Genomic DNA, 70,154 nt, shown 5'->3' on the forward strand with positions numbered 1-70,154 from the left:
TGAGCTCAATGAAAGGGGAATGAGACCATCAACAGGAGCAAAGTGGGCAGGGGCCACAGTCTCCTGCTGTTGGGCGTCAGGCCAGAGGATGCGGCGGAGGGAGTAGCAGTGTTGTGAAAGATTCCCTGCGGCTCTGCCAAGAAGAAGACTGAAAGTTTATACCCCGCCCTTCTCTCTGAATCAGAGCGGCTTACAATCTCTGACCTATATCTTCTCCCCCCACAACAGGCACCCTGTGAGGTGGCTGGGGCTGAGAAGGCTCTCACAGCAGCTGCCCTTTCAAGGACAACTCCTGCGATAGCTATGGCTGACCTAAGGCCATTCCAGCAGCTGCAAGTGGAGGAGTGGGGAATCAAACCCGGTTCTCCCAGATAAGATAGTCTGCACACTTAACCACTGCTCTCAACAAGTTCTCTCAACACAAAAAAGAAGATATTGAATTTATATCTTGCCCTATACTCTGAATCTCAAAGTGGCTCACAGTCTCCTTTACCTTCCTCTCCCCACAACATACACCCTGCGAAGTAGGTAGGGCTGAGAGAGCTCTGACAGAAGCTGCCCTTTCAAGGACAACTCCTGCGATAGCTATGGCTAACCCAAGGCCATGCCAGCAGGTGCAAGTGGAGGAGTGGGGAATCAAACCCAATTCTCCCAGGTAAGAGTCCGCACACTTAACCACTGCACCAAACTGGCTCGCTGCACCAAAGAAGGCTCTGCATTGGGTGTGCACTGTAAGAATGGAAGGTCTTGTGATAAGGAGGGGGCAGGTTGTACATGAGGGCATTCATCACACACTGAGAGGCTTGACTTGCAAGAGAATCAGCAGTCATTCTTATTGGTTTTCAAAGGAGGTGAGACACACCTTCTTTCACACTCACATCAGGACCTCTGGAATTTGGGGAGGCCATGATTGTATTGCCAAATGGGGCAATAGAGAATCTTGGATGATGTTAAAAAATTTCAGTAGACAGAAGGATTTTCATCAGCAAAGCTCACCTTCTCTGCCTCCCCTTCATCCTTTAGCAGCCCCAAATGCCCCCCAAATGCTGCTCTGAGGAGAATTTGGACCCCAAGAAACAGCATGAGGGTGGAGCTGGAGTTTTGCCACAGGAAGAGGAAATGGGTGAAAATGGACCCTTGTGGAAGTGAGTGGCAGGTAGGGTTGCCAAGTCCAATTCAAGAAATATCTGGGGACTTTGGGGGCGGAGCCAGGAGACATTAGGAATGGAGCCAGGAGCAAGGGTGAGACAAGCATAATTGAACTTCAAAGGGAGTTCTGGACATCACATTTAAAGGGATCACATACCTTTCCAATGCCTTCCTTCCATAGGAAATAATAAAGGATAAGGGCACCTTCTTTTGGGGCTCACAGAATTGGACCCCGTGGTCCAATCTTTTTGAAACTTGTGGGGTATTTTGGGAGGAGGCAGTGGATGTTATACTGAAAATTTGGTGCCTCTACCTCAAAGAACAGCCTTCCCAGAGCCCCAGATACCCACAGATCAATTCTCCATTATTTTCTATGGGAACAAGTCTCTAAACGGAACTTCAGCAGAGCTCCCAGCAGGCATTCCCCTCCCCTCCCCCTGCTTTCTGATGACCCTGAAGCGGGGGGTTGGGGAGGCCTCCAAACCGGGGGATCCCCTGCCCCCACCTGGGGATTGGCAACCCTAGTGGCGGGACCCAATCCAGATGATAACACAGAACTCATTTTCTTGACCGCAACTTGCAGTTGTTCCTGTGGGTTTTTAAAATAGGCGTCCGACTCCTTTCACAGTCACATGTGCCACTATCAGGACAAAAGAGGAGAACATCTGAGAGCCAGGGAACAACAGGCAGCCAAAAAGTCCTCAGGTCTATTCAAGTAGCCTTTGATTCACACTTGTAACCCAGTATCTCTTGATATGAAACTCCTGTGCAGGCTTTGTGACGTGTCAGCAGTTGCATTAATATTTCAAATAATTGTTTCACAAAAACAGGAGGGGAGGCTGGCCCTTTAAAGGGGTTGGGAAGTTGGGTAGGAAAGAAGGGTTCTAATTAAATGGAGGCACACTCAAATCTTTGATTTGGAGGAAGGAGGAAGCAAGATTAACAGAAGGGCTAAAAGGTATGCTCAGCCGCAAAATTAAACTTGGGTCTTTGAAAAGCTTTCCAGGTTACTTGCAATAACTATGCTGTCAGCACTGGGCGGAAAGGAAGCCTTCGAAGTCTTTAGCAGTGATTACCTGGGCCTATTTAACGAATGCTTTAAAGAGTATATCAAAGGACTGTAGGCTTTTGGGGAATAATCCCCCAGAGTCTGCATCACAAACGGCAGATTCTTCCACCACCTGCTCTAAGTGGCAGACCCTGCAATTAATATTTTCTTGTGCTGGAGGAATTCAGCTACCCAGATACAGAAAACAGAGTTGCCAATACGGTTGCCAAGTTCAATTCAAGGAATATCTGGGGGCTTGGGGTGTGGAGCCAGGAGACATTGGGGGTGGAGCCAGGAGCAAGGGGGTGACAAGCACAATTGAACTCCAAAGGGAGTTCTGGCAATCACATTTAAAGGGACCCTACACCTTTTAAATGCCTTCCCTCCTTTGGAAATAATGAAGGATGGGGCACCTTCTTTTGGGGGCCCCCCCGTTCAATCTTTTTGAAACTTGGAGGGTATTTTGGAGAGTGGCACTGGATGCTATGCTGCAAATTTGATGTCTCTCCCTCAAAAAACAGCCCCCCCCAGAGCCCCAAATTCCATTATACCCTATGGGAATTGATCTCCATAAAGAATAATGGAGTGCCCAGCAGACATTTCCCTCCTCCCCACCCCGCTTTCAGATAACCCTGAAGCAGGGAGAGGGCCTCCAAAGTGGGGGATTCCCTGCCCCCACCTGGGGATCGGCAACCCTAGTTGCCGGTGTTTCTTCTGGCAAAGCTTCGGAACCCTTCCAGCATGATTCTGAGCAAAGTTCCATAGGGGTAAAGATTGGGGTAAAGGTGGTCTCAAAAGAGTTGGAAAAACTCTGAGTGGGGGGAAAAGAGAAGAAGCAAAAGCTAAAGGCAGAAAAACACATGTGGAAATCAGTATGGGGCCAGAACTGACCCCCCCCCCAAAAAAAATGAGGAAAAGAGCCGTCACCTCTGTGTTAGGGTTACCAGCCTCAAGATGGGGCCTGTAGATCTTCCAACATATCTCTGGAATTCACATCTCAGTTTCCCTGGAGGAAATGCCAGCCTCAGGAGGTGGACTCTATGGTATATGATCAAATCTGCCCTCTCAAAGCTATGTTATACCCTAATGACTAGGAGAAATGCAAGTCCTGAACTCTTCCCCCTCCCCAGTCTCTACCTGCTCCAGATGTGTTGGCAACCCTCTTCTGCAAGACAGCAAGAAAGGCACATGTAAATTCCCTGCAAGTGCAGAAATGCCATGCCTACAGAGAAGCAAAACCAATTGGGGATTCGATGTAGAGCAGAGGTCCATCAGTGGCTATTAGCCACAGCATATAGATGGAACTCTCTGTCTGGGACAGTGATGCTCTGTATTCTTGGTGCTTGGGGGGGCAACAGTGGAAGGGCTTCTAATGTCCTGCCCAAACTGATGGACCTCCTGATGGCACCTGGGTTTTTTTGGCCACTGTGTGACACAGTGTTGGACTGGATGGGCCATTGGCCTGATTCAACATGGCTCCTCTTATGTTGTTTTGCAGGGGTGGCCAAACTGGGGCTCAGGAGCCACATGTGACTCTTTCACACACATTGGGTGGCTCTCAAAGCTCCTACCACCCTGTTGGCCAGCTTGGAGAAGGCATTTGTTTCTTTAAATCACTTCACCAAGCCAAGCCAGCCAGTGGCTTGGAGAATGCATACAAAGTTGTTTTCTTTTCACCTCTCTCCCTCCCCATCTATTTGCTTTCCTGCCTGCCTGCTCTCAAACACCTGACGTTCATGTCTTGCGGCTCTCACACATCTGACGTTTATTTTATGCGGCTCTTATGTTAAGCAAGTTTGGCCACCCTTGTGCTTGGGTATGGGAAGCTCAACAGAGGTAATACCCACTGAATGCACAGCCATCAAATAGAATTTCGAACTATTCTTGAACTCAATTTCATGAACCTTCTTCACAATGATATTATTATATATTTCTCAGATGGAGCCAGGGAAATAATTAATGCATCACACTCACAAGCTATTTTCTATTACAGACGCCCCTCTAGCTCTATCATATGAACAGAAGTTTGCAGCCAACCAAGCCTTATTGCTGTGCCCCCCAAACACCTGAGCACCCACCACTATGGATCCCATGCGGATTGCTGCCTACTTCTTCTCCTTCATAAGCCTCTTGCTGCTCACCCTTGTCCTGGCTTCCAACTACTGGGTAGTGAATCCAGACAAACACACCCATGCAGGATTGTGGCAAATGTGTCGTTATAACGCTTGTGAATCACTTGGGATGCGTGTGCCAGGTAAGGTAATATGTCAACTGAGATCTTGCCTATCCTGGGACAGGACACCTACAGACATGGTACACCAAAGCATTGGTCGGTCGTTCTGTGGTTGAGATTAAATGCATGTGTGTTGTAGGGGTGGGGTATGTTATGATGAGGATGGTGATATTGGATTTACATCCTGCCCTATACTCTGAATCTTAGAGTCTCAGAGCGGTTACAATCTTCTTTACCTCCCCCCCAACAACAGACACCCTGTGAGGTAGGTGGGGCTGAGAAAACTCTCTGGGGCTGCCAAGCCCCCCATCTGGGTGGGGAATCCCCCGCTCGGGAGGTTTCCAACCTACCGGTCCACATTGGGCTGGCGGGGGGAACCTCCCCCTACATCGCTAGTGCAATGATGTCACCTGGAAGTGATGCCATCAAAATGGCAGCGTCTGTATGGGGCCCCTCTAGGCATTTCTGAGAAAACTCTATGGTACAATAGTTACCATAGAGTTTTCACCTCCCAAATGGCTAGAGCATCCAGGAAAACCATAGAGTTTTCCCGTAAATACCTAGAGTGGCCCCCGCACGGGTGCCGCTATTTTAATGGTGTCACTTCTGGGTGATGTCATTACACCACATGCAAAAGTCCTCCACTCCGGGAAGTTGGGGACTTGGCAACCCTAGAGCTCTCCCAGAAGCTGCCCTTTCAAGGACAGCTCTGCAAGAGCTATGGCTGATCCAAGGCCATTCCAGCAGCTGCAAGTGGAGGAGTGGGGAATCAAACCCAGTTCTTCCAGATAAGAGTCCGCACACTTAACCACTACACCAAACTAGCTCTTTGTAGAGTTCTGCAGCGATTCCCATGAACATATGAAGCTGCCTTATACTGAATAAGACCCTCGGTCCCTCAAAGTCAGCATTGTCTACTCAGACTGGCAACAGCTCTCCTGGTTCTCAGGCTGAGGTCTTTCATATCATCCCCTGCCTGGTCCCTTTATAGCTAGAGATGCCGGGGATTGAACTGAGCCATGGTCCCTTCCAATTCCTATTATTCCTTGACTATACCACACACTAAAAACAATACTGCTGCCACTGTCATTACAACTAGATTCTCGTTCACATTTCATCATGGTATTGCACATGTACTATCTGGTATGTAACAAGAATGTGGATGCAATCGGGGCTTTTTTGGTAGCAGGAACTCCTTTGCATATTAGGGCCCACCCCCCTGATGTAGCCAATCCTCCAAGATCTTACAGAGCTCTTGTTACAGGGCCTACTGTAAGCTCCAGGAGGATTGGCTACATCAGGGGCGTGTGCCCTAATATGCAAAGGAGTTCCTGCTACCAAAAAAAAGCCCTGGATGTAATCATATACACATTTGCATCGAGTTAACTTTTTTGCTGTGTTTAACCCCTTCGCCCCCTGGCCCCTTCTTTCTTGTTGCAGATTATTTCCACGTCACCCGAGCCTTCCTGTTAATGGCTGTGTTGGCCAGCACTATTTCCTTCTCTGGTCTTTTGGCCTCGTTTTCCCACAACTACATTGGCTTCATTTCCATAAAGCGTCTTCCTTTCCGGGCCGGCTTTGTGGCAAGTATGTTGCTTAATGGGCCAGAAGTGTTGGGATTTCCATGGGTTTTTTTTTTTTCATTTCTTATCTATTTAATGATTACTTAATTTATACTCCTTTTTTCCAGTTGGGACAGAAAGCTGGTTATGTAGGTTTCCTCTCCTCCTTATTATCTTTAGAACAACCTTACGAATTAGGGTAAACTGAGGCTGTGTGAATGACCCAAGATCACATTATTGGGCTATTTGGTTCATATAGCCAGGACCTTTTTTTGTAGAAAAAGTCCATCAGGAACTTATTTGCATATCAGACCACACCCCAACATCACTATTGTTTCACATAGAGCTTTTTACAGAAAAAAATCCAGCAGGAGCTCATTTGCATATTAAGTCACACCCCCTGACACCAAGCTAGCCGAAACTACATTCCTCTGTGTTCCTGCTCAAAATCCCCGCTGCATATAGCAAGGTTTTGTCCAGTCACCGAAGCGTGATGGCAAGGGAAGGTCAAAACTTGGGTCTCCCAGATCTAAGTCTGATACTTTAAACACTATGCCAGATTGTCTCTCCTCATCCTTCTCTCTCCAGTGGAGAACCATAGCAGCTAATCACATAGTTCTCCAGGGCTTTTTTGGGTAGGGGAAAAAAAAATGCCAAGCTGGAACTCATTTGCATATTAGGCCACACCTCCTGATGCCATCATTGTATCGCACAGGGCTTTTTTTTGTAGAAAGAAGCCAGCAGGAGATCATTTGCATATTAGGCCACACCTCCTGACACCAAGCCAGCCAGAGATGTGTTCCTGTGCGTTCCTGCTCAATAAAAAGCCCTGGTTCCTTGTCTCCTCATATCAGAAAGTCTTGTAAGATATGTTAGGTAGGAAGTGATGGACCCAGGGTCACCCAACAAGTGTCCAAGCCCGTCCTCACAGGTACTGGTTTGACACTTCTGTGCTGCATCCTTGGAGCAGAAGTCCACATTGCTATGGGGACAGTGACTTACAGGAATAGTAGAAGATTTTCCCAAGGGAAGGGAGGGAGTCACTTAAACAAGAAATGGCAATGATAATAGCAGGGAAGAGCATGAACAGGTCTAATACAACAGTGAAGAATCAGACTTGGAGAGGACATAGGAGTGTGGGCTTGGAGTCCCACCATGGGGAGACATTCCATGAGTTGGCTTCCGGAAGCATAGAGCTTATGAACTGGACAGGAGAGGAGCCAAACCTTTTGTCCTGTTGAGCAGTACCTGCAAAATACCAGCAGTGGACCAAGGCTTGCCAACTCCAGTTTGGGAAATTTCTGGAGATCTGTGGGTGTGGCCTGGGGAGGGCAGGGTTTGAAGAAAGGAACATAAGAGAAGCCATGTTGGATCAGGCCAATGGCTCATCCAGTCCAGCACTCTGTGTCATACAGTGTCCAAAAAACCCAAGTGCCATCAAGAGGTCCACCAGTGGGGCTAGAAGCCCTTCCACTGTGCCCCCCAAGCACAAGAATACAGAGTATCACTGCCCCAGAAAGAGAGTTCCAACAGTACGCTGTGGCTAATAGCCACTGATGGACCTCTGCTCCATATGCTTATCCATTCCCCTCTTGAAGCTGTCTATGCTTGTAGCTGCCACCACCTCCTGTGGCAGTGAATTCCACATGTTAACAACCCTTTGGGTGAAGAAGTCCTTCCTTTTATCAGTTCTAACCTGACTGCTCATTTCATTGAATGCCCACGAGTTCTTGTATTGTGAGAAAGGGAGGAAAGTACAAGCGAAGGGCTTCAGTGAGGGGTAATTCCACAGAGTCCCCCTTTTCAGCCTGCCATTTTCTCCAGGGGAAATGATCTCTGTAGTCTGGAGATTCTGGGCCCCTTTGGGAGTTTGGCAACCCTGGACTTCAGGGACGTTCCACACAGGGACACCCTCTCAAGCTCTGAATTTGGGTTTGGCTGTCTAGCCCTGAGATATTTGCAAGGGTTGTCTTTTCCCCATTTGTCAAAGTCCATCCATTTGAGTTGGGGGTTCCCCGCTGCCATGGTCCACCTCTCTGCTGCCAATCATCTTTTTCATCCTGAAAAAGAGGGAGATTCATCCAATGAGCGGCAACATGTCTGCATCAGTGCCCTTGTGACCTGGAAGTTACATCACTACTTCTGGGGAACTGAGGTGACACTTTTGTATTTGGGCAAAAAACTCTATGGTAGAGGCCAAATTTACCATAGACTACCAGCTCCTCTGTAAGGTGAGCCAGTTGTAAGAGCTTTGCAGGAATTGGGGGTTCCAAACGTTTCTTTCTTTCTTTCTTTCTTTTCTTTCTTTCTTTCTTTCTTTCTTTCTTTCTTTCTTTCTTTCTTTCTTTCTTTCTTTCTTTCTTTCTTTCTTCTTTCTTTCTTTCTTTCTTTCTTTCTTTCTTTCTTTCTCTCTCTCTCTCTCTCTCTCTTTCTTTCTTTCTTTCTTTCTTTCTTTCTTTCTTTCTTTCTTTCTTTCTTTCTTTCTTTCTTTCTTTCTTTCTTTCTTTCTTTCTTTCTTTCTCTTTCTTTTTTCTTTCTTTCTTTCCAGGTATTTGCTGCCTCGTTGCCATATTGACATTCGTAGGACTGTACGATGATACCATCTTTCTCTTTGGGACATATTATGGATGGTCCTTTCATCTTGGCTCGTTCTTGCCTTTTCTGTGTTTTATAAGTGGTAAGTATATACCCTAATGATTAGAATTGATCATCATGTAATTTAGCTTTTTCCCCACCCCAGCTGAGCTCCGTCGCCTGGGGCCAGCTCCTGGCATCAGTCTCTCTGCTTACCCCTGGCTCTCTCAAGCACTGATCTGGCTTTGGTTTCCTCATTAACCTTTTCTCCTCTTGCCTTTCACCTGCCACCTTTGATGGAACAAAGAGCTTCCTTAAATAGGAGAAATGGCATGGAGTGGATCAGGGCTTTTTTCTAGCAGGAACTTCTTTGCAAATTAAGCCACACCCCCCTGATGTAGCCAGTCCTCCAAGAGCTTACAGCAGGCCCTGTAATAACAGCCCTGTAATCTTGAGAGTCCCTTGGACTGCAAGAAGATCAACTCAGTCAGTCCTAAGGGAAATAAACCCAGCCTGTTCCCTGGAAGTCAGATGCTGAAGCTGAAGCTCAAATACTTGGTCACCAATGAGAAGGGAGCCCTCACTGGAGAAGATCCTGATGCTGGGAAAGACAGAAGGCAAAAAAAGAAGGGGACCGCAAAAGATGAGATGGCTGGACAGCGTTACTGGTGTAACAAACACAAATTTGAGCAGACTTTGGAGGATGGTGGAAGATAGGAGGGCCTGGTGTGAATTTGTCCATGGGGTCACAAAGAGTCAGACTCGACTGTGCAACTGAACAACAACAAGCTCTAGGAAAGAGCCCGGTGGCGCAGAGTGGTAAAGCTGCAGTACCGCAATCTGAGCTTTCTGCTCATGACCTGAGTTAGATCCCGGCAGAAGCTGGGTTAAGGTAGCCAGCTCAAGGTTGACTAAGCCTTCCACCCTTCCGAGGTTGGTAAAATGAGTACCCAGATTGCTGGGGGGAAAGTGTGGATGACTGGGGAAGGCAATGGCAAACCACCCCGTTAAAAGTTTGCCATGAAAACGTCATGATGCAACGTCACCCCAGAGTCAGAAATGACTGATGCTTGCAAAGGGGACTACCTTTACTTTTTTAAGCTCCAGGAGGATTGGCTACATCAGGGGTGTGTGGTCTAATATGTAGAGGAGTACCTGCTACAAAATCAAATCAAATAAAACAGAACAAAAAACTCCTGAGTGGATATCCTTTGATTTTCTTTTCATGCCTAAGTACTCCCCTCAAGTTCACAGGATGATTAAAAAAAAAAAAAAAAACAGCCTGAGCAGGTAAATAGAGTGAGCATCACAAATGACTGAAAATGCGACTGTTCAGAAGACCCAGCTGCGTAAAGAACAGACATAAAACCATTTTTTTAAAAGAGGAAACTTTTATAAATTTGCGGATACACTTTTACCTTCTGTCTACATGTATCTGGATGCACAAACACACATGGAGACAGATGCCAAACTTCCTTCCTTCCTTCCTTTCTGGTGTAGTGGTTAAGTGTGCGGACTCTTATGGCTGCGGTCACACATGCTAAATAATGTAGTTTCAATGCACTTTCCAACTGGATTTTACTTGTGTGAACTGGCAAAATCCAGTTTAAAACTGCATTGAAAGTGGATTGAAACTGCATTATTTAGCATGTGTGATGCAGCTTGATCGGAGAACCAGGTTTGATTCCCCACTCCTCCACTTGCAGCTGCTGGAATGGCTTTGGGTCAGCCATAGCTCTCGCAAGAGTCGTCCTTGAAACTCTCAGCCCCACCCACCTCACTGGGAGTCTGTTGTGGGGGAAGAAGATGAAGTAGATTGTTAAGTCACACTGATTCAGTAAGAAGAGCGGGATATAAATCTATGGTCTTCCTTTCCTTTCCTTTCCTTTCCTTTCCTTTCCTTTCCTTTCCTTTCCTTTCCTTTCCTTTCCTTTCCTTTCCTTTCCTTTCCTTTCCTTTCCTTTCCTTTCCTTTCCTTTCCTTTCCTTTCCTTTCCCCTCCCCTCCCCTCCCCTCCCCTCCCTTCCTGTCAATTCTGTTCTTCCTTTAAAGCAGTGGTCCCCAACCTTTTTGGCCCCAGGGCCAGCCCACTGACCACGGCCCCAGGGCTGGCAGGGTGGGGGCACCCAATTCGACCTCCTCCTGTGGCGCCTCCTCCCCTGTTTTCCTCCGTTTCCTCCTCCCTCTTACACCCCTCCCTGTGCAGCCTCGCCTCCTCCTCCCCCTGTGAAGCCTTGCCACCTCTTAAAGGTGCAACTTGACTCCTACTTTGTTCTACTGCTTCATACCAACATGGCTGCCCACTTGGATCTATCCTCCTCCCCCCGTTTTCCTCCCTCCTTCACCCCCCCCATGCAGCCTTGCTGCCTCCTCCTCCTCCCCCCCCCCCCATTTCCACCATTTTAAGGCCGGGGAAGGGGCCATGAAGCTTCTTCCAGGCAGACCCCCCCCCCCACCCAAGAAAGAGGCAAGGGCAGCATCCCTCACTGCTGCTGTGGCGGTTTTCCCAGACGATCAGCTGATCGGTGGGGGGAGAGGTCAGCCTGGGAGGTGCTTCACTGTCCCTTTCCCAGTCTTGAAATGGTGAAAACAGGGGAGAGGAGGAGGCACGGGGGGGGGGGGGGCAGCAAGGCTTCATGGCCTGGGGGTTGGGAACCCCTGCTCTAAAGAGTGCAGGGAGGGAAGCATACCTGGTTCTCTCCCCTCCATCATTCTAACCTCATACAGTTAGGTTCAGCCAGAGGGGCTGCCCCCACAGGTCCCCCACCCGTTTCCTGCCAGTTGAGGATTTGAACCAAGGGCTCCCAGTGTATTTATACATATCTGAGTAAATAAATACTTAAATATATGTAAGTACCCATTTCTCTAGGGAGCTCTGGCTGATTTTTTTTTTCTTAAAAAAAGCCCTATCTGTTTTTTAAAATTGGTTGGGGGGTGGGGGATGCAAGTAGGCAGCCTTGCCTCGGGTATCACAAAGCACCAGCACAGGGCAGAGCTCTGATATCAGTCTTGGACTATCAGCATGGAGGGACTAAGGACTGGCTAAGCAGTGAGAGCCGTTAGTGGTGCTCCCTTCGACTTCACCTTTATCCTGGCGATGTTTCTTTTTCTGACAGGTGGGCTTGCTTTCAGAGAGCATCTGGTGCTAAACTGGTAGTGCTGAGCTCTTGGGATTGGATAAGAAGAGCAGAAGAGGAAGATATTGTATTTATATCCAGCCCTCCACTCCCAATCTCAGAGTCTCAGAGCGGCTCACAATCTCCTTTACCTTCCTCCCCCACAACAGACACTCTGTGAGGTGGGTGGGGCTGAGAGGGCTCTCCCAGCAGCTGCCCTTTCAAGGACAACTCTTACGAAAGCTATGGCTGGCCCAAGGCCATTCCAGCAGGTGCAAGCAGAGGAGTGGGGGATCAAATCCGGTTCTCCCAGATAAGAGTTTGCACACTTAACCACTACTCCAAACTGGCTCTCAACCCACCAGTGGACCAGATACTTCTGATGTGTTGTCAGTCTACTTCATCTTTTACCCTGATGATTTTTCTTTTCTCCCCTGACAGGTACGCTTTCTTGCGAGGCACACTCTAGTAGTATGCAGACAGGAACTGATATGAGGGGAAGGCGTGTGATTTACTGCTGGTAGTGCAGAGTTCAGATCTGAGGAACTCCTTCAGGAAGAAACACGAAAGGCATCCCCCTCACTTTTTTAAGGAAACAAAAACGTTATTTCTCTTCTTCAACTTCCTTGCTTTTGTGCGAAGAAATTATTTTTGATAGCCAACAGTGTTCTTTCAATGTCCAGCTTTCTAAATTTTCTCTGTCCGAAGTGCAAACTTCAAAAATAAATAAATAAATGAATACCCACTTATTCTACAACAGTGTTGTGCAACAGATCCATCCATGGGCACAAGCTGGTGCGGCTAAAGGGATTCTCCATTTTGAGAGGCAGGGAACCTCCAAATACCAGGGCTAGAAGGTAGCACCAGAAGGAGGCTTTGGCCTCTATGGCCCTCTAGGGCAGCAAGCTGGTCTCTGTGTGAAACAGAAGTCTGGTCTTGACGGACCACTGGGGATGTATCCTAATAGGTCAATGTAGCTACATGTTTCCCATTGGGAGGGCACCCATGGTTTCCTGCCACTCCTCCACAGAGCAATGGAGGAAATAGGCAGTGTTTCAATACTGTGACATCACTTCCAAGCAAAGCTGGAAGTGACATCGTCATGTTAGTGCCTCCACAAGTCTATAGCAAAGGAGAAATGACATCACTTCTGGATTGCTGCCAGAAGTGACATTGCAGCAGCAGAACGCAGGCTATTAGAATATCCCTACCCCCAAACTTCCTGCCAGTTGTCAATGTCGGCCTGGCAACCCTAGCTACATGGGACCTAGGTTCTAAGAAAACCCAGATATTCGATGGCTCACTGTTTGTGACTGTATTATCTCCTTTCTGCCAGTTTGTATCTGGGCTCCAAATCACAGCAAGTGCAGTCCCAGTGGTTGAAATAAGAGTTCACCCTCTAAAGCAGCCATTTCTTCCAGAGGATCTGATTTCTGTGGTCTGGAGATCAACTGTAGTTCCAGGGTTCTGCAGCCCCCCTCCCCAAAGATGGCAACTCTAGATGGCCTCTCCAGACTGGCTCACCCAAGAGTTTTGAGAGGCAATTAAGTAAGTGTATGGGGGAACTGGAATGGCAGGCCTATTTTAGGAAGTTTCCATATATTTCACATAGCTGTATCTCCAGCATATTTCCCTGCACTTTAAAACTGCAGGGAAATATGCCGGAGATAGTGATATAATATAGAAGCCACCACTAGATGGAGCAAATCACAAGTGGAAAAGAAACAAAACTGAAGCAACAGGGGCAAACAAGCCATGAAAATGAGAGAGCGGGAGAATCTTGAGTGTCTTTGACTGCAAATGACTTTGAATGCAAAATGGTGGAGCCTGGAGATCTCCCAGAATTACAACCAGGGTTTTACAACCCGGAATTACAACCAGCCGCCCTGAGCCTGCTTCGGCGGGGAGGGCGGGATACAAATAAAAGTTTATTATTATTATTTTATTTTTGTAGCAGGAGCTTTTTTGCATATTAGGCCACACACCCCTGGTGTAGCCGGTCCTCCAAGAGCTTACAGGGCTCTTCTTACAGGGCTTACTGTAAGTAGGGCTCTCAGGCCAGGTGGGGGTTCCCCTGCCCTGGAGGTTTCCAACCCGCTGGCTCACAGTGATGTCATTGCACCGGCAATGTCGCACACTAGCTGCTCTAGAATCTTCTGGGAAAACTTTATGGTTTTTCCAGATGCTCTAGCAATTTGGGAGGGAAAACTCTGTGGTACCTAATGTATCATAGAGTTTTCCCTTCCAATTTGCTACAGCATTCAGGAAAGCCATAGAGTCTTCCTGGAAGCTCCTAGAGCTGCACGTGCATGAAAATAGTCCCCTGCCGGAGGCGGTGGGTTACTTGGCAACCCTAACTGCAAGCTCCAGGAGGATTGGCTGCATCAGGGGTGTGTTGTTGCCTAATATGCAAAGCAGTTCCTGCTACAAAAAAGAAGAAGCCCTGATTACAATTGATCGCCTGTCTACTGAGATCAGTTCCTATGTGGCAGCTTTGGAGGGTGGACTCTATGAAATTCTACCTCACTGAGGTCCCTTCTCCCCCCCCCCCCACTTTTGTCCTCTCTAGGAACACCAACCTCAAATCTACAAGAGTTTCCCACCTCCAAGTAGACAACCATATCAACAGCAGTCACCCCAAGGCAATTGTTTAGCACCTGGACCCTTTCCTCTTGCTGCTTTGTGCTCCCTGGAAGCAAAAGAGGATTTGGATTCAGTGGCTGGCCTAAGAAGAGGAAAGTATCAGTCTCCTCTGCAAGGCGGGGAGCAGACCCACCTCACCCTGAGCTCGGTGAAGATGGACTAGCCCCTCAACAGGAGTGAAGTGGGCAGGGGCCACAGTCTCCTCCTGCTGGGTGTCAGACCAGAGGATACTGGGGAGTAGCAGTGCTGGACAGGTTCTCCCTGTGGCTCTGCCAAGAGGACGCCGAATTTGGGTCTGCAGTGTGAGAATGGAGGGTCTTGAGAAAGGGAGGGGCAGGTTGTACCTGAGAGCATTAATCACAGGCTGACAGGCTTGGCTTGTAAGAGAATCATCAGTCATTCCTATTGGTTTTCAAAGGAGGAGACAGATACTTTCTTTCACAGTCACATCTGCCACTATCAGGATCTCTGTAAATCTGTGAGGCTGTGATTGTATTGCCAAGTGCAGCTAAACATAAGAACATAAGTGAAGCCGTATTGGATCAGGCTAATGGCCCATCCAGTCCAACACTCTGTGTCACACAGTGGCCAAAAAACCAGGCACCATCAGGAGGTCCATCAGTGGGACCAGGACACTAGAAGCCCTCCCACCATGGACCCCAACACCAAGAATACCCCAGGCAGAGCGTTCCAACAGTACATTGTGGCTAATAGCCTCTGATGGACCTCTGCTCGAGAGAGTCTTGGATGATGTTCAAAATCTCAGTAGACAGAAGGATTTTCATCAGCAAAGCCCACTTCTCTGCCTCCCCTTCTTCCTTTTGCAGGCCTAAATGCCTCCCAAATGCTGCTCTGAGGAGAATTTGGACCCACTGAAACAGCATCAGGGTGGAGTTGGGAAGTTTTGCCACAGGAAGGGGAAATGGGTGGAAATGGGTGAAATCTTCTTGACCACAACTTCTGGAACCAAATGACAATTTTATATTTCAATGAACATTCTGTAGGGCTAGAATAAAATAGTGGAAATGCACCCCCCCCCCCCCAATCTTGTGATAGCATGGTTATGAGGCCTTGAACCACTGGGAGTTCCAGAGACAGAAACTGCAGGACCCATTTGTTTTGGCAGCACCTTGGGCAGATCCGAAAACCATATAACATGAGGTTATCCTGTCCAGACTGTAGAATTGTCAGGGCCGGTGCATAGGAGTAGGCCAGGTAGATAGCTGCCTAGTTTGCACTGATATTTCCTTATGACACAAAAATAATTTTTCTGCACCAGGGTCTGAATAGAACATTCAGACTGGCAAAGCTCTCTGGGTTCAAGACTTCAGGAAATATTAAGATATACCATCCCGAAGAACGGCTTTGTTTCTGCCTAAAATGTTTGGGCAATCTGGAAGTCATGTGGATGATGATGGATTAATGATGGACTAAAGAGCCCCGTGGCGCAGAGTGGTAAAGCTGCAGTACTGCAGTCGGAGCCCTCTGCTCACGACCTGAGTTCGATCCCAGCGGAAGCTGGTTCAGGTAGCCGGCTCCAGGTTGACTCAGCCTTCCATCCTTCCGAGGTCGGTAAAATGAATACCCAGCTTGCTGGGGGAGGGAGTGTAGATGACTGGGGAAGGCAATGGCAAACCACCCCGTAAAAAGTCTGCCGTGAAAACGTGAAAGCGACGTCACCCCAGAGTCGAAAACGACTGGTGCTTGCACAGGGGACTACCTTTACCTTTAATGATGCCCCGTGGCGCAGAGTGGTAAAGCTGCAGTACTGCAGTCCAAACTCTCTTCTCACAACCTGAGTTCGATCCCAATGGAAGCTGGGTTCAGGTAGCCAGCTCATCCTGACGGCTGCCATCAAGTCTGATCCAACTTCCTTCCATCCATCCTTCTGAGGTTGGTAAAATGAGAACCCAGCTTGCTGGGGTAAAGTGTAGATGCCCGGGGAAGGCAATGGCAAACCACCTCGTATAAGTCTGCCGTGAAAACGTTGTGAAAGCGACGTCACCCCAGAATCGAAAACGACTGGTGCTTGCACAGGAGACTACCTTGACCTTTTAATGAATTTATAATTGGTGACATTAGTACTTCTCCTTCTTGGAAATTACCACTGTATGAATTTTCCCCATGAAGAAACGTGCTTTGACTCCTTGCAGGACTATCTCTATTGGGACTGTTGTCTTCAAAAGACACTCAGTGATATTGCTTGAGTTGAATTGTACATTATTTGCAAGAGTGTTTGGCAATATGGAAATTTCCATTCATACTGTGTAGCATCTTGGATTTTTTTTTCAAATCGGGGTTAATTTGCCTACCTGCCCACTGTCAGAGAATGTGAGAAAAATGAAACTATTTTTCTCTTTCGTTTCCTCCTGTGAAATGTCAGCCTCTTATTAAGTACACCACAAGAGAGGAGGAGTTTCCGAAAGCTAGCGAACGACCGGTGGCCACTGATCCTCCAGTCTCTTCAAGCAGCCTTTGGATAAAACCGGTAAGCCAATTTCTCTTGATATCAAGCATCTGCCCAGGCTCTGGGATGTGCCAGCTGCTGCTGAATCTGCTGTTAAAATATCAAATAATTTTTTTTAAAACAACAACAACAACAGGGGGAATCTGGTCCTTTCATGCGCTTGGAAAATTTGGTAGGAAAGAAGGGCGGTGCTTAAACAGAGGCACCCTTTTTGTGTGTGATTTGGAGGAAAGAAGAAACAAAATTTTATAGAAGGGCTCAAACATATGCTCAGTTTCAATGTCTTTGAAGAGCTTTTGTAGTTCCTTGCGATGATTATATCATGCTGTCAACACAGGGCATAGAAGAAGCCGTTTGAAAAAGTCTTTGGCAGAGAGCCCAAACGCTTGGGCCCGCTCAACTGATTCTTGTAAGAGTCTATCAAGGGAGCGTATGTTTTTTGAAGAATTATCCCCCAGAGCCTGCAACACAAAGGGCAGATTCTTCCACCACCCAGTCTGAGCTGCAGCCCTTATGATTAATCTCTCTTTCTGTGCCTGAAGAAGTCAGCTACGCAGGGGCAGCAAACAGTTGAGATGTGGAGTGGAGATCTAAGGGTGGAGCCTGAGGGAGGGGCAGGGACCTGTAACGGATAAGGACTGAGTAAGTGTAGTATTTGCAAGCCTTGAGGATTCGGAAAAAAGTCATATGTTTGGCAGGATCCATCCTTAGGAGGAGATACGACCCAGCGGCTAATGAGTGGAAATTGACTTATTGGAACGGATCCAAGGTCAGTTGGACCAGACATGGCGGCAGCAGCCGGAATGTAATTAGCAGCACCAGCCAAATGTGATAAGTTGTGTCTTACAAAGAAATGAAAGCATGGCCATAACTATGTTTTTCCCCCTCCTCTTGTCCTTTTTTTTTTTTTTTTTTTAAGAAAAGACAGAGATAAGATGAGCCAGAATATGAAGCTGTTTGCTCCCATTGATGATTGGTGGTATCAGTGCTGGATTAAACCCCATGGAGGCCCCTAGGCAGCCAAAATCTCAGGGGCCCCCTTGCAAATCATGTCAGAGTCACCCTGCTGCCCAGGGCCTCTGCTGTAGCCTGTAGGCCCTTCTCAAAAGCCCCTTTGACAAAGCTGTGGGGCAGAGGCAGAGAGAGGCAAATTTGGTGACACCAGCAGCAGCCACACCAGGCAAGTCTGGCAAAGAGCAGCTCAGTCACTGGCTGTGCATGCAGGCTGGAAAGGCTGCAAGCAGGGGGGAAACTGGGGAAGGGGGGAAGCCAGCCTGGGGCCCCTAAAGGTGAGGGGCCCCATAGGCCAGTGCCTACTCCACCTATTTGTTAATCCGTCCCTGCCTTCTGAGGTTCCCGCGCTCCCCAACCTCCCTTCTCTCCAAGACTTGCTGAGATTCCCTTAATGTGTGGAAGAAGCTGAAGTTTCTGAAGTGACATGGCTGCGCTTGAGTTTTTGGGGCCTTTCAAGGACTCGAATGTCTGCATGCAAAAATGCTGTGGGTGTGGAGTGTGAGATTTTTTTTGGCCTCAGAAGGAACAGGTTTAAGATTACTGACGAGGTTCAGTCAGGGCTCTTTTTCTAGCAGGAGCTCTTCTGCATATTAGGCCACGCCCCCCTGATGTAGCCAGTCCTCCTGGAGCTTACAGTTGGCCCTGTACTAAGAGCCTAAGCTCTTGGAGCTACATCAGGGGGGCGTGGCCGAATATGCAGAAGAGCTCCTGCTAGGAAAAAAGCCCTGGGTGGGTGCAGTCACGTGCTAATATTCCTATTGTGTAGTAGGTTCAGTGCATGAATGAGTCGATGCAGTAGTGATATCAAGCTCTTTATGAGGTACAGCATAGTGGATAGCTGCACTACAAAGCTGCTGCTGGGCCAAAAGGGCCAACCTTATATACATCTCTGGGTTCCCTTGCAAACACAGTATTGGGTCATTCAAACTGGTGAGGGCTTGTGATTGGTCCAGGGCTTCAGAGATTTGGATCCTGCAGCCCATTGTTCGCCAGTCCCCAAGCTCAGTCTGTATGGCTGCAATGAGCCAGGCAGGAACACCCGAAGTCTTCCCTTGAGTCCACATACATAACTAGGGCTGCCAATCCCCAGGTGGGGGCTGGGGATCCCCTGGTTTGGAGGCCCTCCCCCTGCTTCAGGGTTGTCAGAAAGCGGGGGGAGGGGAGGGAAATGTCTTCTGGGAACTCTATTATTCCCTATGGAGATTTATTCCCATAGAAAATCATGGAGAATTGATCCGTGGGTATCTGGGGCTCTGGGGGGGGGGGCGGCTGTTTTTTGGGGTAGAGGCACCATATTTTCAGTATAGCATCTAGTGCCTCTCTCCAAAATACCCCCCAAGTTTCAAAAAGATTGGACCGGGGGGTCCAATTCTATGAGCCCCAAAAGAAGGTGCCCCTATGCTTCATTATTTCTTATGGAAGGAAGGAATTGAAAAGGTGTGCCGTCCCTTTAAATGTGATTGCCAGAACTCCCTTTGGAGTTCAATTAATCTTGTCACAGCCTTGATCTTGGCTCCACCCCTAATGTCTCCTGGCTCCACCCCCAAAGTCCCCAGATATTTCTTGAATTGGACTTGGCAACCCTATACATAACATAATGTATGTAATGGAAAATGTAATGGAAAATGTCATGTAATGGAAAAATGGTCCCCCCCTTTAAAAAAAAAAAATCTGTTTTGCTAATTACTTAACGTTGTCTTAATTTGTGTAATATTACTGGCGGGTTTATGTGGTTTCCTATTTTGGAACTTTATGTTTTTCTGTAAGCTGTTTGAATTTATAACAAAGAACAAAATTATTTTAAAAAACAAGACAAAAAAGATGTGTTCTCAGGAACCACAGACTGGGACCCTGGGGGGAGGGCGTCTCCCACTCATCGCTCCATTCTCCGTTCATAGTGCCGTGCGAGTGATCCATTATGGAGCGATGAGTGGGAGATGCTGCTTTGAGGAAGGGTCATTCGGAAGCAGTGACACATGCTAGCATTCCCATGAGAGGCTTTTGCTGTGCCCACTTTTTTTGAATTTCATATTTTTTGGTTCTTTGAAACCATTAAATATGCTGTTTGGAAAATAGAAAGAGAACTTCCAGAGACTGCAAAGGATCTTTTTCTTGATGGGATCATTGAAAGCAATGGCACTTTAACTCAACCCGCAGGAGCGGGTGGATCGCCTTTGAAGCTTCTGAAAGTGGAAACTGACGGGCACACATGAATGTGAATGGACTGGGAATTTTGATATAATTTGCATCTGATTGTTGAAGAGACCAGTTCCCTGTAAGCTGAGTTAGTGTGAGCTAGCTCACAGTTTTTTAGCTTCTGGCTCACCCTCTTTTGTCTTAGCTCACGAAAAATGGCCCCAGACCAAACTAATTGATGCAGTAGCTCACAACTTTAATTCTAGTAGCTCTGAGTCTAGTGACTTCTGATTTCCATGCCCCAGTCTTCAGCAGCCTGCTTTGAACATATATACGAACATATGAAGCTGCCTTATATTGAATCAGACCCTCGGTCCATCAAAGTCAGTATTGTCTACTCAGACTGGCAGCGGCTCTCCAGGGTCTCAAGCTGAGGTTTTTCACGCCTGTTTGCCTGGACCCTTTTTCGTTGGAGATGCTGGGGATTGAACCTGGGACTTTCTGCTTACCAAGCAGATGCTCTACCACTGAGCCACCGTCCCTCCCAACATATGAAGCTGCCTTATACTGAATCAGACCCTCAGTCCATCAAAGTCAGTATTGTCTACTCAGACTGGCAGCGGCTCTCCAGGGTCTCAAGCTGAGGTTTTTCACGCCTGTTTGCCTGGACCCTTTTTCGTTGGAGATGCTGGGGATTGAACCTGGGACTTTCTGCTTACCAAGCAGATGCTCTACCACTGAGCCACCGTCCCTCCCAACATATGAAGCTGCCTTATACTGAATCAGACCCTCAGTCCATCAAAATCAGTTTTGTCTACTCAGACTGGCAGCGGCTCTCCAGGGTCTCAAGCTGAGATTTTTCACACCTATTTGCCTGGACCCCTTTTAGTTGGAGATGCCGGGGATTGAACCTGGGACCTTCTGCTTACCAAGCAGATGCTCTACCACTGAGCCACAGTTCCTCCCTTTGGAGGCTAAGTAATCAGGCACTGGGGAAAGCCTACATGGTATACCACAGAGTTTGCCCTCTCTTAGCTATGTTATAACCCAGGGGTGGCCAATGGTAGCTCTCCAGATGTTTTTTGCCTACAAATTCCATCAGCCCCAGTCATTAGCCATACTGGCTGGGGCTGATGGGAGCTGTAGGCAAAAAACATCTGGAGAGCTACCGTTGGCCACCCCTGTATTTCCTTAAAGCATGGCTGTCAAACATGTGGCCCAGGGGCCAAATCAGGCCCCCAGAAGGCTCCTATCAGGCCCCTGAGCAACTGGCTGTCATCTGCTTCCTTCTCCCTATATCTTTTGCTTCCTTCTGCATCACAGCTTGCTTTGCAAGGCCTGCATAGGAGCTACAGAGCAGCACCTCTATTTTCTCCATTGGCTGAGCTTCCTCCCTTGGGGATGAAGGGAGGAAAATAGAGCTTGTTTTTCCAGGTTCTTTCAATTGCACAGCAGAGCTACTGAGCCAAGTACCTCTTCCTTCTATTGGCTGAGGCTCCCCCCCCCAGTCCTCTGGGGAAGAAAGGAAAGAGCCAGAGCTTCCTTTGGCCCATTCCCTGGATCCCATGAGAGAAATACAAAGAAAGCACCTTTAAGACCAACGAGTGCTAATATTTTAAGCATGTTTTAAGTGTTTGAAAATATATATCTTTAATTGTGTGTCTGTCCTTTATAAAATTGATATATCTGCTACCTAATCTTAAATAGGTACAGATACAGCCCGGCCCAACCTGACATGGTCCAGCCCAGAAAGGTCTCATTTATGTCAGATCCGGCCCTCATAACAAATGAGTTCGACACCCCTGGCCTAAAGGCTAGGAGAAATGCAAGCCCTGAACTCCTTCCCTTCCCCAAACTCTGCCTTCTCCAGATCTCCCATCCTTACTGGCAACTCTCATCTTCATTGGAGGGGACAAGGAAGGCACATGAAAATTCCCTGCAAGTGCAGAAACAACATTCCTACGGATAGGGCTCATTTGGTAGCAGGAGCTCCTCTGCATTTTAGACCACACCCCGCTGATGTAGCCAATCCTCCTGGAGTTTACAGTAGGCCCTGTACTAAGAACCCTGTAAGCTCTTGGAGGACCGGCTACATCAGGATGGTGTGACCCAATATGAAAAGGAGTACCTACTAAAAAAAAAAAGCCCTGCCTATGCAGAAACAAAGCCAGTTGGGAATTCGGTGTCTGGAAGGCTAAGCAGAAATAACCCCCCGCCGAATAGGCTTCCCAATCCCCAAGTCCCAGCGGGGGATCCCCCGGTTTTACAGGCTTCCCCCCTCCCCCAGCCAGCTGACTGGCGGGGGAAGCCCCGCCCCCACAACCATCATGCACCTCCATGAATGATTCCCATAGGGAATGATGGGGAATTGATCTGCGGGTTTTGGGGGCTCTGGGGGGGCTGTTTTTAGAGATAGAGGCACCAAATTTTCAGTATAGCATCTAGTGCCTCTCCCCAAAATACCTCCCAAGTTTCAAAAAGATTGGACCAGGGGATCCAATTCTATGAGCCCCAAAAGAAGGTGCCCCTATCCTTCATTATTTCCTATGGAAGGAAGGCATTTAAAAAGATGTGCAGTCCCTTTAAATGTGACGGCCAGAACTCCCTTGAAGTTCAATTATGCTTGTCACATCCTTGCTCTTGGCTCCGCCCCAATGTCTCCTGGCTCCACCCCCAAAATCCCCTGATATTTCTTGACTTGGACTTGGCAACCCAACCGCCGAATGAACCACAGTCAAATAGAATTTAAAACTATTCTTGAACTGAATTTCATGAACTTTGTACAACAGGGATGGGGAACCTCGAGGTCACTTGGTGTGGCCCTCGGGAATTACTGGGCTGAACTGAGCCATGTGGCTGCCTCCCTGGGGCGTCACTGGCCAGTGATGATCATGGGGCCCAGCTGCACTGTGCAGCAGCCTCCCCAGGGCCAGGCAGGGATCCCAGGGCCCAGATGTCCTGTGCGGCAGCCTCCCTGGGGTCTGGCTGGCTGGCCAGAATTGCTGCAGGGCCTGGAAAAGTTACTGTCACAGTTCAGTTTGCACGTGATTATCCCAGATGGTGTGGCCTAATATGCTAATGAGTGTGTGACCTAATATGCTGATATTAGGGGATGTGAACTAATATGCTATTGAATGCCTGCTGGGCTTTTTCTACAAAAAAGCCCTGGACCTATGCATTTGCCGAGGTGTTTGTGTGTGCGCGCGCCAGATTAGTCTCTCGCCACATGACTTCAAATAGAAAAACAATTATTTGCATTGATTTTGCTGGCCTGAATCATCCCCCCTCAACGGAGCACTGTTTTTTAAGTTCATAATTTTTTTATGGTCCACGAGTGATGTTATAAATATCCATATGGCCCTTGGCAGAAAAAGGGTTCCCCACCCCTGTTGTACAATGATATCAAAACCCCAAGCTATTTTCTATTACAGACATCAAAGGAGCAGAAGCTGGTGGCCAACAAACCCTCAGATATTCTTGCCGTGCCGCCACACACCCGATCATCCGCTATGGAAGGAATACGGACTGCTGCCTGCATCTTCTCCTTCGTCAGCCTCTTGCTGCTCATCGTTGCCCTGGCTACCAACTACTGGATGATGGATTCAGCCCAAAGGGTGCATATGGGACTGTGGCAGGCATGTAAGGATAACAATTGTGCATCATATGGGATGAGCGTTTCAGGTAAGGCAACATGTAAAGCGGGGGTGGCCAAACTGAGAATCGGGAGCCACATGCGACTCTTTCACACATATCGTATGGCTCTCAAAGCCCCCACCGCCCGCCCAGTTGGCTTGGAGAAGGCATTTTTCTCTTGCAGCTTGGAGAAGTCATTTAATTTTGCTTTCCTTCTACCTCCTCTCTTCTCCCTTCTATTTCCCTCCCTCCCTCCCTTCCTTCCGCCTGTCCATTTTGCAGCTCTCAAACGTGTGATGTTCCATGTTTTGCGACTCTCATACGTCTGACGTTTACTCGACGTGGCTCTTACATAAAGCAAGTTTGGCCACCCCTGATGCAAAGTCAGATCTTCCGTGTCCTCAGACAAGACACTTAACAGATATAGTACACCAAAGTGCTGATCAGGCCTTTTGTTGCTGGGATTAAATGTATGTTCAGTTCAGTTCAGTTCAGACCTTTATTGGCATAAAAGTGTCAGGCAGGGGTTCATTGAAGCTCACAAATAAGCAGATTTGGTATTTGAAACAAAGTTGCATTTATTGGATACTTCAGAGTTACTCCAGCTTGGAAGGCATTGGAACTGATGGAGATCAGTTCAAATCTTTGGCTTTTAACATTCTACATCAAAGCAATTGTTTCTACCCCCATTCCCAAAACAGAAGGCTGCCTTTGCATGTGAGAGTTTTCTCAACGATCCCCCCTTATCTTTACAGTTGGTGGTTACATTTTCCCGGAGGCAATGTCCTTGCTGCTTCTAGGGAGGAGGTGAGAATCTGGCACAAACTTTCTACTTCAAAGAGGACTTGGCAACCTTTGATATTCCTGGGAAGCTACGCTCTACTCCCCCCCCTCCCCTCTCTATCACTCTTGCCCCTGGGTTAGTGAGCACCTCTAGGCATTAATTGATATGGTTAGTAATCAGCATTTGACAATAGTATTAATGAACAGAGCCTGACATAAAGCAATCATGATTCACAATCAAAAGTAGGTGCAAAGGCCTGAAGTCTAGTAAGAACAACACACAAAGCATTCCATTAAAATGGCAGCCAATAATACTAATCAAAAATAGACACCCAGCAATTAAAATACAGAAGTATGCCTAGATTTAATTAAATGTATGTGTTCAGTTGAGGCAGCGGACGTCCTCATTTCCATCTGCTTGGCTTCCCTTACCTGTCATGGTGTTATCTTATTTTAATCTTATCAATCTATTATTCCATCTCTGGGCCTACTGGAAATCGCCACCTGTGACATAGATGTTTGTTTTATTGTATTTTATGGTTTCGCTTGTAGTTTTCAATGGTTTCAACTTTTGTTGTTATCCGCCCTGAGCCCACTCGTGGGAAAGGGTGGAATATAAATTAACAAATATGAATACAAATAAATAAATATGACAGGAGACTTCTGAAGGATTTAGCTGAACCCATGAATCTGCCTTATATCGAGTCAGGTCCTTGGTCCATCAAAGTCAGCATTGTCTATGCCAGGGGTGGCAAACTGTGGCTCCAGAGCAACACGTGGCTCTTTCACACATATTGTGTGTCTCTTGAACTCCCCCTCCCGCCCCCTCGGCTAGCTTGGAGAAAGCATTTTTTTTTCTTTAAATCACCTCTCCAAACCAAGCCAGCCTGCGGGTTAGAGAATGCATCTAAAGTTAAAGCTGCTTTCTTTCCATCCCTCCCCCTCCCCTATCTCTTTGCCTGCCTCCCTCCCTTCCTGTCTTATGGCTCTCAAACATCTGATGCTCATGTCTTGTGGCTCTCAAACATCTGACATTTATTCTAAGTGGCTCTTACGTGAAGCAAGTTTGGCCAATCCTGGTCTACATGGACTGGAAGTAGCTCACCCGGGTCTCAGGCTGAGGTCTTTCTCATCACCTATTGCCTGGTCCCTTTTTTAGTTGGAAATGCCATGGATTCTGCTCAGGAACCGCTCATTAGGAAGTTCTTCCTAATGTTGAGCCGGAAGCTCTTCCGATTTAATTTCAACCCGGTGGTTCTGGTCCTACCTTCTGGGGCAACAGAAAACAATTCTGCACCATCCTCTATATGACAGCCCTTCAAGTACTTGAAGATGGTGATCATAACACCTCTCAGCCACCTCCTCTTCAGGCTAGACATGCCCAGCTCCTTCAACCATTGGGAGGGACGGTGGCTCAGTGGTAGAGCATCTGCTTGGGAAGCAGAAGGTCCCAGGTTCAATCCCTGGCATCTCCAAAAAAGGGTCCAGGCAAATAGGTGTGAAAGTCCTCAGCTTGAGACCCTGGAGAGCCGCTGCCAGTCTGAGAAGACAATACTGACTTTGATGGACCGAGGGTCTGATTCAGTATAAGGCAGCTTCATATGTTCATATATGTTCTTCATAGGACTTGGTCTCCAGACCCCTCACCGTCTTTGTCACTTCATCTTTGTAACCATACACAAGGTTGCTTTTTTTGCTGTGTTTCACTAACGCACGTTTCACCCCACCCCCTGCCCCTTCTGTCTTGTTGCAGGTGCTATCCATGCCGTCCGAGCCTTTGTGTTAATGGGGATGGTGGCCGGTGCTGTTTCCTTCGTTGGTCTTTGTGCCTCATTTTCCCACACCCACATCGGCTCCATTTCCATCAAGCATCTTGCCGTGTCAGCCAGCTTTGTGGCAGGTATGTCGTTTAATTGACTAGAAGCGTTGGGATTCCCAGAATTCCATCCTTTGCACTTGTTTACTACACCTCATTTTTTAAAAAAAATTATTTCATTTCTTATCTATTAAATGATTACTTCATTTATACCCCACCTTTTTTGTCAATCGAGACCCAAAGCAGGTTAATGTAGGTCTCCTCTCCCCCGTGTTAACTTCACAACGATCTTATGAGGTAGGTCAAGCTGAGGCTGTCCAAGGTCACATTATTGGGATATTTGGTTCATATAGCAGAGTTTTGCCTGGTCATAGAAGCACAATGGGAAGTGAAGGTCCAAACCTGGGTCTCCCTGTTCTATATCTGACACTTCAGCCACTATACAACAACATTATGGGATCACAATTCATAATAAAGAACTAACAGACAACCAAACACTGTGATATTGCAGACTAACATATTGCAAACTTTTATCAAAAATCTTATAAAGCTAATTATAGCATAAGAAGGAAATACAATGTATAAAAGAGTCCATCCAATGGGTTCTTGGTTTAGACTAATTTCATTGAGTTTTTTCTCAAGAATGTCACTGTCCATGTCAAGGTTATCAGCCTTTTGTTGGATTTCAGTGTACGTATTAGGAGCAGGTCAGTCATTAACGTTTAAAAGGTAAAGGACCAGTCATTTCCAACTCTGGGGTGACATGGCATCACGTTTTCACGGCAGACTTTTTACGGGGTTGTTTGCCATTGCCTTCCCCAGTCATCTACACTTTTCCCTCAGCAAGCTGGGTACCCATTTTACCGACCTCGGAAGGATGGAAGGCTGAGTCAACCTGGAGCCGGCTACCTGAACCCAGCTTCCGCTGGGATCGAACTCAGATCATGAGAAGAGCTTGGACTGCAGTACTGCAGCTTTACCACTCTGTGCCACAGGGCTGCTTTAAACAGCCTTCTACCTTTGACTGATAAATGTTCTCTGCAAGCTCTTTCTTTCTTTCAAATCTTTTTGGGTTTTTTTCCAAATTAACATCCTGTTAATGTTAATTAAGTTATGGGTTTGACACTTCTTTGCTGCATCCCTGGAGCAGAATTCCACATTACTATGTGTAGAACCAGGTCCCCAACCCCCAGTCCATGGACCAGTACTAGTCCGTGGCCTGTTAGCAACCGGGCCATGAGTTGTATAATTATTTCATTATATATCACAATGTAGTAGTAGTAATAATAACAGTAATAATAATAATAATAATAATAATAATAATAATAATAAGACATTGGATTTATATCCTGCCCTATGAGAGCTATGGTTAATGTTAATTAACATTAACAAGAGGCAGATAACCTTGACATGGACAGTGACATCCTTGAGAAAGAACTCAGCAAAATGAGTCTAAACCTGGTACTCATTGGATGGATTCTTTAGTAAAATTATGCTGGATGAACTCTTTTATACACTGTACTTCCTTCTTATGTTATAAATGGCTATAAGATTTTTTTATAAAAGTTTTCAATATATTAGCCAGCAATATCACTTTAACCTCTATGCCATACTGTCTCTCCCTCCTTTCTTCAGTAGGGAACCAAAACAGTGAATCACATAGTTCTTTCCTCCTCTCCAAGTCCTGTAGGGTATATTAGGTAGGACATGATGGGCCCAGAGTCATCCAGCAAATATCCAAGCCTAGTCCTCCAAGTTATGGGTTTGACACTTCTGTGCTGCATCCCTGGAGCAGAATTCCACATTGCTATGGGGACAGTGACTTAGAGAAGTAGAACCAGGGTCCCCAACCCCATGGACTGGTACTGGTCCGTGGCCTGTTCGCAACCGGGCCATGAGTTGTATAATTATTTCATTATATATCACAATGAAGTAGTAGTAATAATAATAATAATAAGACATTGGATTTATATCCTGCCCTATGAGAGCTATAGTTAACCTAAGGCCATTCCAGCAGCTGCAAGTGGAGGAGTGGGGAATCAAACCCAGTTCTCCCAGATAAAGAGTCTGCACACTTAACCACTACACCAAACTGGCAAGGAAGAACTGAATACATCTAATGCGACAGTGAAGAATCAAACTAGGAGAGGAAATTGGAGTGTGGGGTTGGAGTCCCACCATGGGGAGTCATCCCATGGGTTGGCTGCGGGAAGCATGGAACTTATGAGCTGGACAGAAGAGGAGCCTGACATTCGGTCCTGTTGACTAGTACTTACAGAATGACAACAGTGGACAGAGTGTTGCTGACTCCAGGTTGGTGAATTTTTGGAGATCTGTGGGTGTGGCCTGGGGAGAGCAGAGTTTGCAGAAGGGAAGGACTTCAGGGAGGTGTAATGCCACAGAGTCCTCCCTTTCAGCCTGCCATTTTTTCCCGGGGGAAAGGATCTCTGTAGACTGGAGATCAGGCCCCTTTGGGAGTTTGGCAACCTTGGACCTCAGGGGTCTTCTGCTCAAGGACACCCACTTAAGCTCTGGATTTGGGTTTGTGTTGGGGAAATGTGGAATGCAGGAACCTTTGGGGAGGGAGAGAAGCTGGTTTCTTCATTGCATCAAGAAAGAGAGACAGTTGTTCTAAGAAACCCCCCTCTCTTATTTATTGAACTTCAGTCCCAAATGTAAATTCATTGAAACATATAAGAATCAGGTATGCAACATACAAAATCAATCAAATTACTTAAATACCCAGTTAGAGTGCACCGGAAGGAGATATCCTGGTTCTTCTGTCAAGTCCTATAACACAAGGTGGTTGATCAGAACAAGAAGGAACAAGACTACAATCCACACACCACAGAGTACCTTTTTCCATCCATAGGAGCTAGTGTAACTGCCAATCAACTCTGGGATGAGCATCTGACATACGGTGATGTACACAACAGAGCTCAGACCTTTCTCCCTATCTCTCAGGGTCAAGAAGGCCAAGGAAAGCAGACTTAAACTAGGTGGACTCAAAGAGTCAAGGTTGCCTGAGGGAGTCCCCTAGGAAGCTAGGTTCTGATGATCTATTTAGAATTTGAGAATATATAAACATTCCAAAAGGCAAAGTCATGTGAAGCAAAAGACATGTACAGCATTATGGCTGTTTCCCCACTGACCTTACTCCGGAGTGACGTCCCTCTTCACCGTGCAGTGTCTGCGCGGATTTCCCACCAACTGCTGCGCGCAACCAGGAAGAGCCGCAGCTTTTGCGTTGCAGATGTAAACTGGGTTTTAGCGGTTTACATCTGCGACGCAAAAGCCGTGGCACTTCCTGGTTGTGTGCAGCAGTTGGTGGGAAATCCGCGCAGATGCTGCGCGGTGAAGAGGGACGTCGCTCTGGAGTAAGGTCAGTGGGAAAACGGCCTTTCTGTACCAGGAAGGTCACGTTACTTGAAGTATCTTAAAGCCTTTTTTGGAAACAGCCAGAGCTTTAATTATAGAAGCTAATTGCTATAGAAATGGAAATAGCATATGTTTAGCATAGGCAGATGACTGAGGCTCAATCCAACCCTTGTTCCTAAACAGTTTGGCCGGCTAGCCCTGAGATATTTTGCAGGGCTTGTCTTCTCCACAGTTGCTGAGGTCCTTCTGTCCTAGGGTTATCAGACCCCCCATGAAGGTGGGAGTCCCCTGCTGCCAGGTTTCACCTCTCTGCTGCCAAGCAGCTAACTGGTGGGTAGGAATTCATCCTGAAAAAGAGGAAGATTCATCCAACATCCAGCAATGTGCCTACATCACTGGCTCAGATGTTACACCATCATTTCTGGGACACTGGTATTTGGGCAAAACTTTATGGTAGAGGCCAAATTTCCTATAGAGGGTGTTTTTTGTTGGCCTAAGTATTAGAACATCACCCAGCATCCCTTCTGAGCTTTTGAGCAGTGACAGAGACGCGTTGGTCTATGTTGGCTGGGTCTACATGCTGCTCCTGCTAAGTTCCCCTCCGTCCTTTGCTGGTTGCCAGGATGGAGCTAGCAATCCTCATCCGTTTTGCTAAAAATCTCTGACATTCAGAAAGGAAAAAGCAATAGTCAAGCGGCACCTTTAAGACCAGCAAAGTTTTATTCAGAAGGTTCGCTTTCGTGTGCTCTAAGCAGACTTCATTAGACAAAAATGGAATGGCAAACAATTCTAAATATAGAGAAAGTGGGCAGTGAATTAGTATGTAGAGGCATGGAAATGTTTTTTTAGCAGATTAAATGAATCACAAATTGGGGGTCTGTGTGTGTTTGTTAGTGTTGTTAACTGGGCTGAAACAACAACGGAGGGTGATAAAAAGCAGATTGATGTCATAGGTGTAAAGTGCCATAAATAGGAGTTTGTTGTTAGTTCTGGATTTCAATAGAGAGCATTAGTTTCTCAAGAGGTTTAAACATCATTCTAGTTTGCCATTAGAAAAAAAGAATACATTAAAATATAGTGGAAGATGGGTTAGTATATGTAATAATATAAACAGCCAATATCCCTTATTTGAATATGTCAATACAAAAAAACAAAGAAACCAATATTCTGATACACTGTTCTAAAAGAGAAATACAAGTGGCTGCCCACTTGGATCTATCAATTCAGAAAGGACTTTCAGCTCCTCTGCATGGTGAGGCAAATGTAAGAGCTCTGCAGGAATTGGGGGTTCCAAAGGGATAACTCCTTTTTTTGGTGTGTTCCCAGGTTTTTGCTCCATGATTGCCATGTCCACATTCACAGGAGTGTACAGTGACGTCACTTTATTTTTTGGGACACTGTTTGGATGGTCCTTTGGTCTTGGCTGGGCCTCATTCATTCTGTTTCTTATAACTGGTGAGTATATAACTTATTGAATAGAACTGATCATCATGTAATTTAGCTTTTTTCAGATTTTTTAAAATTGTATTTGTGTGTGTGTGTGCATACGCATGTGCACACATGCCTGGAAGTCATGGTTGACTTCTGGTGACCTGCACTAGGGCTTGGACTTTTCAGAGAGGTGGCTTGCTATTGCCTGCCTCTGCCTTCCAACCCTGGTATTCCTTGGAGGTCTCCTGTCCAAGTACTTGTCAGGGATAGCCCTACCTAGCTTCTGAGATCTGATGAGATTGGGTTTGCCTGGTCTATCCAGATCAGGACTATCTTGTTATTTTTCTTGAACAATTCAGAGCCTGTCTGGAATTGATAATATCAATGTCCTGCAATTTCCGACTTGAGACACCAGTGTGGCTCAGCAAGGAACCAAAGACAACACTCTAAAAAGGAAGAAGAAATCTTCAAGTTAAGCATATTGTGAGTGAGGGCAGATAGAATGCCGGGGGGGAAAAACTCACCACTATGAGAATGAAAAGGAAGGCAAAGATTTAACTAGTTACTAGACAGAAGAGCTTATTAGAGATGGGGTTTTTTCCCCCAGAAAGCGAAACAACGGAGGTGAACTGTTACCAGGAATTCAACTATAGACCGTGGGCAGATTTATGCTGGCAAACGGAAACAATTTGACCAGGGTGTTTATCAGGAGGCCTTGCACGTGCCACTTTGTCATAAAGGACTCACAGCAACCTGTCTTTGAGACAGAAATACCGTATGGATATTTAACAAAAGTTTCCGGCATTGGCAGATCTTTTTTTGTAGCAGGAACTCCTCTGCATATTAGGCCACACCCCCTGGTGTAGCCAATCCTCCTGGAGCTTACAGTAGGCCCTGTACGAAGAGTCCTGTAAGCTCCAGGCGGATTGGCTATATCAGGGATGTGTGGCCTAATATGCAAAGGAATTCCTGCTACCAAAAAAGGTCCTTATTATTGGTGATGTTAAGTTGTAACCGGGGCTTTTTTTTCTGGAAAAAAAAAATTGGTGCTGGAATTGTCAAGAGGGGACTGAAGGAGAAACACATTTGTCCCCCTCATGAACTTTTAAACATTTTTTTTTTGAGAATTTTGTTTCCACAAAGAAGTTCCAGAACTCTGTGCTGCTGTGTTCCCCCAGGAAGAAAGCTTGGTTATAACCTTTCAGTTATGCCACTGGGCTTCCTGCTATTTTTATCTGAACTTTGACAGAGTTTGACTCTTTAATTAAAAAAAAGGTGGCAGACCCCTGTTAAATGTCTTGGACTATCAGCATGGAAAGACTCTGAGGACTGTCTGAAGAAGAAGAAGATGAAGATATTGGATTTATATCCTGCCCTCCACTCTGAATCTCAGAGTCTCAGAGCAGTGCGCAATCTCCTTTACCTTCCTCCCCTACAACAGACACCCTGTGAGGTGGGTGGGGCTGAGAGCTCTGATAGAAGCTGCCCTTTCAAGGACAACTCCTGAAAGAGCTATGGCTGACCCAAGGCCATTCCAGCAGCTGCAAGTGGAGGAGTGGGGAATCAAACCCGGTTCTCCCAGATAGAGTCTACACACTTAACCGCTACACCAAACTGGCTCTCACCAAACTGAGCAGTGAGATCCGTCAGTGGTCCCTTCTGCTTCATCTTTACCCTGCTGGTGGTTCTTTTCACTCCTGACAGGTGGGCTTGCTTTGAGAGACTGTCTGGCACTAAATTGGTAGCTCTGAAGATTGGATGAGAAGAGGAATCTCACAGTCACAGTGGATCTGATGCTTCTGGTGATGTGCAATCAGCAGGCCTCAGATTCAGCAGGAGCTCACAGGAGCACAGCTCCTGAACCTTTCCGACAGCCACCCCCCCCCTCCCCACCTACCTTGTCCATTGAATAGTAGGTGGAGCTGCATAACAATCCCTGGATTAGGGGAGTGAGCAGCCAGCCAGCTGCCAGGGCCCTCATTAACCCCTGGAGAAGCCCACACCAACCTTTCTCCACTTCTTATGTGATTTTGGGTCTTTTGATGGGGGGTGGGCAGACTAAGAGAGCCCCAGATGAGCAAGGCCTGCTTGGGCTGACTGGATCTCTGTCCAGCCCAAGCAGGCCTCAGTCTCCCAGGGCTCTCCTTTCTTGCATCAGGTTGCTTTTGGCGGGGAGGGGGGCATGGCACATGCTAATGAGCTATGCTAATGAGCTCTGTCACCTATTTTTCTACAAAACGACTCTTGGTCATCAGCCTACTTCATCTTTTACCCTTTCTTTTCTCACCTGACAGGCTTGCTTGCTTACTATACAGGCTCTAGTTCTGAATAGAGACGACCTGCGGATTTGGGATGGTGTCTGGCTCTCAACTGCTAGTGCAGGATTCAGATCCAGGGAACATCTTCTGAAAGAAACGAGAAGGGCATCACCCTCCCTTTTTAAGGAAAGATAGGATGCATTTCTTCCTTGCAAATTGCCTGCTTTTGTGTGAAGAAATTGTGTTTTTTTGATAGCCAATGCTGTTCTTTCTGTGTCCAAGTTTGCAATTTTTTTTCCCCGTCTAAAATGTGTACTTAAAAATACATAAATGAATTATTGGAGACACAATTATTGCGTTTCTAATTGTTTTATAACAGTGTGGTGCAACACGTCGATCAGTGGGTACTAGCTACTGTGACTAAAGGGATTCTCCATTTTGAGAGGCAAGAACCCCTTAAATTCCAGTGCTGGGAAGGAACATTGGAAAGAGGTCTTGGCCTCTATAGCTATCTTGGACAGCAAGAAGGAGAAGGAGAAGAAGAAGAGGAGGAGTAGTAGTTTGGATTTATACCCTTCCCTTCACTTGGGGCGTTTTTGCGCTGACCTTAATCGGCAGTGACGCCCCTCTTCACCGCGCAGGATCTGCGCGGATTTCACACTAATTGCCGCGGAGCACCCGGAAGAGCCGGAAAGTCCCGCGGCTTTTGCGGTGCAAACGGAAACCGCCAAAAACCAGTTTCCATTTGCGCCGCAAAAGCCGCGGGACTTTCCGGCTCTTCCGGGTGCTCCGCGGCAATTAGTGCGAAATACGCGCAGATCCTGCGCGGTGAAGAGGGGCGTCGCTGCCGATTAAGGTCAGTGCGAAAACGCCCTTGGAGTCTCAAAGCGGCTGGCAATCTCCTTCCCTTCCCCTCCCCACAACAGACATCCTGTGAGGCAGGTAGGACTGAGAGAGCTCTGAGATAACCCAAGGTCACGCAGCAGGTACATATGGAGGAGTGGAGAACCAAACCCGATTCTCCCAGCCTGGAGCCCGTGCACTTAACCACTCCACCAAACTGACGCTCCAAGGGCTAACCCTCATCCCATCTCTGCAAATAAGAATGTTGCATTACACAGACAGGCTGCTTCACTTCACTAGTAACGATGTTCCTGTGGGTTCTGCCAGGGCTGGCACTGGCAAAGCCCCGCCCCCAACCCTCCAATGGCCAAGTTTGCATGCCGGGCTCCTCTTAAGGAGACTGGCATGCAAATGCCCGGCCCCGCCTCCCCGCAGCACAAGGAAGCCAAGTGGGCCAGCTGGCGTGTGGTGAAGGGTGCCTAGAGGTGCCCCGTAGGCCATGCTACGCCCTAGGCAGGCACCTACATGGCCTACTCCCATGAGCTGATCCTGGGTTCTGCTGGTTTCTGTTAGGCACAGAGGTTTCCGTCCTGCTCTATCCATTCCATCTCCAACCAGATGAAGAATGGGCTTTTTTTGTGCTGCGGGATATTCTCAGCAGGAGCCCCGTGGCGCAGAGTGCTAAAGCTGCAGCACTGCAGTCTGCTCATGACCTGAGTTTGATCCCAGAGGAAGCTGGGGTCAGGTAGCCAGCTCAAGGTTGACTCAGCCTTCCATCCTTTTAAGATCGGTAGAATGAGTCCCCAGCTTGCTGGGGAGAAAGCGTAGATGACTGGGGAAGGCAATGGCAAACCACCCCCTTAAAAATCTGCCATGAAAATGTCATGATGCGACGTCACCCCAGAGTCGGAAACAACTGGTGCTTGCACAGGGGACTACCTTTATTATTTTCAGCATGGAAAGGCAAACCCGAGGAAGCCGTGCAGATAATATGCAATAACAAAACAACAGCAACTCGCGGCTGGAAATTATAGGCAATATTCAATAAATTATACAAATATATACACAATATCTGTCAATGTTGTACAAAAGCGATTTCAAATATGTGCTGATTAGCACATCTACCATGGCTGCAATGGAATTTATGGAGCTTTGAATGGCTGTCTTTTTCGGTCTTCACTCATAGCGGGACTTTGTCGAGTCAGGGATTTCAACACACCAAGCAGTTGTACTAATCAGCACAGTTTGGTGTGTTGAGAGCCAGTTTGGTGTAGTGGTTAAATGTGCAGACTCTTATCCGGGAGAACCAGGTTTGATTCCCCGCTCCTCCACTTGCACCTGCTGGAATGGCCTTGGGTCAGCCATAGCTCTGGCAGAGGTTGTCCTTGAAAGGGCAGCTGCTATGAGAGCCCTCTCAGCCCCACCCACCTCACAGGGTGTCTGTTGTGGGGGGAGAAGATATAGGAGATTGTAAGTCACTCTGAGTCTCTGATTCAGAGAGAAGGGCGCGGTATGAATCTGCAACCTTCTTCATCGTCTTCGTCTTCTTCTATTTGATATTGACATATATTGTCTGTTTATATGTATAATTTCTTGAATATTGCCAATCAGGCCTTTTTTTTGAGCAGGAACGCACAGGAACACAGTTCCAGTTGGCTTGGCATCAGGGGCTTGACCTAATATGCAAATGAGTTCCTGCTGGGCCTTTTTTAAATAAAGAAGCCCTGTTACCAATAATTTCCAGCCGTGAATCGTTGTTGTTTTGTTGTATTACTTGACAGTGTCCTGTTCCTTTAAGGAGAATTGGAACTGTCAGGGGTTGAGTCATCCTTGACTACAGGTGGTACATTTTCATCAGGTGTGAGCCACTTAACCAATTTGGAATAGGATTGGCTAAGGCCACTAGAAATGCAGTAGCCAGCTACCCGTTCAGTGTGGGATAGGGAAGGAGGATACCAGAGTGGCATACGGTTGGATGGATAGTGGACTGTGTATTGACTATTCTCTTGGACTCTGTATTTGTACCTCTGCCTGGATCTACTTGTGTGTAAGTGTATGACTATTGGCCTGCCTATTGACTCTGATACCTTCCTGAACCCAATACAGCTTGTTAACCTGCTGTCTGTGTCGAGTGTCTTCCTTTGGGCTGCAACTGAGACTGGTCTGACCAGTGGGAACTACTTCTACAACTCTGTCATTACTTTCAGCATGCAGTTTGGGTTTGGGGCAGCTGATGGCTGAGTGAGTGAGCTGAGGACTACCTCCAACACCCCCTTGTACCTTACGGCTCTGTTGAGGCATTTTGGTGCTGGTGGTAGATTCAGAATGGCAGTAGGATTTTTTTTTTTTGGGGGGGGGTGCAGAATCTGCTAATTGAATCAGATAGCTGCCCTCCTGCTTCCTTCTAGTAATGTTTTCACCTGGGGAAGCCCATTTTGTCCCAGCACGCCAACACAGCCTGAGATAGGATGCAGTGAGAACCATGTGCTCACTTCACTCACCCACAACGTCCAGAACTGGGTCATTGAACAGTGGCAAGCTGACCTTCAGGAAGAACAACAGCTCAGCTTTCTGTCAGACGTGTAACTTGCTGAACCTGATATGTAGAATAGAATTACTTGACATGACTAACGCCATGATGTGCCTTACTGTAACCTCTGCTTCACTAACCCTGAGAAATGTAGCAAATGCCTTTCCCAAAGCACAATGTAATCCCAAGGAGTGAATATCACACCCGGTTGAGAAAGCCATCTGCAGCTTTGAAGTTACCATCTCCAAGGTCCCTCTTTCCTGGGAGGGAAAGATAAGACCCTGGGAAGTCCAGGCTGTCTCTGGGGGTGTGAAACGGGCTGTATTGTTTCCTACTTTCGAATTCTAGAAAAGGCTAGCTGCAGCCTTGGCTCAGTATCAAACTCAATCTGCCTCTTTGCTGACTGTTCGTTCTCAATAAATGGATTAATTGTTTAACCACTATGATCCGCCTTTACTTGAAGTTCCACGTTTTGACATTTTCCAGGGGAGCAGGGGTGAGGGATGTGGACTGACCATGTCACCTACATAGGAGAAAATGGGCTCACTCTGCATACTCATTGGCAGGGCTTTGTTTTGGTAGCAGGAACTCCTTTGCGTATTAGGCCATGCACCCCTGATTATTTATTATTATTTATTTATTCGATGTAGCCAATCTTTCAAGAGCTTACAGGGCACTTAGTACAGGGCCTACTGGAAGCTCCAGGAGGATTGGCTACATCAGGGGTGTGTGGCCTAATATGCAAAGGAGTTCCTGCTACAGAAAAAGCCCTGCTCATTGAAGAGTACAAGAGGAGCTTCTGGGCCACAGCAGAGACATCTGGCCAGACCACTTCCTTCATGGCCCAGTAGTGTAGCAGATTGGTGGTCTGCAACTCGCAGGGCTTGGGAAGGTACTTTTGCAGCTACTGTATCCTGTCTTGTACACCTCTGGCTCCCAGAAAGGCTGAGTGTCAGATTCTCTGGTTCCCTATGCCCGGATCTTTGTGTTTAGAAGATTTCACTAGGTTTGCCATGCCAGCAGTAGCTACTGTAAGCTTGTGCATGTGCCAATTCATATAGCAACACGATTACACACAGAGCCTGCTTGTAGTTTCCGAAGTATATACATGACCTCCTTATTAAAATAATTCCATTTCAGATGGAAAAAGCCCAGCAGGAGCTCATTGGCATATTAGGCCACACCCCCTGACATCACCATTGTTTTGCACAGGACTTTATTTACAGAAAAAGCCCAGCAGGAACTCAGTTACGTATTAGGCCACACCTCCTGATGCCAAACAAGCCGGAACTGTGTTCCTGTGCATTCCTGCTTAAAAAAAAAAAGCCTTGGAAATGTGAAGACATTCTACTCTGGCTATCCAGCTAAGGTCATGAAGGCAGGTGAGCATCCCGTTTCCATGCTTCTAAGATGGAGACAGTTGCATGTGTGTGTGAGAGAAGGGGTGGTAGCTTGAAAGGAAGGAAGGACCTTTTCCTTGAGAGATATCTAAATATCAAAGGACAGTGGTCGAGCAGAAGACAGGAAGGGCATCCTGTACTTTCCTATCTATCTCTCTGACTCTCCTGTATGACCCCTCTGAACTCTTAGGCTAAGGGACAGCAACAAGCAGTGTTCCCTCTAAGCTGAGTTAGTGTGAGCCTGCAGTTTTTTTAGCCTCTAGCTCACACATTTTTGCCTTAGATCAGGAAAAAATGATCCCAGAGCAAACAAATGGATGCAGTAGCTCACAACTTGAATGCCAATAGCTCACAACCTAAATGCCAGTAGCTCACAAAGTAGAGTTTTTGCTCACAAGACTCCTCAGCTTAGAGGGAACATTGGCATCGAGGTGACCATCTTTGCAGAAGTCAGCTGGATCATGGAAATGGCTGGGTCTAGGGGTTGCGTGTCAGATAGGAGCAACTATGTGTAGTTGCTTAAGGACCCCACAGTCTGAGACACAGTTAACTGTTCACCCTGGTTGAGATGGCTGTTCTTCCACACTACCTGGATCTCAGATCCAGGAGGTCCGGGCTGTCATCTGCCCCCTGAAATGTGCAGCACAAAAAAATGGGACTCCCACCGTGGATGTAGCATGAAGAAAGAAGTGCTAAGAAAAAAGCCGTCAAGGCCATCTAATCACTATATATTAATGTCCGTTCTGAAAAATGTGTCGTCTTTAAGGTTTGTGAGAGCTCACACAATTATACTTCAGACTCTTTACAAACTATTTCAAATGCTGGCGGCCACGGCTGCAGAAAAACAGTGGCTGCTCGCAGATGCCAACCAAATGCTCACAAATGGCATAGGAGAAGTTCCAGTGAGTGCTGATGTCACAGACCAGGCAGCGCTCTGGAACGCCCGTCAGCACCTGCTTCTCACACAGCATATGGGCAGCCTTTGTGCTGCATGCGAGGTGACCCGTGAAATGCAGGCATTTCTGGAGAAGATGCCAGGAATCACCAGCCCTGGATTCTTTGCAGAACCCAGACCTAAGGCATTCTTAACCACAAGGTGGAGAAGGTGAGCCATGCCATAAATATGCCTGAAGCCCGGTGCCTGCATCACTGCCCTAGGGTTGCCAAGTCCAATTCAAGAAATACCTGGAGACTTTGGGGGTGGATCCAGGAGACTTTGGGGGGTGGAGCCAGGAGCAAGGTTGTGACAAACTCCAAAGGGAGTTCTGGCCATCACATATAAGAGGGACTATACACCTTAGTGTGGAGGAGAGCCAGTTTGGTGTAGTGGTTAAGTGTGCGGCCTCTTATCTGGGAGAACTGGGTTTGATTCCCCACTCCTCCACTTGCACCTGCTGAGATGGCCTTGGGTCAGCCATAGCTCTGGTAGAGGTTGTCCTTGAAAGGGCAGCTGCTGTGAGAGCCCTCTCCAGCCCCACCCACCTCACAGGGTGTCTGTTGTGGGGGAGGAAGGTAAAGGAGATTGTGAGCCGCTCTGAGACTCTTCGGAGTGGAGGGCGGGATATAAATCCAATATCTTCTTCTTCTTCTTTTCAGTGCCTTCCCTCCATTGGAAATAATGAAGGATAGGGGCACCTTCTTTGGGGGCTCATAGAATTGGACCCCGTGGCCCAATCTTTTTTAAAACTTGGAGGGTCTTTTGAAGAGAGGCACTGGATGCTATGCTGAAAATGTGGTGCCTTTATCTCAAAAAACAGCTCCCACAGAGCCTCAGATACCTGCGGGTCAATTCTCCATTATCAGTCCCCATAGGGAATAATGGTGTGCCCAGCAGACATTTAACTCCCCCCCTTGCTTTCTGATGACTCTGCAGTGGCGGGAGGGCCTCCAAACCAGGGGATCCCCTGCTCCCACCTGAGGATTGGCAACCCAACACTGCCCTAATGTTTGCATTGTCATTAGTCGCCATGAGACCCATGGAGATGTCCTTGTCTACCCCCTGCTAACTGTTTCTCAGTGGTGACAGAGGTGCTGTTCTGCTGTGTGTACCTTGTTGAGAACCTTAGTGTGGGGAAGAGCCTCTTGGTAGCCAGCCTGACAGCCCTCAACCTATCTAATGCTAGTCTCCTCACCCCCACCCAGAACACTGTTGGGTTGCCGCCTCTGTGAAAAGTTAATATGATACACTTGAGGAGAAGTCCAGATGTTGGGTGTGAAGCGCATGGTTCTCCCATGAGTGTGTTAACAACTGTGCCTTCACAAAAGTCTCTGGCAGCTCTGTTTTCAATGTGTTCCTTTGGCAGTAGTCTTTTTTGGCACCTTTTTTTTTTAAAGGCTGTAAGTGTAAGTAAAAAAGGCACTCAATTGCCTATGATCAGCCACATCAGTGTAGACATGCTTAAATGCCCAATAGGTAGGTCCACCAGATTGCCAGTTTTCATTGGGACAGAAAGTTTTCCTTAGGGGAACTCCTCCCCTTCTTTATCCCCATGATTCTAGGAAGTGCTCATGTGCTCAAGCAACTGGTTAGGTTTTACAGAAGGAGGAGGAGGAGAAGGAGGAGAAGAAGAAGAAGAAGGAGAAGAAGTGGTGGCGGCTTAGGGCAGCTTGGGATGGCTTGGGCGTTTCACACTGCCAAGGTGCCTTGCATCCACCCTGCTTCTTCCAGATGCAGATAGGGCAACTGGCTTTCAGCTCAGAATTTACTACCACTTCAGAAGTGGTAGCTTTTTGAGCTGGCCTGTGGAGGCCAGAGGATGGGGTGAGTGTAGGGTTGCCAAGTCCAATTTCAGAAATATCTGGGGACTTTGGGGGTGGAGCCAGGAGACACTGGGGGGGAGGGGGGAACGGCGCCAAGGAGCATGGCGAGCTGCCCCATCTCGGAGCGGGCGGCCGCTGCGCTGCTGCCGCCTCTTCTCTGCTCACTGTAGCTGCTCCTCCGAGATGGGCTCAGGCTGAGCCCATCTCGGAGGAGCAGCTAAAATGAAGCCGAGAAGAGGTGGCAGCAGCGCAGCGCCATCGCCCGCTCCGCCTCTGAGGTGAAATCAGAAGGAACCAGATTCACGGCTCGCCACGCCCCGGGCCTGCCTCCCCCCTCCCCTTCTCTGATTTTACCTCAGAGGCGGAGCGGGCGATGGCGCTGCGCTGCTGCTGCCTCTTCTCGGCTTCATCTTAGCTGCTCCGAGATGGGCTCAGCGTGAGCCTATCTCGGAGGACCAGCTACGGTGAGCGGAGAAGAGGCGGCAGCCGTGCAGCGGCGTCGCCCGCTCCGAGATGGGGCGGCTCGCCGCGCTCCTTGGTGCCATTTCCTCCCTCCCCCCGCTTCCGTTTTTTTGGGGAGTGGGGGAAGAGGCTGGAAATCCTGGGGTCCCCCGCCAGGGCAGGAGGGTTGGGAAGCCTAGGTGAGTGCGGGATGGGGATGGGCGGAAGATGTTTCTGCGTGCAGGGATTTTTTCAGTTGATTTCAGAGCCGTCTCTGAGTTGGCCTAAAATGCCAGTCTGTAATCACCCAAATAGTCCCCATTAAGGCTGAGCGTTCGGGGGCCATCATTCCCTAGCTGGAACGACACTCCATGCCAAGTGACAGAACACTGTGGGCAGAGAAAATGGAACTTTAAAATGGCCAGTGTCCTAGGTATTTCTTGGAAGAGAGAAGAGTCCTTGGATCTCCTCACCTTGTGAGGTGAGTTTCTCAGAATGCCCTAAGACAGACCCACAGGGACATTGATCTCTATGGTATATAGTAAAGGGAATGGCCAAATATGAGCACAACAGCTCAGCCCTTGAGGGCCGCACCAAGATTAAACGGCTGAGCTTGAATACAAGAGGGTTGTGGCTCCAAATTCCCAGTACGGGAGCAGCAGGTTCACCGGTACTTTCTATGAGCACCTGGACAGGATCCTTGGAGGCGATGCTGAAGTTTGGCCCAGGAGGACCACCAGCAATAACAAAGTGTGGACTGTACCTGCCAATGTGGAAGAGAATGTTGCCCCCTTTCAGGAGTCAGAGGGTCTGTTGAGCTCTGAGATGGAGTGTGTCCAAGAGGAGGAAGAGGCAGGCATGTGTCGTATGTTTTCCCAAGATCCCTCAACCCCCAAATCCCTATAATCCCCACAATGCCCCATCCATAACCCCCACCATGGCTACCATGAACCTCAAATTCTTATATTGTGTGGAGAATTTTGGGCCGCTGGTGTTATAAGGGTGGCATTGCCAAAATTATTGGGGTACCATTGCTGAACTTAGGTTCAAAAAGGTCCTGTGAGGCCCTTTTTGTGATGGTGGCCGGTGGCCGGCCCTCTAACCTGAGTTAGTGTGAGCTAGCTCACAGGTTTTTTTAGCCTCCAGCTCACACATTTTTGTCTTAGCTCAAGAAAAACGGCCCCAGAGCAAACTTATTTATGCAAAAAGCTTATAACTTTAATGCCAGGAGCTCACAAAGTAGAATTTCTGCTCACAAGACTCCACAGCTTAGCTCTCCAAACAGACAGCTTAACCCAAGTATTTGGTTTGGGGGGAGATGGTGGGCTCACCACATGCATGCCGCTATATTTATTTATTTGTTTGTTTGCTTATTTATTGGATTTATATCCTGCCCTCCCCACCGAAGCAGGCTCAGGGTGGCTCACAACAATCAAACTAAAACAATAAAACAATGGATAATCATTAGAGTCTAACAATTAAACCAAGTTAATAATAACAAATAGCTTAAAACAATTTGAAACAATTTTGGTGCTAGTATCATTAATTTCAGTATGTTCAGCAATGTTGGGTGTCCTCTTATACCATTATTCAGCTGAAAGCGAGTCGAAATAATGCTGTTTTACAGGCCTTGCGGAACTCAGCAAGGTCCCGCAAGGCCCTTACTTCTTCTGGAAGTTGGTTCCACCAGCAGGGGGCCACAATTGAGAAGGCTCTCTCTAGTAGACTTCAGCCTAGGGTTGCCAATCCCCAGGTGGGGGCAGGGGATCCCCCAGTTTGGAAGCCCTCCTCCTGCTTCAGGGTCATGTCATCAGAAAGCGGGTGAAAGGGAGGGAAATGTCTGCTGGGCACTCATTATTCCCTATGGAGACCGATTCCCATAGGGAATAACAGAGAATTGATCTGCAGGTATCTGGGGCTCTAAGGGGCTGTTTCTTTAGGTAGAGGCACCAAATTTGCAGCATAGCATCCAATGCCTCTCCTCAAAATACCGTCCAAGTTTAAAAAAGATTGGACCACAGCGTCCAATTCTATGAACCTCTGTCCTCTGTTATTTCCAATGGAGGGAAGGCATATAAAAGGTGTGTGGTCCCTTTAAATGTGATGGCCAGAGCTCCCTTTGGAGTTCAGTGATGTTTGTCATACCCTTGCTCCTGGCTCCACCCCCAATGTCTCCTGGCTCCACCCTCAAAGTCCCCAGATATTTCTTGGATTGGATTTGGCAACCCTACTTCAGCCTTGCCTTTCTCGGCCCGGGGATCGACAATAAATTCTGCATCCCGGATCTAAGTACCCTCTGGGGAACATGTGGGGAGAGATGGTCCCTAAGGTAGACAGGACCTTGGCCATGTAGGGCTATGAAGGTAATAACCAGCACCTTGTAGCGAATCCGGAATACTATTTGCTCTATTGCCTCTATCTGGTATACTATGGCTCTATTGTCCCTTGACGCTCTTCCATTGAAGGTGGTCACATTGTACATGTGTTCCCAAGCATCAGTCACACTGACGGTAGTGATATGCCTCACCTTCCACATGTGGAAGGTGTCCTCTCAAGAGAGCACAAACACCAATGGTTTCCCAAGAACCTTCACATTGCTGCTTGAACAGTCAGCTCTGGAAGGTGCATCATTTATTCATTTATTTTATTTACGTTATACTTATATCCCGCCCATTCTATACAGACTCAAGGCAGCTAACAGCATAAAACAGACAGTAAACAAAAGCAATATTAAAACGATAAAACAATCAGATAAATGGCAATGGTGCTACTTCAGGCGGATCATGTAGTATTTTCTTTCTCATGCGCACTGATCCTAGGCAGTTAGTGCTAAAGCGTGATAGATCTAGATGTGTTGGCAGCCCTCTCCCATTAGATGTTATATGCCATTCGGAAACAGTTGAGTCTTGCAGGCCCTCAGAACTGCGAGAAGTCCCGCAGGGCCCTGATGGCTTCTGGGAGGGTGTTCCAATGTATTGGGGCCACAACCGAGAAGGCTCTTGCTCTGGTGGAATTAAGCCTAGCCTAGCCAGTTTGGTGTAGTGGTTAAGTGTGCGGACTCTTATCTGGGAGAACCGGGTTTGATTCCCCACTCCTCCACTTGCACCTGCTGGAATGGCCTTGGGTCAGCCATAGCTCTGGCAGAGGTTGTCCTTGAAAGGGCAGCTGCTGTGAGAGCCCTCTCCAGCCCCACCCACCTCACAGGGTGTCTGTTGTGGGGGGAGGAAGGTAAAGGAGATTGTGAGCCGCTCTGAGACTCTTCGGAGTGGAGGGCGGGATATAAATCCAATATCTTCTTCTTCTTCTTTTAGCCCAGGGACAGCCAAAAGATTTTGAGAGCTTGATTGCAGTGCTCTCTGGGGAACATGTGGAGCAAGGCGGTCCCGCAGATAGGTATGACTGAGAATAGTTTTAGGAAAACCTGCAAAGGCTGCTGGGATGTGCATAGGGGCACTGCAGACTACTTACAGAGTGCCTTTTTAAAAACCATTGTTCTGAAGTACACCTGTTCCTTTCCCTTAGATGGGACCATCATTGATCAGAGACTGATGGGGGATTTGGAGCAAACGACAGTAGAGGAGGTGCAACGAACAGGTAGGCAACCAGTGTGCGACTAGTATAACTGTCGCAACAGCCTCAGGTTGGGACTCGAGATGGCGGCCACACCCCACCCCAGACCCGACCAGCCCAATGACGACAACCCCGGGACAGAGCCCCCCAACAATCCCTGAGTGACTGCTGTCAGTCCCTGCCACCTGCGCCACTGTCGAAGAGCCCCAGTCCGCCCCGCCGCAGGGGAGTGAAATGGTGACATAGCTGCAAGCCCTGCCCAGCCCCTGTCGAGTGAGGCTCTGCACATGCCGGGCCTGGCAAACTGCTGCCGTGGCTGAATGCTGGAGAGCCCAGAACCAAGCCACTGAAGAGGGGCACGGCGAGGAGGCCATTTAGAGGCCACATCCTGAGCCATGGTGGCTACTTCTGCTGTGCCAAGACCACACCCCCACAGAACCCAGGGCATGGGGACAGGAAAGGAAGGCTGCCCCTGGACATCCTTCTTTAAGAGGGGAGGCAGGGCTAAGGGGGGGAGGAGCTAAGAAAGGGAAACCAAAAACAGAACCCTGCCTCCACAGAGATCTACAGTGACAATAACATCACCTCATGTCTCCTAAGCCTTCTGCAGTTCTCTCCACACATGGAGCATTGTAGAAGTTTTCCATTACTTGGTCACTGCTGTGTGCATACCTAAACGGGCCTATGTACACATGCCATAACCTCCACGCTTTCCCCACAGGTTTGCCCCCAAGGACCATCCTTCAGATCACTGCCTGCTGCTTCTCCTTCGTGAGCCTCTTGCTGCTCATCGTTGCCCTGGTTTCAGACTACTGGACAGTGGATTCGGAGGGCACGCGCACAGGACTATGGCGAATATGTCATGCTGAAAAATGTATGTCATATGGGATGGAGGCACACGGTAAGGTGATATGCAAAGTCAGATCTTCCCTGTCCTGGGACAGGACAACTACAGACATGGTAAACCCAAGCAGTCATTCTGTCATTGGGATTAAATGTGTGTGTGTTGTGGGGTGGGGGTAGATTTCTGCAGTGATTCACATGAATACATGAAGCTGCCTTATACTGAAACAGACCCTTGATCCATCAAAGTCGACGCTGTCTACTCAAACTGGTTGCTCTCCTGGGTCTCAGGCTGAGGTCTTTCACACCACCTACTGCCTGGTCTCTTGTTAGCAGGAGATGCCAGGGATGGAACCTAGGACATTCTGCGTGCCGAGCAGATGCTCCGCCATTGAGCCATGGTCCCTCCCAATTCTTATTATCCTGTGACTGGAACACACTATAAAAAGCTATACAGCTTGCACTGTTTTTACATCTAGATTCCTGTTCATATTACACCATGCAATTGCCGACATACTATTCTGTACATTGCTAAAACACAACACACACACTCAAGAATGGGGATGTAATCATACACACCTACACATCAAATTTGCTTTTTTTTTTTGCTGTGTTTCATCAATGTACATATAACCCCTTGGCCCCTGCCTGTTTTGTTTCGTTGCAGCTCATGAACACGCCGCCCGAGCCTTCTTGTCGTTAGGGATGATTTTCGGCACCACTTCATTCTTTTGTCTTTGTGCCTCATTTTTCTACACCCACGCTACCTCCGTTTCCATACAGCGTTTTTCGTCAAAGGCCAGCTTTCTGGCAGGTATGTCGTTTAATTGGCTAGAAGTATTGGGATTCCCACAGTTCCGTTCATTGCACAGGTTTGCTACACCTTTTTATTTTAAATATTTATTTCATTTCTTATCAATTGAATGATTACTTCATTTATTCCCCACTTTCCCCCCCTTCAATTGGGACAGAACATGAGAAGGAGGGCAGGATGGATTGAATCAGTGCTTAGTTCTTGGGCCCCTTTCTTACATGCCCAGGGAATGCTTTTCACAAGGCCTTGAATTCAGCAGGAGCTCACAGGAGCAAAGCTCCTGATCCTTTCGGAGGGTTCCCCCTCCTCCTCCCCACCTACCTACCTTGTCTATTGAATAGTAGGTGCAGCTGCATAACAATCCCTGGGTGAGCTCCACCACCTCTTTCTACAAAATGACCCCTGCTTTTCACCACTTTCAGGTCAGGTAGTAATTTTTCTCCAGGCCAGTTTGGCCAGGGATCCTGATGTTGGTTTTTCTGCCATCTTTTGGGTAAAGAGTGTGACTGGGAGCATATATGGGAGGTATTTGTGAGTTTCCTGCATTGTGCAGGGGGTTGGACTAGATGATCTTGGAGGCCCTTTTCAAATCTATGATTCTATGATTCTAAAAGGGCTTTCTTTCTTTCTTTCTTTCTTTCTTTCTTTCTTTCTTTCTTTCTTTCTTTCTTTCTTTCTTTCTTTCTTTCTTTCTTTCTTTCTTTCTTTCTTTCTTTCTTTTTCTTTCTTTCTCTTTCTTTCTTTCTTTCTTTCTTTCTTTCTTTCTTTCTTTCTTTCTTTCTTTCTTTCTTTCTTTCTTTCTTTCTTTCTTTCTTTCTTCCTTCCTTCCTTCCTTCCTTCCTTCCTTCCTTCCTTCCTTCCTTCCTTCCTTCCTTCCTTCCTTCCTTCCTTCCTTCCTTCCTTCCTTCCTCTTTTCTGCATTTCCAGGTGTTTGCGCAATGTTGGCTATGTCCAAATTCACAATAATGTACAAACGTCAATTCTCACACCTTGAGTCATGGTTTGGATGGTCCCATAGTACTGGCTGGGCCTCGTTCCCGCTGTTTCTTATAACTGGTGAGTATATATTTGAATGATTAGAACTAATCATAATGTAATTTATCTTTTTTCAAGATTATCTTTAAAATGATTTGGAGTCATTCTGAAAGTGATAACATCAACACCCTGCAAATTCTGGCTCAAGATACCATTATGGCTCAGTAAGGAACCAAAGACAATAGTTTAAAAAAGAATAAAGATAAAGATAGACCCCCTGTGCAAGCATGGAGTCATTACTGACCCATGGGGTGACATCACATCACAACATTTTCTTGACAGACTTTTGTTATGGGGTGGTTTGCCATTGCCTTCCCCAGTCATCTACGCTTTACCCCCAGCAAGCTGGGTACTCATTTTACTGACCTCGGAAGGATGGAAGGCTGAGTCAACCTGGAGCCGGCTACCTGAACCAGCTTCCACCAGGATCAAACTCAGGATGTGAGCAGAGCTTGGACTGCAGTACTGCAGCTTTACCACTCTGCGCCACGGGGCTCCTAGCTAGAAAAAAAAGAAAAGAATAGACACTCCCTAAGATAAGTATAAGGACCCTGTGGTGCAGAGTGTTGATGCTGCAGTACTGCAGACCAAGCTCTGCTCACAATCTGAGTTCAATCCCCAGTGGTAGCTGGGTTTTCAGGTACCCGGCTCGAGGTTAACTCAGCCTTCCATCCTTCTGAGGTCAGTAAAATGAGTCCCCAGCTTGCTGGGGGGAAAGCATAGATGACTGGGGAAGGCCGTGGCAAACCACCCCGTAAAAAATCTGCCATGAACACATTGTGATGCGACATCACCCCAGAGTCAGAAATGACTGCTGCTTGCACAGGGGACTACCTTGACCCCTTAAAGATAAGCATATTGCGAGGGTAGGTAGGGTGCCAGGAAAAGAACTGTTATGAGAAGGAAAGGGCAGACAAAGATTTATCTGGGACTCAAGAGCTTCTTAGAGATGCTTTTCAGAAAGTGGAACAACAGAGGTGAGCAGGGATCCTCCAAGTATGAACTATGGACAGATTTATGCCAGGATGCTCATGTGTGTGCCATTTCAGGCTGTTGTGTTTGAGCTGGAAAGACTGTATGGATATTTAATGAATGTTTCAATTATCAGCGATGTTATAACTTTCAGTTACACTACTGGGCTTCCTTATACCTGCTCTTATACCTGCTCTAGTTTGGCTCTTTCATTACAAAAGGAGGCAAAGCCCTGGTATAAGTCTTGAACTATCAGCATGGAGGGACTTTGAGGATTGGCTGAGTAGTGAGAACCGTCAGTGGTTCTGGAGATGCCCCCTTCTACTTCCCCTTTATCGAGGTGGAATTCTAGCAGGTGCTCCTTTGCATATTAGGCCAAACACCCCTGATGTAGCCAATTGTCCAAGAGCTTACAAAAAAGAGCCTTGTAAGCTCTTGGAGGATTGGCTACATCAGGGGTGTGTGGCCTAATATGCAAAGGAGCTCCTGCTAGAATTCCACCTTTAACCTTTATGCTGAAGACATTTCTTTTCACTCCTGACAGGTGGGCTTGCTTTGAGATAGCCTCAGGTGCTAAACTGGTAGTGCTGAGCTTTGGGGATTGACTGAGAAGAGAAATCCACCAGTGGACTGGATGCTTCTGGTGATGTGCCGTCAGCCTACTTTGTCTTTTGCCCTGATAATTTTTCTTTTTTCCCTTGGCAGCTGGGCTCGCTTACAAGACAATCTCTAGTCCTACAGAAACATGAACGGTAACTTTGGGATGGTGTCTGGTTCTCAGCTGTTTGGGCAGAGTTCAGATCCAGGGAACTCAATCTGGAAGAAAAAAAAAGAAAGGCAACATCCCCACTTTCGAAGGAAAGGAAAATGATTTTCTCCCCTTTGAGTTGTTTGCTTTTGTGTGAAGAAATTACTTTTTAACATTCAGTACTGTTCTTTGCCCCTGTAGTCAGAATAAAGAGACTCACACAGGTGCGTTGATATAAATAAAGGGCAATCTGGAGATCCTGTGGGAATACAGTTGATTTGTATAGGGCTGCCAAGTCCAATTCAAGAAATATCTGGGGACTTTGGGGGTGGAGCCAGGAGACATTGGGGTGCAGCCAGGAGCAAGGGTGTGACAAGCATAATTGAACTCCAAGGGAGTTCTGGCCATCACATTTAAAGGGACAGCACACCTTTTCAAATGCCTTCCTTCCATAGAAAATAATGAAGGATAGGGGCACCCTCTTTTGGGGCTCATAGAATTGGACCCCCTGGTCCAATCCTTTTGGGACTTGGAAGGTATTTTGGGGAGAGGCACTAGATGCTAGGGTTGCCAAGTCCAATTAAAGAAAAATCTGGGGACTTTGGGGGTGGAGCCAGGAGACTTTGGGGGTGGAGCCAGGAGACATTGGGGGTGGAGCCAAGAACAAGGATGTGACAAGCATAATTGAACTCCAAGGGAGTTCTGGCCATCACATTTAAAGGGACAGCACACCTTTTAAAATCCCTTTCTTCCTTAGGAAATAATGAAGTATAGGGGCACCATCTTTTGGGGCTCATAGAATTGGACCCTCTGGTCCAATCGTTTTGAAACTTGGGGGGTATTTTGGGGAGAGGCACTAGATGTTATACTAAAAATTTGGTGCCTTTACCTCAAAAATAGCCCCCCCAGAGCCCCCAATACCAACGGATGAATTCCCTATTATTCCCTATGGGAATCGTTCTCCATAGGGAATAATAGAATGCCCAGTAGACATTTCCCTCCCCCCCACGCTTTCTAAAAGGGGGGAGGGCCTCCAAACCAGGGAATCCCCTGCCCCCTCCCTCCCTCTCTCTCTCTCACACACACACACACACTTACCAGATCTTCTTCGGGAGAACTCTTGCTGTGAAAGTGAAAGCAAAAGAAAGGGCGGGGCTGTTCTCCCAAGCCCTTCCTGCTCCCTGCCCAGCCTTAAAGGGGCAGACATTTTACAAACGGCTCAGGAGCTCTATAATGAAGCCTACAGGTATGTTCTCCCCCCCTCCACCCCCCCCCCCGCTTCCTTGAAGACCGGGAGATGAGGCTGCAAACCCAGGGGACTCCCGCCAGAGCGGGAGGGTTGGGAAGCCTACTAGATGCTATACTGAAAATTTGGCACCTCTACCTCAAAAAACAGCCCCCCCAGAGCCCCCGATACCCACAGATCAATTCCCCATCATTCCCTATGGGAATCGTTTGTGGAGGTGTATAATGGCTGTGTGGGTGGGGCTTCCCCCTCTGGCCAGCTGGCTGGGGGAGGGGGGAAGCCTGTAAAATCGGGGGATCCCCCGCTGGGACCTGGGGATTGGGAAGCCTAGATTTGTAGTTTCCAGAGATTGGTGCTACCAGATCGTTGCTTTTGAGGGTGGCCTCTGTGGCACTATATCCCCCCCAAAAAAGATTTTTATAGTCAAAAATGAACGGCTTACAAAGATTACTAAAACATTAAAAATGATACATCAGGAAATACATAGGACCTATACACACGCATTTGGAACATAAAAACCACCAGAGGTTACAAATTAAATAAAAGAACAGGGCTTTTTTTGGTAGCAGGAACTCATTTGCATATTAGGCCACACACCCCTGATGTAGCCAATCCTCCAAGAGCTTACAGGGCTCTTAGTACAGGGCCTACTGTAAACTCCAGGAGGATTGGCTAGGCTACATCAGGGTTGTGTGGCTTAATAGGCAAAGGAGTTCCTGCTACAAAAAAGCCCGACACGTTACATTTTCATTTGCTGGCCCAGGGATATTGAGCCAAGTCCCACGGGACCTGGTTCTTGCTTGGGAGTACATTCCACCAATCTGAAGCTACCACTGAAAAGGCTCTAGCTGGGTTGAGGCCAGACAAATATTCCTTGGCCCTGGAACCATCATTGTGTTGCTATTTGAAGAGCTTTATGCTCTTTCAGGAGTACGCTAAGAGAGGTGCCAAGAACTGTGTCTTGCCATATTATTTACAATGTTAATGTAGGCCTCATGGCTTACTCTGGTTCTCATGCTGAATGCTTGTAGATGCTTTTCTAGTTTCTAGGGGTCGTTCGTAGAAAAATAAATGGTGGAGCTTATTAGCATAACTCATTAGCATATGCTGCCCCCCCACACCAGCCAAAAGCAGCCCAATGCAAGAAAGTAGAGCCCCGGGCAAGTGAGGCCCAGGGCAAGTGACTGGCTAGAAATCCAGCCAAGCAGGCCTCGCTCACCTGGGGCTCTCCTTGGCTGCCCCCCTCCACATAGTCAAAAGGCCAGCAAGCCACCCGCCACTCAAAATCACATAAGAAGTGGAGAAAGAGTGGTGTGGGCTTCCCAGGGGGCATGGCCAAGCCCCTGGTGGCTGGCTGGCTGCCCACTCTCCTAATCTAGGGATTGTTATGCAGTTGTACCTACTACTTAATGGACAAGGTAGGTGGAGAGGAGGAGGGAGAGCCGTCAGAAAGGTCCAGGAGCTGCCCTCCTGTGAGCTCATGCTGGATTCAAAGTCTGCTAGTGTCTTATCCGTCCTGTGTGACAGTTTCCAAGTAACCACTCTGCCTCGACTGCATATTTCTGGGGAAGATCAAGGTCACCAGTTATCTGCTGTCTGAAGAACACTTCTGCTTTTGAAAAAGAATCTATGTACTGTGGTGGGAAGGATGGGTAAGGTGTCTGCTTTTGAATGACCACCCACCATAATTTGTGTACCCATTTGCCCTGTGTAATTAACGACTTTCTGTCCAGCTATAAAGTTGTGTCTTGACCAGTGCTAACCAGTTTTAGCAAGGTCTGTCTTTGCTGTGATTATGTCTGTCATTTCAATAAAACCTTAATTTGATTTACATCAGTGAGGTGGACCAGATGATAACTGCACAGAATTTGACAAGAGGCAGTCCTGAAGAAATGTCGGTCCTAGACCATAGAGGACTTTGAAGGTTAAAACCAGGGCTTTTTTTGAGCAGGATCGCACAGGAACACAGTTCCAGCTGGCTTGGCTTCAGGGGGCATAGCCTAATACACAAATAAATTCCTGTTGGGCTTTTTCTACAAGAAAGCCTTGTGTGAAACAATGGTGATGTCAGGGGTGTGGCCTAGTATGCAAATGAATTCTTGCTGGGTTTTTTCTACAAAAAAAGTCCTGGTTAAAACCATCATTTTGAACTTGATCCAGTATTCAATCTGGAGCCAGTGCGGTTGGCAGAACACTGGCTGGATATGGTGCTAATAGGGGTTCCCGTATGGACCCATATCACTGCATTCTGGACCAGTTGAAGTTTCCAGGTCAGTCTTCCGGTAGCCCTACTTAAAGCAAGTTACAGTAATCTAGTCTGGAGATGACCGTTGCATGGCTCACAGTGCCTAGATCCAGGCAAGATGGGCAGGGAGCCAGTTGCTGGACTTGGCATAGATAGAAAAATACTGATCTGGCCACGTTCATGATCTGGGCCTCCACTGATGAGGTATCCAGAATCACACTCAGACTATTGCTGGTGGTGGTGTTAGAGGAACATTCTCCAGAGTCAGGAGACCCAGTCCCAGGTCTCCCTTCCTGTTACAGTTCTTTGAGGGGGTAAACAAACATGTGGACAAAGGAGACCCGATAGATGTTGTTTACCTTGACTTCCAGAAAGCTTTTGATAAAGTTCCTCATCAAAGCCTCCTTAGAAAGCTTGAGAGTCATGGAGTAAAAGGACAGGTCCTCTTGTGGATCAAAAACTGGCTGAGTAATAGGAAGCAGAGAGTGAGTATAAATGGGCAGTCTTCACAGTGGAGGACGGTAAGCAGTGGGGTGCCGCAGGGCTCGGTACTGGGTCCCATGCTCTTTAACTTGTTCATAAATGATTTAGAGTTGGAAGTGAGCAGTGAAGAGGCCAAGTTTGCGGATGACACTAAATTGTTCAGGGTGGTGAAAACCAGAGAGGATTGTGAGGAACACCAAAGGGATCTGTTGAGGCTGGGTGAGTGGGCGTCAACGTGGCAGATGCGGTTCAATGTGGCCAAGTGCAAAGTAATGCACATTGGGGCCAAGAATCCCAGCTACCAATACAAGTTGATGGGGTGTGAACTGGCAGAGACTGACCAAGAGAGAGATCTCGGGGTCGTGGTAGATAACTCACTGAAAATGTGTGCGTTTGCAATAAAAAAGGCCAACGCCATGCTGGGAATTATTAGGAAGGGAATTGAAAACAAATCAGCCAGTATCGTAATGCCCCTGTATAAATCGATGGTGCGGTCTCATTTGGAGTACTGTGTGCAGTTCTGGTCGCCGCACCTCAAAAAGGATATTATAGCATTGGAGAAAGTCCAGAAAAGGGCAACTAGAATGATTAAAGGGCTGGAACACTTTCCCTATGACGATAGGTTGAAACGCTTGGGACTCTTTAGCTTGGAGAAACGTCGACTGCGGGGTGACATGATAGAGGTTTACAAGATAATGCATGGGATGGAGAAAGTAGAGAAAGAAGTACTTTTCTCCCTTTCTCACAATACAAGAACTCGTGGGCATTCGATGAAATTGCTGAGCAGCCAGGTTAAAACGGATAAAAGGAAGTACTTCTTCACCCAAAGGGTGATTAACATGTGGAATTCACTGCCACAGGAGGTGGTGGCGGCCACAAGCATAGCCACCTTCAAGAGGGGTTTAGATAAAAATACGGAGCAGAGGTCTATCAGTGGCTATTAGCCACAGTGTGTGTGTATGTATAAAATTTTTTGCCACTGTGTGACACAGAGTGTTGTCTGTCCTCAAAAGAACCCCTGAGTTAAAACAAACAAACAAACCCAGGGCTTTTTTGTAGCAGGCACTCTGAGTGCTCTCTTGCGTCCTCCACACCAGAATGTACACTGGTGGAACCAAGACTGCTCATTCTCCAGCTAGCTTCAGAAAGGTAGCCATCTTTTCAGGAGCCAGATGGATCAGGGGAAAGACCAGAGCTAGGGTTGCCATGTTAGATGACAGCAGGAGTGTGTAGTCCTTAAAGGGCTTAAGACCCCACGGTCTGAGAGGTAGTCAACCACTCATCCTGGTTTAGCTGGCTCTCTTCCTGCACTACCTGGATCTTCGGGGCTTTTTCTGTAGCAGGAACTCCTTTGCATATTAGGCCACACACCACTGATGTAGCTAATCCTCCAAGTTCTTATAGGGTTCTTTGTACAGGGGCTACTGTAAACTCCAGGAGGATTGGCTACATCAGGAGTGTGTGGCCTAATATGCAAAGGAATTCCTGCTACAAAAAAGCCCTGTGGATCTTAAAGAACAAGGAGGACATGGTTCTCATCTGCCCCACCAAATGCTCAAGCATGACATAGGTGAAGTTCCAGCGAGTGCTGATGTCACAGATCAGGTGGAGCTCCGGAACACCTGCCAGTAGCCGCTTCTCACACAGCCTATGGGCAACTTTCAAACTGCATGAGAGCTGACCCAAGAGATGCTGGAATTTCTGGAGGAGATACCAGGAATCACGAGTCTCAGTGTCCAGCCTTGGATTCTCTGCAGAACCCAGCCCTAAGGCATTCTTAACTACAAGGTGGAGAAGGTGAGCCATGCATTAAATGTGCCTGAGGCCCAGTGTTTGTGCCACTGCGCTAATGTTTGCATTGCTATTGGTCACCATGAGGCCCATGGAGACATCCTTGTCTACTCCCTGCTAACTGTTTCTCAGTGGTGACAGAGATGCTGTCTGATATGTGTACCCCACTGAGAAATACCAGAGTCCGATAGTAGCTGGCCCTGCCTAATGCTGGTCTCCTCACCCTCACCCAGAACATTGTTGGGTTGCTACCAGTGTCCACTCAGCGAAAGGTTAGCATGATACACCTGAGGGCAAGTCCAGATGTTGAACATGAAGTTCATGGTTCTCCCATGAGTGTGTTACAACTGTGCCTTCATGTAGTCTCTGGCAGCTCTATAGAATGAGGGCACCATGTTTCTTCTCAGTGGGTGTGAGCAGTATCTTGGAGAAACTGTGAACCATGACATCTTCAACTATGGAGAAAGGGTGCCAATCTAGCTCTCACATCTTACCAATGAGGTGAGTGATTCTCTTTCCTGCCTGCTGTTTCCCACCTCTAGGTACCTTAGTGCTAACCTAGCCTCTCCTCACCTAACCTCTCCATCAGCCATTATAGTATCCTTAGTATAAGGAGACCAAGTTGCCTACTTTGGCAGGAAACCACCTGGTCTTCAACCTCCCCTCCCCAAACTCCACTCCCCCCAATCTCAGGAGTTTTGCAACATGGGCTTGGGAACCCTACCAACCTTCACTGTCAGCCATGGATGAGGGTATTTTGTTGGAGGAACTGTAATTTTTTATATGGATTTCTTACTATCGTTGCTTTTCTTGAAAGGCTATTTCAACACTGTCAGCAAAGGCTAACAAGAACTCACACTGCTTACGGAAAAGCCACAGTGAGATATTTGCTTGTTACCTCTCTGAAAAACAAATTCATTTTCTCTTTCATTTCAGCCTCTTATCATGTAACATACAAAAAAAAAAAAAAAAAGCCAGAGTTTCTCAGAGCCAGTGTGCAAAGGCCACCCAACCAACCAACCACCGATCCTCCAGTTTCTCAAATAATTCTTTGGTGTAAACAATGTCCCCTCTAAGCTGAGTTAGTGTGAGTTAGCTCACAGATTTTTAGCCTCCAGCTCACACATTTTTGTTTTAGCTCAGGAAGGATGACCGCAGAGCACACTGATTTATGCAGCAGCTCACAACTTTAATGCCAGTAGCTCACAAAGTAGAATTTTTGCTCACAAGACTCTGCACCTTAGAGGGAACATGGAGTATAAACCAGCAAGCAATCAGCACAATCAACAACCATCTTCCTTATCTTCACATCCCTTCCAACCCTCCCAGCAATCAACACAGAACAATGGTCACATTCCACAGCCAGTTTCCTTATCACCACCCTTCCAGGAAGCCCCACCAAACAATGGGTACATTCACAAACCAATTACCCTCTCACCACACCCCCTCCAGCCTAGAAATAGCAGCTCTCCAGCAGCCCTGGCCTCACTCAATGGACAGCAGCCAAGAAGGTCAGAACGCCTGCTCCGGCTGCAATGCCACTGAGGATGTTCTCCGCAGCTGAGAACGAAACGTCTGGAAGAAAAACTTTCTCCAGTAGAACACGGCACTTGAGCCCGAAAGATTCTTCAAACCCTAAAGCAAATCTCTCTTGATATCAAACTTCTGCACAGGCTTTGTGATCTGTCAGCAGCTGCTGTATTTGGCGTTAATATTCCAAATAATTATTCCACAAAAATAGGGGGGTGATCTTGCCCTTTCATGCATTTAGAAAGTTTGGTAGGAAAAAAGGGCACTAATTACATGGAGGCAGTTTCATATTTGTTTTGGCAAAAGGAGGAAATAAGATTCACAGAAGAAGGGCTTAAAGGCATACTCAACTGCAAAGCAAAAGTTGTGTCTGAAGAGTTTTCATAGTTACTTGCAATAATTACATTCAGTGCTTTTTTTGTAGAAAAAGTACAGCAGGAACCCATTTGCATATTAGACCACACCCCCTGCTGTCACCATTGTTTCACACAGGACTTTTTTGTAGGAAAAGCCCAGTAGGAACATGTTATTTGTTTATGTATTAGGCTTATATTCTGCCCTTTCCCATAAATGGGCTCCTGGCGGATCACAACATAAATTGACAACAATAAAAACCTACAATTCAGCACTAAAAACAGTGCATTAAAATTGTACAAAATCAGAACAATAGAACAAGAAATAAAGTGCATCACAGGCGAGAAAGGCACATTTTATAGAGTAAACAGTTATTGGCCCCAATATAAAAGGATGGTAATAATAGATAAGATAGCACCATAGAAAAGTGTGATGTTGCAACAAGGGAGGTCAACTGATGGAATAGTAGGTGGAATAGGATGCCCACTTCCTCAACCAAAAGCCTGGCGGTATAGCTCTGTCTTACAGGCCTTAACATTTGCATATTTGGCCACACCCCCTGATGCCAAGCCAGCCGGAACTGCGTCCCTGTGTGTTCCTGCTCACTTAACTCATCCTTCTAATGGTCTATCTTGAAATGTTAAAAAAATATGGGTGGGAGGGGTTATTCCTGCTAACTTTTTAAAAATTCCTATTTCCTTTTGTTTCCAAAATTTATATCCTGTGCATCGTTTTTTTATATTTAGTGCTTCAGCATCTCTTTTTGGACGAGCAATTTGGATCTTTCGCTGAAGCCCTCTGAAATTTTTGAAAAGAATTCTCAGCTCTCCCCCCACCACCCACCCACCACGTTGCCAACATGAAGCCACTTTTTGAAGCTTGCGTTGTTGAAAAAAAACATACGGAGCCCATCATTACTGGTAAGTTTCCCCCAGCATGGCATACAGCAGCTCTCTGGAACGCTCTGTCTGGGGCAAGTGATGCTCTGTATTCTTGGTGCTTGGGGGGCACAGCGGGAGGGCTTCTAGTGTCCTGGCCCCACTGATGGACCTCCTGATGGCACCTGTTTTTTTTGGCCACTGTTTGTACAGAGTGTGTTGGACTCGATGGGCCATTGGCCTGATTCAATATGGCTTCTCTTATGTTCTTATGTTCTCTATGGTACGTTTCAGACTGGGAGAACAGGGGGTGCTTAAGTCCCCGCTCCTAACATGCTGCTGTCCCATTCAAGTCAGCCTCCCCCCACCCAGCGCATCACAAAATTAAGAGGGGGGCATGTTATCTAGGAGCCCACAGTAGTTCTCAGCAGTCCAAAAGAAGAAGACCACAGATTTATACTCTGTCCTTCTCTCTGAATCAGAGTCTCAGAGCCGCTTACAATCTCCTTTATCTCCTTCCCCCACAACCCTGTAAGGTGGGTGGGGCTGAGAGAGCTCTCCCAGAAGCTGCCCTTTCAAGGACAACTCTGTGAGAGCTATGGATGACCCAAGACTGTTCCAGCAGCTGCAAGTGGAGGAGTGGGGAATGAAACCCAGTTCTCCCAGAAAAAAAATTGTGCTACGGTTGCAGGGTTCCCCCCAGCCTCCAGTGGAGGACTTGTTTCACGTGCTCCTTGTGCACACGAGTGACGTTATCGCGCTGGCCACTCTAGGCATTTCCAGGAAAACTCTATAGTTTTCCCATAGAGTCTTCCCTCCCAAATTGCTAGAGTGTTCGGGAAAACCATAGAGTTTTCCTGGAAACGCCTAAAGCAGCCGATGCGTGAGGTCGCCGGTGTGATGGCGCCACTCACAGGTGACATCATCATGCTGGTGATGTCATGGGAGGTTCCCCCCACTGACCCAGTGTGATTGGAAACCTCACGGATGAGAGAACCCCCGCCCGGACTGGGGGTTTGTCAGCCTTAGTTTGCACACTTAACCACTACACCAAACTGGCTCTCACTACACCAAAGCTAACCCTATGACACAACCTCCATGTCTCCCCACCCACAGATTCACCCCTACCATGCCAGACCACCACACGCCTGATTGTCCTCCATGCAGAACCCCTGCGGATCACCGCCTGCTTCTTCTCCTTCGTAAGCCTCTTGCTGTCCATCATTGCCCTGGCTTCCAACTACTGGGTCCAGGATCTCGAGGGCACACATGCAGGACTGTGGAAAGTATGTCGTGCTAACATTTGTATGTCATATGGGATGGATGTGCACGGTAAGGTAATCTGAAGTAAGATTAAATGTGTGTGCATTGCCAGAGGGCGGAGTATGTTAGTAGACTTCTGCCCTGATTCACACGAATATATGAAGCTGCCTTACACTGAATCAGACTGGGGTGGAATTCTTGCAGGAGCTCCTTTGCATATTAGGCCACACACCCCTGATGTAGCCAACCCTGCTGAGGCCCCTCCTCTCCCCAAACCATGCTTTATAGGACTCTTTTTTGTAAGCTCTTGGAGGATTGGCTAAATCAGGGGTGTGTGGCCTGATATGCAATGGAGCTCTTGCTAGAATTCCATCCCTGGCAGACCCCTGGTCCGTCAAAGTTGGCATTGTCTACTTAGTCTGGCAGCGGCTCTCCTGGGTCTCAGGCTGAGGTCTTTCACATCACCTCCTGCCTGGTCCCTTTTAGCTAGAGATGCCAGGGATTGAACCTAGGACCTTCTGAGTCCCAAGCTGATGCTCTACCATTGAGCCACAGTCCCAATTTTTATCATTCCTTGACTATAAACGGGTTATTTTGTAGAAAAAGAGGTGCTGAAGCTCATTATGACAACATGTAACTCCTTTGCATATGCCACATGCACCGCTGACATCACCAGAGGGTGTACCGAATTATATCAGCTCAGCATCTACCTTAAAATGCTTCTTGAATTATAATGGTCATCATAAAATCTGACTCCCATCGTAATTTTTAAATTACTTTCTCCTACGTGGCCACAGTGGCATGAGAAAGTTTTCCATCTGTCTGTTTTATATGTTTTGGATATTTTCCCATTTTTTTGGTGGGGAAAAAGGTTAGAAAGTTTGTCAAATCGTAGAGTTCAGCAAAATTCTCCCAGGGAGTTTGAACAATGGAGCCCAAGAGCAAGTGTTTGGGGGGGAGGGATAAGAAAGGAGTACAATAAAATTTAGAGGTTCTGGACCTCTGCTCCTGTGAGCTCCTGCATAAAATGAGACTTCAATATAAAGCAATATAAAAAGCAATACTGTTGCCCAGGGCTTTTGTTGGTAGGAATCTCCCAGGTGGAACTCATTTATATATTAGGCCACATCCCCTGATGTCACCATTGTTCCACATAGGGCTTTTTGTAGAAAAAGCCCAGCAGGAGCTCATTTGCATATTCATCCACACCCCTTGACACCAAGCCAGTGGCGTAGGAAGGGGGGGGCGGGAGGGGCGGATCGCCGCAGGTCTGGGGGCTCTGGGGGGCCCCTTGGCAATGCCAAGGGGCTCCTCAGAAGCTGGCTGCCTGGCGTCCCCGCCGCCGCCACAGAAGGAAGTTCTGAGGAAGAGGTGAGCGTGCGTGCGCGCGTGTGTCAAGCGGCACGCGCACTCCAGCCTCAACTTCAACCGAGATGCAGCAAAGCAAAGCAAAACTAAAGAAAAAAAAGACAAGCCCTCCTTCTCGCCCTTCTTAGTCAGTTTCCTGGAGTTGCAACTTAGGCGCTCACAAGAGTCCCCGTTGTGAAGCGAGGCAGATGGCCAGGGCTGCAGGAGGAGGAGCGAGCGGGTCATCAGCATAATGGGAGCCCCTGGGCCAATCACAGGCAGCGGAGGAAAGGCGCCTTCCAGCCCTCGTTAGCAGAAAGCAGGACTCCTCGGAAGGTGCAGCCGCCGCCGCGGCAGGACTTTCCACGCTATTTGCATCAGCCTTGAGCAAGGGGCCAGGCAGAGTCGCTCGGAACGGTGGGATGCCGGCCTGGCTCTGCAAAGCACGTGGGTTGCATATCATTAGAGAGCTCCAGCCCTGATCCGGCTTCATGATTACTGAGAAGTCCCATGGGGTGGCCAGACTTGCTTCACGTAAGAGCAGCACAGAATGAACATCAGATGTTTGAGAGCAGGGAGGAGAGAGGGATTGAAAGAAAGCAACTTTAACTTTAAATGCATTATTCAAGCTGCTGGCTGGTTTGGAGAAGTGATTTCAAGAGAGAAATGATTTCTCCAAGCCAGCCAATGGGGTGATAGGGGCTTTGGAAGCCACACAATATGTTTGGTGTAGTGGTTAAGTGTGCGGATTCTTATCTGGGAGAACCGGGTTGGAGTCCCCATTCCTCCTCTTGCAGCTGCTGGAATGGCCTTGGGTCAGCCATAGCTCTCGTAGGAGTTGTCCTTGAAAGGGCAGCTGCTGTGAGAGCTCTCTTAGCCCCAGGTACCCCACAAGGTGTCTTGTGGTGGGGGGGGGGCAGTAAAGGAGATAGTGAGCCGCTCTGAGATTCAGAATATAGGGCGGGAATATAAATCCAATATCATCCAATATCACCAATATCATGTGTAAAAGAGCCGCACATGGCTCCTGAGCCACAGTTTGGCCACCCCTGTGCTAGAGTGTTGAACTAGGATCTTGGCGATCAGGGTTTGAATCCCACTCTTTGTGCTTCCTCCAAAGCAAATCCCATGGATGTCTCTGAAACTTATTCCTAAGTAAGATGTACAGACTTTTGAGCAAAAGAGCTTGGAAGGAAAAAAAATAGGGTCGAAGACATGGGATGTCTTCATTTAAATTTTCTGCCATGGGAACCCACATATTTTGTGCCCTTTTGCGACTGTTTGAAAAAAAAAAAAGAAACCTGGCTGCTATATTTCTCCTGTCAGGTTACTGTTGAAAATGTAGATGCAGTTCCCAGTGAAAAAATGCTGCCAAACTGAGTTACATTGCTCTTGCGTTCTTTATGAGAGAGTGAGCATTGAAGTCCGTTGAAACACTGCTAAAGCTGCAGTACTGCAAAGCTCTCTGCTCATGACCTGAGTTCGATCCTGGCGGAAGCTGGGTTCAGGTAGCCACAAAATAAGAGTGGCTGCACAGCAACAGACCAAAACAAAAACAATTGTGCCAAAAACAATTACAAACAGTCTCTATTTCATTAGAAAAGACGCCGCTCGGCGTCTTAAGGCAGGGAAGCCCCTCCCCTCCCCTCAGCCACACACATAGGGGGGCCCACATAAATCTTGGGCCCCAGGCCCCCAAAGCCCTAGCTACGCCCCTGCACCAAGCCAGCCGGAACTGCGTTCCTGTGCGTTTCTGCTCAAAAAAAAAAAAAAGCCCGGCTACCGCCACTGTCTTTACATCTAGATTCTAGTTCATGATGTACTATGCTATTGCCCATGTACTATCCTGTACATTCCTAAAACACAAACAGGGCTTTGTGTGTGTGTGTGTGTAGCAGGAACTCCTTTACATATTAGGCCACACCTCTATGTATTAATATGCAAAGGCCCTGTAGCGCAGAGTGGTAAAGCAGCAGTACTGTGATCTGAACTCTCTGCTCACGACCTGAGTTCTATCCCAGCAAAAGCTGGTTCAGACGTTGGCCCAAGGTTGACTCAGCCTTCCATCCTTCTGAGGTCGGTAAAATGAGTACCCAGCTTGCTGAGGGGAAAGTGTAAAAGACTGGGGATGGCAATGGCAAACCACCCAGTAAAAAGTCTGCCGTGAAAACGTTGTGAAAGCAACGTCACCCCAGAGTCGGAAACGACTGGTGCTTGCACAGGGGACCTTTCCTTTCCTGTGTTGTAGCCAGTACTCTTGGAACTTACAGTAGGCCCTGTACTAAGAACCCTGTAAGCTCTTGGAGGATTGGCTACATCAGGGGGGTGGGGCCTGTTATGCAAAGGAGTTCCTGTTGCAAAAAAAGCCTGAACACAACACACACAGTAATGTGGATGTAATCATACATGCATTTCACATCGAGTTTTCTTTTCTGCTGTGTTTCATCCATGCACATTTAGCCCCCTGCCACCTGTGGTTTTTGTCTTGTTGCAGCTTATGAACACATCGTCCGAGCCTTCCTGTTAATGGGGGTGGCGGCCAGCATTATTTCCTTCTTTGGTCTTTGTGCCTCGTTTTTCCTCACCCACATTGGCTCCATTCCCATAAAGCTTCTCACTGTATCGGCCAGCATTGTGGCAGGTATGTGGTTTCATTGGCTAGAAGGGTTGGGATCAGGGCTCTTTTAATAGCAGGGCTCTTCTTACAGGGCAGGGGTGGCCAACGGTAGCTCTCCAGATGTTTTTTGCCTACAACTCCCATCAGCCCCAGCCATTGACCTTGCTGGCTGGGGCTGATGGGAGTTGTAGGCAAAAAAAACATCCGGAGAGCTACTGTTGGCCACCCCTGTTATAGGGCCTACTGTAGGCTCTTGGAGGATTGGCCATCAGGGGTGTGTGGCCTAATATCGGGTATGTGGCCTAATATGCAAAGGAGTTCCTGCTTTAAAAAAGGGGGGGGGGGAGCCCTGTTTGGGATTCCAATAGTTCTGTTCTTTGCAAGGATTTGCTATTTATTTCATTCCTTATCTATTGAATGATTGCTTCATTAATACCCCAGTTTGGTGTAGTGCTTAAGTGTGTGGAATCTTATCAGGGAGAACCAGTTTTGACTCCCCACTCTTCCACATGCACCTGCTGGAATGGCCTTGGGTCAGCCATAGCTCTCGTAGGAATGTCTGTTGTGCGGGCGGGGGGAGGTAAAGGAGATTGTGAGCCACTCTGCGACTCTGAGATTTGGAGTGTAGGGTGGGATAGAAATCCATCATCATCATCATCTTCTTCACCGGGTTCTTAAAAAATGAGTTCAATCCTGGCGGAAGCTGGGTTCAGGTAGCCAGCTCAAGGTTGACTCAGCCTTCCATCCTTCTGAGATTGGTAAAATGAGTCCCCAGCTTGCTGAAGGGAAAGTGTAGATGACTGGGGAAGGCAATGGCAAACCACTCCGTAACAAAGCCTGCCAAGAAAACATCATGATGTGATGTCACCCCATGGGATGGTAAAAACTCAGTACTTGCCCTTGGGACTACCTCTGCTCTGTATGTCAGCTGGGCCTACCTGCTGCTCTCGGTAAGTCCCCCTATCCTCCCTCGGTTGTCAGGAGAGGGTTGGCAACCCTAATGCATTTTGCCAGGGCTTTTTTTGAACAGGAATGCGGTTTCGGTTGGCTTGGCAGCAGGAGGTGTGGCGTAATATGCAAATGAGTTCCTGCTGGGCTTTTCCTACAACAAAGCCCTGCATTTTGCTAAAAAAACCTTTGACATCCCAAACAGGGGTACCAGCTCCTATGTCTTGTGAGGCAGGTACAAGAGCTCTGTAGGCAATGGGGGTTCCTAAGGGATAATTCTTTTATCTGTGCGTCCCCAGCTGTTTGTTCCGTGGTTGCCATGGCCATACACACAGCAGCGAACTATCGTCAATTCTCAGGCATCGAAATGTTGTTTGGATGGTCCTTTGGTCTTGGCTGGGCCCTGTTCCCGCTGTTCCTTATAACCAGTGAGTATGTATCTGATTGGAACTGATCACCATGTGGTTTTTCTTGAATTATTCTGGAAGTGATAATGTCAACGCCGTGCAACTTCTGGCTTAAAACACCAAAGGAACCAAAGGCAACACTCTAAAATGGAATAGGGAATCTTTAAGTGAAGCATATTGTTAGGGTAGGTAGGATCAGGGGTGGAATTTCAGCAGGAGCTCCTTTGCATATTAGGCCACACACCCCTGATGTAGCCAATCCTCCAAGAGCTTACAAGACTCTTTTTTGTAAACTCTTGGAGGATTGGCTACATCAAGGGGGTGTGGCCTAATATACAAAGGAACTCCTGCTAGAATTCCACCCCTGGGTAGGATGACAGAAAACAGACCCTTATGAGAATGAAAAAGGGAAAGATTTACTGGTATTTGGGACTGAAGAGCTTCTTAGAGATGCTTTTCAAAAAAACAAAACGACAGAGGAGGAGGAGGAAAAGAAGATGATGATGATATTGGATTTATATCCTGCCCTCCACTCCAAATCTCAGAATCTCAGAGTGGCTCACAATCTCCTTTATCTTCCTCCCCCACAACAGACACCCTGTGAGGTGGGTGGGGCTGAGAGGGCTCCCACAGTAGCTGCCTTTTCAAGGACAACTCTGCAAGAGCCATGGCTGACCCAAGGCCATTCCAGCAGCTGCAAGTGGAGGAGTGGGGAATCGAACCTGGTTCTGCACACTTAACCACTACACCAAACAGGAATCTAAGTGTGAACCAGGTGTGAACCAGCTTATGTGGTTAAACTGAAACAATTTGTCCAGGGTGTTCCTTTGCTTATAGGGAGGCCTTGTGTGTGCCATTTCGTAATAAAGGACTCACAACAGCCTGTATTCAAACCGGAAAAATTACGGATTAAAGAATATTTCAGTTATTGATGTTAAGTTGTAACTTTGCGGTTGTGTCTCTGGGCTTCCCTATACTCCTTTATCTGCTCTCTTTATCTGAATTTTGACCCAATTTCATAAAAAAAAATGTGGAGGAGCACTTATATACTGTGAACTGGTTGATCTTGGACTGTGGATTGGTTGAGCAGTGAGATCCATCTAATTTGTGCTCCCTTCTAATTAGAGCTAGTTTGATGTAGTGGTTATGTTGGACTCTTATCTGGAAGAACCAGGTTTGATTCCCCATTCCTCCACTTTCAGCTGCTGGAATGGCTTGGGTCAGTCATAGCTCTCATAGGAGTTGTCCTTGAAAAGGACAGCTTTTGTGAGAGCTCTCTCAGCCCCACCTACCTCACAGGATGTCTGTTGTGGAGGAAGAAGATAAAGGAGATCGTGAGCTGCTCTGAGATTCTGAGATTTGGAGTGGGGGGCACGATGTAAATCCAATATCTTCTTCTTCATCATCTTTACCTTGCCGGCATTTCTTTTCACTCCTGCCAGGAAGGCTTGCTTTGAGAGAACATCTAGTGCTAAACTTGTAATGCTGAGCTCTCGGGATTGACCGAGAAAAGATATCTAACAGTGGACCGGATACTTCTGGTGATGTGTTGTCAGCCTACTTCATCTTCTACCCTAATAATTTTTCTTTTCTCCCCTGACAGGTGGGCTTGCTTACATGACAAGCTCTAGTACTAAAGAAATATGAGTGGCAACTTTAGAAAGGCATCTGATTCTCTACTGCCAGTGCAGAGTTCAGATTCAGAAAACTCATTCCGGAAGAAATAAGAAAAGTAGCACCCTCATTTTTTTAAGGAAAGGGGAAGAAATGAAATTCTCCCCTTCAAGTTGTTTGCTTTTGTGTAAAAAAACTTTTATAGCCAATACTGTTCTTTCAATGCCCAGATTTCCAAATTTTCTCTGTCCAAAATGTATACTTAAAAAAAAAATTAAAATAAATGTGTACTCCATTATTTTACAACATTGTTGTGCAACAGGTTCATCAGTGGGTATTAGCTATTGAGACTAAAGGGGTTCTCCATTTTGAGAGGCAGGAAACCTCTGAATACCAGGGCTAGGAGATAACACCAGAAGGAGGCCTTCTAGGGCAGCAAGCTGGTCGCTGTGTGAAAGAGAAGGCTGGTCTAGAAGGACCACTGGAGATAAATCCCAATGGGACAATGTAGCTATATGAATGCCATTGGGAGGTAGTTTTGCCAATCCCCAGGTCTCAGTGGGGGATTGCCTGGTTTTGCAGGCTCCTTCCCACCTCCAGTCAGCTGGCCAGCGGGGGGAAGCCCTGCCCCCACAGCCACCACCTGCCTTTACACTTCAGGATGCTAGAGGAATCTTTGAAAGCCTCACTTTTTGGACTGTGTGTCTGTGTCTTCTATCATCATCATCATCATTATTATTGTTATTATTATTATTATTAATTATTTGATTTATATCCCACCCTCCCCGCCAAAGCAGGTTCAGGGTGGCTCACAATAAAACAATAGATAAACATTAGAGTTTAACAATTAAGGAAAGGAAAGGAAAGATCCCCTGTGCAAGCACCAGTTGTTTCCGACTCTGGGGTGACGTTGCTTTCACAACGTTTTCATGGCAGACTTTTTATGGGGTGGTTTACCATTGCCTTCCCCAGTCATCTACACTTTCCCCCCAGCAAGCTGGGTACTCATTTTACTGAGCTCGGAAGGATGGAAGGCTGAGTCAACCTGGAGCTGGCTACCTGAACCAGCTTCTGCTGGGACCGAACTCAGGTCATGAGCAGAGCTTAGGACTGCAGTACTGCAGCTTTAACACTGCGCCACAGGGCTCTTTAACAATTAAACCAAGTTAATAATAACAATTAAATAGTTTAAAACAATTTAAAACAATTTTGGTGCTAGTATCATTAATTTCAGTATGTTAAATCTAGGATCCAGGCTGAATGGGGGCAGGGTGAGCTGGCAGAACAAGATGGCTGCTCCCAGTTGTGAAGTTGTAAGAAAGGAAGGCAGCCCAGAGACTCCATTTGTTTCATAATCCTTTTAGAAGTCATTTGCATAGTAATGGATAAATGAGAACCTTTGGTTTCCCTGTGGTAGTCTTAAGAACTTGGAACTTCAGCAACTTGTGAGTAAATTGCCCCAGTGAGACCATACAAGTGTGGGACTGCAGACTGTTTATTTTGGCTATTGAGAGAGAGGGATAGAACATGGAGGTGCAGCTGCTTGGGTATGATGAAATGAAGACTGTATTCAAGAGAACTGCACTGCTGTGTTTTTTCTTATTTATTTTAGGGAATGTGAAGGTCTCCTGGCTCCACCCCCAAAGTCCCCAGATATTTTCTGAGTTAGATTTGGCAACCTTATTTGGAGGGCACCCTTGGTTTCCTGCTGCTCCTCCACAGAGCAATGGAGGAAATAGCCAGTGTCCCAACATCATGACATCACTTCCAGTGCAGTGCTGGAAGTGAAATCATCTTGTTAGCACCTCCAAATGGCTGTTGCTAGGCCACATTTTAAGAGAAATTATATCACTTCTGGGTCTCTGTCAGAAGTTCCATTGCAGCATACAAGGCTTTTTTGGTAGAAAAAGCCCAACAGGAACTTGTTTGCATATTACACCCCACTCACTGTGGCTAATAGCCACTGATGGACCTCTGCTCCGTATTTTTATCCAATCCCCTCTTATGCTTGTAGCCGCCACCACCTCTTGTGGCAGTGAATTCCACATGTTAATCACCCTTTGGGTGAAGAAGTACTTCCTTTTATCCATTTTAACCTGACTGCTCAGCAATTTGATTGAATGCCCACGAGTTCTTGTATTGTGAGAAAGGGAGAAAAGTACTTTTTTCTCTACTTTCTCCATCCCATGCATAATCTTGTAAACCTCTATCATGTCACCCTGCAGTCGACGTTTCTCCAAGCTAAAGAGCCCCAAGCATTTTAACCTTTCTTCATAGGGAAAGTGTCCCAAACTTTAATCATTCTAGTTGCCCTTTTCTGCACTTTTTCCAATGCTATAATATCCTTTTTGAGGTGCGGTGACCAGAATTGCACACAGTATTCCAAATGAGACCGCACCATTGATTTATACAGGGGCATTATGATACTGGCTGATTTGTTTTGGGGGCTCATAGAATTGGACCCCCTGGTCCAATCTTTTTGAAACTTGTAGAATAATTTGGTGCCTGTATCTCAAAAAAAAAGCCCCCCCTCAGAGCACCAAATACCCACAGATCAATTTTCCATTATACCCTATGGGAATCTCTCTACAGAGAATAATGGCGTGCCCAGCAGACATTTCCCTCTCCCCCCTGCTTTCTGATGACCCTGAAGTGGGGGGAGGGCCTCCACACCGGGGGATCCCCTACCCCCTCCTGGGGATTGGCAACCCTAATGTGAGGCAACCTGACTGTGAAAGTGCCCAGCCACCCCAAGCTGCTTCCATCTTTTTTTCCCCTTAAAAACTGTTGGGCGCACTTGAGCGCATGAGTGCTTAAGCATTTAACTTGTTGGGGGAAGAAAGAATGTTCTGCCTTCTGAGGCGCCTCTGGAGGCAGCCGGTATGCAGGAGCTCCGCTGGGGAGTGTGTGAAGGCTTCGGGATGGCTCTTTTTGATCCAGCCCTATTCGGGATGCCTCCCAGCCGTCCCAAACTACTTGTCTGTTATCACCCTAGATGACCTTTCCTGACAGGCTCACTCAAGAGTTGCAATTAAGTAAGTGAATGGGGGAACTGGAACGACAGTCCTATTTCAGGAAGTTTCTGTATATTTTACATTGGACATATTTCTTTGCACTTTAAAGTTGCAGAGAGAGTGTTTAATATATGTTGTGACCCACTCTGAGCCCAAGATAGTGGGAGGATGTGGCATACAAATCAAAGAGAAGAATGAGTAAGCAAAATTCCGGGAGATATGTTTTTATTACTCCTGAAATTTCAGGGGAGTTTTGCATTGTTTCAGTTGTCCCTGAGCTGACCTGAAACTAGGGTTGCCAAGTCCAATTTAAGAAATATCTGGGGACTTTCGGGGTGGAGCCAGGAGACTTTGGGGATGGAGCCAGGAGACATTGTGGGCGGAGCCAAGAGCAAGGGTGTGACAAGCATAATTGAACTTCAAGGGAGTTCTGGCCATCACAAGGGTGTGACAAGCATAATTGAACTTCAAGGGAGTTCTGGCCATCACATTTAAAGGGACTGCACAAATTTTTAAATGCATTCAAGTCTGATGGTTCAATAATGAGACCTTTTTGATAAAAAGTTTCTAGTTTATTGCAACATATTGTTAGACTATAGAAGTAGATTGAAAGACTGGCGAGTATACAAACAGAGCAAGCATATAAGGTATACATCAAAGAAATTCTTGAGGGAGGGGCACTCTATGCAGGGCACATTCACACATTGATGTTACTTTTTCGTTCTCAGGCTTGGCCGGCCTTGGGCGCTTCCTTGGCACCGGCTATCCCCCCACGTACTGAGAAGGCACCATAATCTTGTTCCCATATTCCCATTTCAAAGCATTGCTACATAACAAAGGAAGGGAGGGGGGAAAGGAGAGCTTGAGCTAGCAGCATCCGAATACAGTGTGGTTTTTACCCAGGATCTTTTTCCTGAACCAAAGCTCTTGACTGAACTACACTCAGAAATTATAGCAGACTTGACATTCCTTCCATAGGAAATAATGAAGGATAGGGGCACCTTCTTTTGGGGCTCATAGAATTGGACCCCCTGGTCCAATCTTTTTGAAACTTGGTAGGTATTTTGGGGAGAGGCACTAGATGCTATACTGAAAATTTGGTGCCTCTATCTCAGAAAACAGCCCCCCCAGAACCCCCGATACCCGCGGTTTAATTTCCCATCATTCCCTATGGGAATCGTTCATGGAGGTGCATGATGGCTCTGGGGGCAGGGCTTCCCC

General features: G+C 47.3%; 3 protein-coding genes across 4 annotated transcripts; all 3 read left to right on the top strand.

Annotated features, from left to right (window-relative positions):
* The first annotated feature begins 16,534 nt into the window (after positions 1–16,534).
* Positions 16,535–33,590, top strand: LOC132586084 (protein NKG7-like). Of its 2 annotated transcripts, none has more exons than XM_060258029.1 (5): positions 16,535–16,812; positions 23,373–23,622; positions 26,111–26,257; positions 30,878–31,006; positions 33,277–33,590. In XM_060258029.1, the coding sequence occupies exons 2-5, from the start codon at positions 23,451–23,453 to the stop codon at positions 33,312–33,314; spliced, it is 486 nt and encodes a 161-aa protein (XP_060114012.1). In that variant the 5' UTR covers positions 16,535–16,812; positions 23,373–23,450; the 3' UTR covers positions 33,315–33,590. The 2 variants fall into 2 exon arrangements, with proteins under 2 accessions (XP_060114012.1, XP_060114013.1); XM_060258030.1 differs by having other exon boundaries at positions 33,298–33,590.
* Positions 33,591–44,742: 11,152 nt separating this feature from the next.
* LOC132586079 (peripheral myelin protein 22-like) lies at positions 44,743–49,451 on the top strand. Its single transcript, XM_060258022.1, has 5 exons — positions 44,743–44,808; positions 45,506–45,685; positions 46,295–46,441; positions 47,369–47,497; positions 49,154–49,451. The coding sequence occupies exons 1-5, from the start codon at positions 44,763–44,765 to the stop codon at positions 49,195–49,197; spliced, it is 546 nt and encodes a 181-aa protein (XP_060114005.1). The 5' UTR covers positions 44,743–44,762; the 3' UTR covers positions 49,198–49,451.
* Positions 49,452–57,704: 8,253 nt separating this feature from the next.
* LOC132585840 (protein NKG7-like) lies at positions 57,705–64,352 on the top strand. Its single transcript, XM_060257715.1, has 4 exons — positions 57,705–57,765; positions 58,840–59,055; positions 62,828–62,974; positions 64,198–64,352. The coding sequence occupies exons 1-4, from the start codon at positions 57,705–57,707 to the stop codon at positions 64,350–64,352; spliced, it is 579 nt and encodes a 192-aa protein (XP_060113698.1).
* The last annotated feature ends 5,802 nt before the right edge of the window (positions 64,353–70,154 follow it).

The sequence above is a fragment of the Heteronotia binoei genome, chromosome 17, assembly GCF_032191835.1.
Source record: "Heteronotia binoei isolate CCM8104 ecotype False Entrance Well chromosome 17, APGP_CSIRO_Hbin_v1, whole genome shotgun sequence".
NCBI classification, from domain to species: Eukaryota; Metazoa; Chordata; class Lepidosauria; order Squamata; family Gekkonidae; genus Heteronotia; species Heteronotia binoei.

What these genes read in the sequence shown, in the direction of transcription:
- LOC132586084 (XM_060258029.1), top strand. Translation starts at nt 23,451, where the DNA reads ATGGAAGGAATACGGACTGCTGCCTGCATCTTCTCCTTCGTCAGCCTC. An exon ending in ATATGGGATGAGCGTTTCAG is followed by an intron (nt 23,623 to 26,110) that starts GTAAGGCAACAT and finishes GTCTTGTTGCAG; the next exon opens with GTGCTATCCATGCCGTCCGA. An exon ending in GTCAGCCAGCTTTGTGGCAG is followed by an intron (nt 26,258 to 30,877) that starts GTATGTCGTTTA and finishes GTGTGTTCCCAG; the next exon opens with GTTTTTGCTCCATGATTGCC.
- LOC132586079 (XM_060258022.1), top strand. Translation starts at nt 44,763, where the DNA reads ATGGGGGATTTGGAGCAAACGACAGTAGAGGAGGTGCAACGAACAG. An exon ending in AAAGGCCAGCTTTCTGGCAG is followed by an intron (nt 46,442 to 47,368) that starts GTATGTCGTTTA and finishes CTGCATTTCCAG; the next exon opens with GTGTTTGCGCAATGTTGGCT. An exon ending in CCCGCTGTTTCTTATAACTG is followed by an intron (nt 47,498 to 49,153) that starts GTGAGTATATAT and finishes TTCCCTTGGCAG; the next exon opens with CTGGGCTCGCTTACAAGACA.
- LOC132585840 (XM_060257715.1), top strand. Translation starts at nt 57,705, where the DNA reads ATGAAGCCACTTTTTGAAGCTTGCGTTGTTGAAAAAAAACATACGGAG. An exon ending in ATATGGGATGGATGTGCACG is followed by an intron (nt 59,056 to 62,827) that starts GTAAGGTAATCT and finishes GTCTTGTTGCAG; the next exon opens with CTTATGAACACATCGTCCGA. An exon ending in ATCGGCCAGCATTGTGGCAG is followed by an intron (nt 62,975 to 64,197) that starts GTATGTGGTTTC and finishes GTGCGTCCCCAG; the next exon opens with CTGTTTGTTCCGTGGTTGCC.